The following is a 60,948-nucleotide window of genomic DNA, read 5'->3' on the forward strand; positions in this document are numbered from 1 at the left end:
AATCAAACTACCTGGTAGATATCAAAAGAAATCTTAATCCTGACTAAATTTCTAATCCTATCTAGCATTTGATGGCTCCATACTCACGTCATCTTGCTTAATTTATTAGCAACCATTCAACATTATTGCTCAAAAGAAGTTCAACCCAGCAAGGGATCCTTGTTCGGTTTCTTGGGATGTAGCTTGGAATGACCTTGTGACAATGGAATTGACTCATGGGAAAAAAGATCATGCAAGTGCTCCACCTTCGCGGCTTGTTGTGTATTTACAGAGTAGATCATTGGAGGCAAAGGATCAAGTTCGTGTTATAAAATGTAATCATGACACCAATCAGGCAATGGAGGTTTATACTTCAATTGAGCAAGCAAGGTCTACATATGGACCAAGTCAATTTCAGGTGCAGATTGTGTTTTGATTGAGTTTGTAGATAAATTTCCTTGATCATATTGTGGTCGTTCTCTTTGTTTCATCTTTAATTTTTCTCCCATCTTCCAGGCATTGCGTGAAAGGAAAGTGACAAAACCATATTCTCCAACTGCTGATATGGCCTCTGAAGTAATTTCAAAAGATGGAGTTTGTGTCTCCTCTCCCCAACAGTTGCCTGCATCAGTACCATTAACTTCTACATTTGGAGCTAGCGAACATTGAATGATAAAAAGAAAATAGTTAATGTGATTAGATGTTGCAAGTTGTTACTGGTCATCCATGCAATCTAGAAGACTGCTCAGTTATTACTTTTTTTGCAAGAAGTTGCATCACTATGAAGGTAATTTACATTTTAATCTTTTGTTTTCTAAAGCTGAAATCCACCCAATTCCCACACTACTCTCCTTGGGTATCAGCTAATTTGCTTTTTTTTTTGTATTTTTTTGGGGGTGGCCATGTTGCCAAATTGTCCTTGAAGGATGTTAAGAATCTTGCCTCAGTATCCAGACTTCTAAATTTGGAATCTTTTAAAATTCTTGGCATGAAGTTTAAAAACTTGGTTTTAGGTTTCCTTTTTTTTAGCATTGACATTAATAACCTGAACATCAAGCGACGATCCTGCTTGCTGGCATATGTGCGTGATACGGGTTGAATCTAATGTCTTCCTGGTAAAGTCTTTTAACGCTTCAAACATCAATTTGCCTTGGTTCTGTCCAAAGTATTTCAGTTTTATGTCACCAAAAATGGCCTAAAACAATGTCACTAGAGATGAAGCTCGGAAGCTTAAATTTGATAGTGCATCTTATATTACTGTAAATCTGGATCTCATCAAACGCATAAGTTCCAATCAACACGAGTTTAGGGTATGACACCATTGTTTTTGGGTTGCAGGTGCGTAAGTTCTGGCTTGAGGGCAGAAAAGGTCAAAGAGCCGTATTGTTGAAAGGACTCCCAATGATGGGCTTCCAGATTCTGGTATTTGTATGGTGCATTTTATGTGTTTTATGGGTATAAATATTGTACATAACATAGATGGCAATACATGAAGATAATTTAGGTTAGAAACTACGGGACATGTTCTACCTCCCATTATATATTCTGGGCATTGGATGGCTTTAGCCACCCATTTTGCATGCCATGTAATCTTAATGTCTATACTTAGGCTTTTAGGTCCATATAGCAAGGCTTCGCTCCTCAGCAGATATATTGTGTATGCCTCTTGTTTCATCGGACTCGTGTGGAAACTTTTCCCAGATAATCTGGAAGTCTTCTTTGTCCAGGGTCCTGTTCTTGTTTTCCGGCCAGTTATTGATGCTCTTTATTCTGTCATCTACTACAAGATGGAGCAGATTGTATTTGCAATTTGAACTATAATATGTAAGACTGGTAGTGTGACTGAGATGGCATATTGGCTGCTACGTTATGCAAAGCTGGAGTCCAATCATTATTGGATGTCTGCAAGGAAATCGTTCGTTTTCTTTCTGAGTAGTTATGATGTCAAAAGTGTGATAGCTGGGACATATCTGACAATGTCAGGCTGACATGTGTAGTACGGTTATTGTTATTGTTTGGGGGTTACTGGTAATCAACCGTCCCATTCGGGCCTGGCTATTTCTCGGGCAGAACAATTCATGTTGACTTTGATTTTTTTTATTTTTTTGGTGGTGGTGGGATGGATCAGATGGTTCATCGTTGGTAAACATCAACTTTATGAAGCTCAAAAATTACGGGTAAAATGAAAGTCAATTCAGGGTTGGCTACAGATGTACAGTGACGGTGAAGTAAGCGCCCCTCTCGGCTGAGGAGCAACTGCTGCATTCTTGGTTAATACGCTATTCTTGCAAGTTGCAATCAGTCACAAATAATTCCCACTACAACTTAATATCCAAATCATGTTGAGTGATTTATGCTGGACGGTTTCTAGCAAATTTAGTAATAAAATCTTCTTTGTTATAAAAAAAAAAAAAATCATGTTTTAATAATGAGTTCAAAAAAATTGAGTTGAGATAAAGGAATGGGAGCCAAATCGCGGCCCTGATAGGAGCCAGGAACTCTTTTCTACTCCAAATACACAACACAAGGGCGTGAAACATTCGGGTCAACCGCACAAGACCAACACTGCTCCATAATTAACGGCAGAAAACCATTGGGTGCACAATTACCAAATGAAAATAAAGATAAACTCTACATCATGAAAAAGTTGTGCTGTGGCAGTATAAATTGAGATGTGATGAGAATATACAAAGACCGCAGGCTTTTTTTCTTATGGGGGTTTCTGCAACAGTTTTTATGTATTACTAGTATTTGAGATGCCAATAATGATGCTTCTTGGGGAGACAAAAGAATTGCTGAGTTGCTGTAATGATTACGTAATGATTGTGTGTTTAATGATTACAACCCTTGTTGAGTTACTGTACCAAGCAGTCTCCTGTTTCATAACCTGTTATTTCCACACCATTTTTAAGTGAGAAATTATTGTGTGTATATTTCTCACGGCCTTACAGGGGAGAAAAGGGAGGAGCTGATTACGTTGATAATTGTGTGTTTTATTTCTTACTAGTTGTGTATTAGAACATGCTCAAAGGTAAGGGCATAAACAAGTCTAATGAAGTGAAATATGCTAGTGTTTAATCTTGTTTGATTATTTTAACAGGATTGAAATTTTGTTCAAATTTGATTTATTTTTTTATCAAACTGACTTTGAGCGAATTTTTTTAATAAATATTATCGAATATGATACGCTATTCAAAATATAGTTTGACTAGTTGGACGAATCAAATTCAAATGATTACTGAACCAAGCTCGATTCGACTTAGGTGCTGTTTGTTAAAAGGGAATCGGAATTAGGAATTGAAATAATTCCAATTCTTGTTGTTTGGATTACATGTATTGGATTCAAAATCTTAGAGTGAATCATTAAAATTTAAGAGTTCTCAATCCCCAACAAATTGGAGGGGTTTTGGTATATTCTCAAATTTGACTCAATTTGCCTTGAAGACTTCAAAAACAGAAAAGAAAACGTATCATCTTTATCCCAATCTCCATGATAGCACCTTATCATTAGATTTTCTCTTTCATCTTTTCTCTCTCATCTCATCTTTTACGGCAAGCTTTCATCATCATCCTTTTCTCTGTTTTTTCTCTATTCATTCACTCCTCCAATCTTTCATGGAAACAGCCCCATCTCATCTGGTTATCTCTCTTTTTTTTATTAATTTCTCTCATTTTCTCTTTTCTTCTCTCTTCACTCTCTTCCTCTCTCCTCTAATACTTTATGGTAGTTGCTTCTCTCCATTTGGTTCTCTCTCTTCTCTCTTTTTTTTGCTTTTTGTGCAAGCCTTTCTCTTTCCTCCAATCTTTCATAGCAGCAGCCCCACCTTATCTGATTGTCTTTCCCTTTTTATTAATCTCTCTCATTTTCTCTTTTCTTCTGTTTTCACTCTCTTCCTTTCTCCTCTAATACTCTATGGCAGTCGTTTCTCTTCATTTGGTTCTCTCTCTTCTCTCTTCTTTTTTTCCTTTTTATGCAAGTCTTTCTCTCATTTTTTGTCATTTGCTTTCTCATGCTTCACAGATTGCAAGGTTGATTGGTGATATGATTAAGGGTTCGTTTGGGAGTGGATGATTTGGATAGAAAATAAAGGGAAAGACGAGAAAGTTAACTTTTGCTTCATTTGTTAGTTTTTAATAGGAAAGAAAAGAAAGGAAATGGAAGGATGAATAGTTATCAAAATGCTTCCTCCCAAATCGGAAGGAAATGGGAAGAAAGCTTGGAGAAAGCTTGATAATTTTTTAAAAATGCCTATTTTATTCTTAAAAAGGTTTTGAACGAATATTTAATGACCTTTATATCCAAAATCATTCCACTAATTCTTAAAACTCCCAAACAATGTAACAATCTCTGTTCTTCTCTTCTCTTCTCTTCTCTTCTCTTCTCTCATAACTTAAGCTTTCCCTTCTTCTTTTTTTTCTATCCTAAACTCCCAAACTAAGCCTAAGTGCTAATTCAAGAAAAAATGAATGAAACACGAGTATTCAAAGTAAGGGTTGGGAAGAAGGAAGCGGGAAAAGAAAAAGAAAATAAAATAAAAATGATTTGATTTCAAAACCTTATAAATATATAACTTGATCAAAGTTCATACTAAATTTTTAAACATGATTCTAATTACAATTCCGATTTCTAGACTTGAACCAAGCGCGCCCTTAGTTTGTGTCCTTGCGACTACAAAATCGGAAGTTCCAACTCAGAAGAGGAGAAATTGGATCTTCCTAACCAAAAAGGCTTCCTAACCAAACCTGAAGGAGAAAAGTAGCAGTCATTCCTACCAACATAACAAGTCATTTGGAATGGGGAAGACTACTAACAGTTTGTTCAGGCCCAGCAGGCGGCGCGATCAGAATTTGGGTTTTGGTACTCGGAAGAGCCTGTCCTTCCTTCGGGAGACCCAAGAGTTCGTTCTTCAACATGCTCACTTGAGTGGTGGACGACCGGGAGACCAAAAATATCCTACGCTCTCCAAGATGGCTGCTAATTGCTCCAAAATGTAAAACTTAATCATAGTAGTGTTGTTACATTCTTGGAAGGAAGAACATGTTTTACACTCTTTTTTTTTTTGAACTACTGTAAGGTAGTCATAGTATGGTAATAAAGAAAATGATCTGAGCAGCTGAGCCGAACCCAACCCATACCACCTGTTGAGTCTTATAATTGATTATATTTATTTATATATGTTGCCCAGTCCACGGCCGTATTTGCGTGTAATCAGCTCCTGTCCCTCCTCTACATGTAATGATGGTAGTATTTTGATAAATCATACCACAATTTGGTCATCTCTGCAGAGTTCAGAGAGGATCATGGCTAACGAGGGAAGTATAAAGTTCTGTTAAGAGTATCTTCTTATTGCAGGAATCTATTGAGAGGATAGGAATTACAAAAACCAGAGCATTATCCAACTGCCGACATCCAACACTAGAAATTAAATAGCGGTACACTAACTCACTCACCCCTTGTCAACTTGTTGTCTACTTCTCCCAGATTTTTTTTTTTTTTTTTTTGTTCGGAGCAATACTTCTCCCAGATACTGTAATTCTGTCACAATAAATCTAGAAAATTTCAATCTGACTGCAAAAAAAAGAACGACTGCTGAAACCAAAGCTCACAATTGTTGGTTGCATCTCTTTCGACGACAAAAAGTAGAACCAGAGGAGACCGAGGGTCCAAATCAAGCAACCCTCTCTGAATTCTTGCTGCTGATACTGTTTCTACTAATAAATCTACTTCATTTACAAATGGAGCTTCCACTTGAGCTCTTTCATCTCATCAAGAAGCGCTCAAAAAGGTAGGAGTACTGTACCATTATTGTTTGATTCTTTACATTTTCAAGCACACACTTTTTTGGCTTCTTCGCATATCTGAACTCTTTCAGAACCCCTGACCCAAGAAAAGTGGCTTTCAAGAACTCTGATTCACGCTCACTACTTTAAATTTTTAGCTCTCTCCCTCTATCCATCAAAAGCATTTTCAGCCACCTTTTTGCAGATTCATTTCCTTTGCTTCTTTTCTCTCCTTTTTCCAATTTTTTTGTTTCCTTTTCTGGATTGGCGGGTTTTAGAATTTAGTATGTCCTGCTTACAAGTTGGGGGAGATGATTGCGCAAAGTCCTTAGATTCTAGATCTAAGGTCATGTCCGTAATCCAAGAATATTGCTTTAAAAATGAAAAAGTGGACTGATGGTGGTTTGAACTTACTTATCTAATTGATTGCACCATTGATTTGCTTTCCTTCTCTCTTTGGTTGGTTAGTTTCAGTACATTATCCTTGAACTTGAAGATGGTAACTGGCCAAATCTAAAGATTGAAGAATAAGGTCTTGTTCGCATTTGGAATTCTAACTACAAACTGCCTCGGACCTGCAACTGTTGCGTACTCCAATAAATATTGGTCCAAGAATCTATCTCTATAGTTGTGCGTGCTAAGTTTGGAAATGAAAAAGTGGACTGGAGGTGTTTTAATCGTAGGGCTTGCATTGATTTTAGTTATTAGTTACAGTTTCGTTGGGAAGTCCGCCCAACAAAAGCAATCAGCATATGATTTTTTCAATAATCATCCTGCTGACAATGCCAACCCGGAAGGCAGGAAGGGCCATGATAATGTGAAATCAGCTGAGACTGACGTCATAAAGGCACTTAATTTTAAAGGAAAGCCTCGATTTGTCCATGTTGAAGGGCTCAGCTCCTTGTATGGTAGCTTGGGGAACTTTTCCAAAGAGGAGTCAAAAGCGTTGCAGGTATGGAGCCGAATGCGCTTTTTATTATCCAGGTCAGATGCATTGCCTGAAACACTGCAGGGCATCAAAGAGGCCGCTGCAGTTTGGAAAGAGTTGTTGTCAACCGTTCAGGAAGATAAGGCCTCCAACGTAAACAAAGTTGGAGAGGATGTAGATTGTCCGTACTATGTCAGTGCGTTTAATGGCACAAAATCAAGGAGTCAGAATGCAACTCTTGAAATCCCTTGTGGTCTTGTTGAAGATTCATCTGTTACTGTGATTGGAATGCCTGATGCATTACAAGACGGTTTTCAAATTGAGCTTATTGGCTCAAAACTGTCAGATGAGCCCAGGCCTCCTTTGGTGTTGCAGTACAAGGTGTTTTTACCTGGAAAGAACCTGACAAAGGAGCCCTTTGTCATCCAAAATGCATGGGCTAATGAATCTGGGTGGGGGAAGGAGGAAAGGTGTCCTGATCATGGCTCGACTGACTTTCTAAAAGGTAAATCCTTGCAAAGTTTTAATCAGATAGATTTCATTTGACTCACTGTCCAAGTCTTTTGCGTGTATGCTTAAACCCTACCCCCTGGCTTAGTTTTATTGGCCATCGTAATTCAATCTTGCGCATGTAATCTATAGCCTCAGAGATTTTCAATGTGGAATGCATGATTAGCTAGTATGATTCTTGTTTCCTTGGTCACTCAACTGACTTATGCATTAGTATGTATGAAGCAATTTAGATGGATGAGTTGAGACAATAATATAACTGCCCTATTTCATGTTTCAGTTGATGGGCTAGTAATGTGCAATGCGCAGAGTGTCAGGACGGCTACGCCAGAGAATTCAAATGGGAGTAATCGTAGCAGTGACAAGTTAACCAATTTTTCTGATGGGGGTACCCATGGAAGTGCCACTTTTCCTTTCCCTTATTTTGAAGGCATTCCATTTACTGCCTCATTGTGGGTTGGGTTGGAGGGATTCCACATGACAGTCAATGGAAGGCACGAGACATCTTTCGCATATAGAGAGGTATAGTAATATCAACGTGGAGCTCAAAATGCGTATAATAGGAGAGGATGCTTATTGATCTTTCAGGAATGATAGCAATATCTGTTGTATGATATTGATGCAGAAACTTGAACCATGGTTGGTCGGTGGAGTTGAGGTGAAAGGTGGCTTGGACACCATAGCTATCTTAGCAAAAGGATTGCCTGTTTCAAATGACCTGAATTTAGACGTTGATCTCGAGCTTCTCAAAGCTCCCTCAGTTTCCAAGAAAGAGCTTGTATTGATGATTGGTGTTTTCTCAACTGCAAATAACTTCGAGAGGCGTATGGCACTGAGAAGATCTTGGATGCAATACGATGCTGTACGCACCGCCGAGGTGGCTGTCCGCTTCTTCATCGGTCTTGTAAGTGAGGCATCACACACACACTGGGCGGAGCTTGTTTTAGCACTTGCAGCTATTCTTCGAAATTACCCATTGGAAGGTTCACCACAAACTTAAGCCCTACTTGAGGCTCTAACCTGATTGCTACCAACAATCCTTTTGATGTTTGAAATATTCGGGCTTTGCTTCTGTTTACAATGAATAATATATAGCTTAAGAAGACACATGCTGCTGAATTTCCACTCTCTATTTATTTACAGCACAAGAAACAAGCAGTGAACTATGAGCTGTGGAGAGAAGCTCAAGCATACGGAGACATCCAGTTGATGCCTTTTGTTGACTATTATAGCTTGCTCAGTTTGAAAACCATTGCAATTTGCATTCTGGGGGTATGCAAACAAAGCTCTCCTCCACTCCAGATAAAGAGGAATAATATATTCTCTCTGTGTATATGCATATTATATATGTCTTCTTCCATCTATCAACACATGATGGGCGGCACATTCTCATTGTGACACAGACTGAAATCCTGACTGCTAAATATATAATGAAGACGGACGATGATGCCTTTGTTAGAATTGATGAAGTTGTATCTAGCTTGAGCTTGAAGGGAAAGGCTTCTTCAGACGGCCTTCTGTATGGTCATATATCGTTCGAATCATCACCCCACAGGGACAAAGAGAATAAATGGTACATCAGTCCAGAGGTAGGTAGTAGGTACTACCACTCATTTTTGTCTTTTTAAATCAAAATCAAATGTGGAGGTGGTCTTGTCCCTCTGTATATAGGAATGGCCGTATGCATCATATCCGCCGTGGGCACACGGTCCGGGTTACGTAATTTCCAGAGACATAGCGAAGTTCATCGTTGGAGGCCATCGGGAAAGGGACATTATGGTGAGAATCATCATCATCATCATCAACTCGTCTTGTTAACTCCAAAAAAAAAAAAACCTCCTTTTTTTGGTGTGGTGGGAGAGTAAAAATTCCCTTATTTTTATTCATGACTAGAAGTTTTTGATGGGGTTGCAGCTGTTCAAGCTAGAAGACGTGGCTGTTGGGATATGGATAGAGCAATTCAAGAGCCTGGGACACAGCGTGAAGTACGTGGACGACGAGAGATTTTACATATCTGGGTGTGAACCAAACTACGTTCTGGCCCATTACCAGACCCCTCGGAAGCTTCTGTGTATGTGGGAGAAGCTCCAAAAACAAAAACACCGCCGCCACGACGACGACCCTCCTAACTCCTGCTGTGACTGACTGACTGATCATCATTGTCCTCCGACAAACAACTTACGGTGGTGTTTTTGTGCTGGGTGCAGCAGCGTCAAATTCAAATGTGTGCGATTGTTTTGTTCGAGGAATGACATATGATTATTAAATAAATGATATTGGGTGTCGTGTGTGTGCGCGTGACTAGACTTCCCGCTCCGGTCTCTAACATAATATTTTTTTTTTAAAAAAAAAAATAATAATAAAAAATTATGATCTAATAACCAAGTACTCCCTCCGTCCCGTTTTGTTAATCTTCGTTTTTTTTTCCACATAGATTAAGAAAGTGTAATTAATTTGGTTGGAAACATAAATTTAGATTAATAATTTCCTAAAATACCCTTATGCTAATCACGAAGAATGCCAATTAATATCAGTTACAGCTAATGGTGCCAATAAATATCAGTTACCGCCAATAATGCACCCTGATTGTTTCAATTACCGCCAATAGTGCCAATAAATATCAATTGTGAGAATATGGATGGTTTTTCAAATTTTCACTCATGATTTTGTAAATAATGATGGCATTATTTGTTTCCCTCCTGATATAAATAAATTTCAAAGAATAACAAAGATAGACTTTTCATTTATCTATGTATTGGAAAAGCTCAATGTATTCAATGTAGTGGGCTAGTATTTAATAACAATGTATTAATAACAAGATATTTAATAAGGGGTATTTTAGACAATTTGAAAGATTACTACATTCCTTAATGGGAAAGTGAACTACAATTTGGGACAGACGAAAAAGAAAAATAAGACTAACAAAACGGGACGGAGGGAGTATATATTTAGAAATATCCTTTTTTCTTTTGCATATCTACAATAAAACTCTTCGTTACTTACTGAATTTATAACCGCCATCTTTTTACTTTTTAACCTTATTTTGTATTTTATTATTGTTTTAAGCTTCATAAGTAGAATAACATAAGGATAATATTGAAATAAAAGTTTAACTTTCTTGTATTTCCTCCGAAATGGGCTAAAATATCACGAGAAATGCCAATCTAAGGGAGATTCTTGAGATTTTAAAAATCTATTGGATGCTAAGTGATATTATGCAAAACATTACGGGAGGTTTCAAAAATCATTACGGTCTCAAGGTTATCTGATCACTTGCCGTGCCGTGCTGGACATCATGATGGTCTACATACGCACAAAATAATGCTACAATTACGTTAGTGCTCTTGCCTTTTTACGTTTCTTGAGACTTGAAAAGTCTCTTTGTTTGCTCCAAAAAAAAAAGAAAGAGTCTCTTTATTTTGTTTGCCATTGAACGGTCGGCAAGTTGATGACGCTGTGAAATTGGAAGCAGGCTGTTCCCATTTTTGTCTCATCTTGTCGTGGCACCTCTAGGCTCTAAACTAGAGCCAACTGGAATTTGATTAGTACGTTCAAGATGCCCAAAAAGTAATTAGATACCACTAATACTACTGCTCGTAGTGTAATTTGGTAGATACCATCGCTAATCCTACTATAAAACAAACGAAACCCTATTATACTAAAGTCGTGCTTAATTTTAAATTGTACGTGTTGAGATGTTAGTTCCCCCCCTTTTTTTTTTTTCTGCTGAGTAGTTTGATTGTGAGAGATATAAAAGAGATGATGACGAAGATGATGACGTTAGAACGGGTAAACTGCATTAAAATTGCACCAGATGGACTCAAGAAGTGAAAGCTTCCAGAAGTTTCTTTCCTTTCGCCGCGGAAAATACTAGTTATTACTAGCATGAAGTATTAGTGGTGGGTGTCGTGTGGTTTCTGACTCAAAAAATTATGCGACTCGACACGTGTTGCAGTCATTATTATTGTAATTTCGAACCCAAAAAAAATAAAGTATGAAAGGTGGGTAGAAGTCATCGACACGGCATGAGTTTTCATATTTGAGTCTATCTAACGATGCACCTGTTAACCTGTATTTTTTAGAAAAACAATAATATTAATTGTGAATAATATATAAATGTATAGAATAATAGTAATTGTTAGTATGTATAAATAAATAATAAATTGAGTGATATTTCAGGTGTATCAATAAATGCTTATTTAGAGTACCGTTAAAAAAAAAATTCTTTATATTTATGGACACAAGCCATCATGATATTAACATCTGGATGATGGAAATATGCTGGAGATATTAATTAGTTACTACTATTTCGTAGTTTCCTTTTACCTTTACTTAATTTTGCTGTTTTATAATTGAAATGAGGGTTAAGTTTTTCTAAATTCAATATTCTTATTGAGAAAATCAACATAAATACATTCTTCTATCTTACCCATTGCTTTGCTCGTCTAAGCCTTTCCTTCGTGAATCCTGCACTAAATTCTACTCCGACCATGTGTCCTTGCTCATATTACAATTTACAAGCACACAATTTTCTCAATCTTTAGCCAGCATACATCAATTTGACAACAATAAAGTGTTGACCCTCAGTTTGTGTATAATTGCAAAGCACTTGAGCATTAAACTCCTACAATTAGTTAATGGAAATTGCTGCATATGGATTGGGATGACGAGTCTTTCTTCACCTTTTCGTTTTTTAGCAATTATTGGCCTTTCACCGCCACCATAAATGCATCCTTTTTTTTGGAGTAAATTTTATATACATTGACTGACAGTGTATACACTATCACCCCGTCTGATTCATGACATGCGTGTAAACAGTAAATTTTAAATTCAAATTTTGCATGGTTATCATTCATCCAACGCTGACAGTGTACATGCTGAGAAAAGATTAACTCTTTTATTTTTTTCACCACGAATGTGAAAAAATTTTAATAAAAAAAGGGAAAAAAATTAATCTCAATCGTACCGCTACCGCGTTTGCCAAATAATAATAATAATTAAAAAAGAAAAGGAAAAAATGCATCTCACGCAACCTTAATAAATTTTAATTACCCTTCTCCGAGTCGAGGAAGGACTTTGGAAAGCGCTTCCAAAATAGTATAAAAAAGACCCGCCCCGAGCCACGTTCCAATTTTCGTCCCTCGCTACTCAACAAATTCTCAGGTATACTATCTCTGCACAAGAAAGGAAAAAAAAAAAACCCCCTAATTTCTCTCTCCGTCAGATCGATTTATTTACTATCCTTCAATTCAGCAAATTAAAATCACCACACCAGCGATTCGTCTGCTCTTATTTTGAAGTAGTATTATTATTACACGCAGCAAGAAAGGAAAAATAATTACTAGTAGCAACAAAAATTCTGATCGAGTTTTGAAGAGTAAATCGAAGATGGTAGCGGAAGCAGCAGCAGCAGATATATTGTTTCATCAAAGCGTTTCGGTTCAATATCATCTTTGCGTTTCTTCCAAGAAGATGCCGCCGTCTCCCATCGAAATCGATGCCCTGCCTACTCCGCCGACGACTCCCACCACCGTCTTTCAAGCCGCTTCTGGCGTCCAAATCTCTCGCTCTGAATCCGTACGTCTCTCTGTCTACTACGATTTTACTTCTCTTTCTATTCATATGCACTTCCAGTTTTGTTTGTTAGTTTAGAATTGCTTGATTTTTTTTTTTTCGTTTGCTGTTCAAATTAGGGTTTCTGGTCCACCCCCACCCACCCCCCGGTTTATTGACCTGATTATTGGGTTTTTTTTTTGGGTTTGTTGGATTTAGTTACTATTCCTCCGCTAGATTTCTGTCAAAATTGTCTCTTGTCTGGAGTGGGTTTAGGTTTTTACCTTCTGATTGTCAAGTTGTGTTCTTTGCTTGCTTATCAGAAGTTTTTTTCCTTAAAAAAAAATGATTCTTGGACGCTGTTTTTTCCCTTTTTCTTCAATTATAAAAAGAGAGAGGAAAGTAAAAACTGTAAGGTTTCTGGAGTGGCCAGGGAATGAGGTTTATGATGCTCTACAATTACCATCAGGAATCAGAACTGTAACACCTCAGAAATTGTTACACAACTTAATGTTGATCGTGTATAGATATATTGGACTTCTCTTGGATAAGATGTAGTAAATAGCTGTATATGGTGAAGTATGCGGCTACGTCATACATTGTGATTCTTTCTAGCGAAGATCGCTCGCTCCTGCAAAACACCCAAGCACCGCATACCACAGACCACGTACCACGTTCGCTTTTGATACGCATTACACTTCAGTAGATTTTATTTGATGCTCTTGGGTGTTTAGCTAAAGATATACTTGCTGATTTTTGATGGTTCCCTCCTCCTGCTCCCCCCCCCCCCCCCCCCTGCGGGAAAAAAAATCCTTTTATATAGCAAATTTTTTCAAATAATATTTCGCTTGCATGATAAATACATTTTCTAATTCGCTTTTTTATCTCACATACATCATATTACAAAAAGTGCTACATTAATTATTCCAAATAATATTTCAAACAATACTCTATCTAAACAACAACTTATTTCTGCAATTGCATCGACATGTATATTGTGCATTATATCTGACTTTCTATTTTATTAGTATCAGGCCCTGGGTTGCTCAGCTAGTATCCAAACTACAACTTTTGTAGACTCTCCAAGGAACATCAAGTTTCTTCCGACTATCCGTTCAGGAAGCCATACGGATACTGGTCGCCGCAGATCCAATGAAGATGAACACATTTGCATAGACGATCTCTCTACCCGTTTGGGTACTCTCTACACATGGCTTCTGCCTAGTTCATTTTATGCTATTTTTGATGGTCATGGGGGTTCTGATGCCTCATCTTATGTTAAAAAGAATGCCATGAGATTCTTCTTTGAAGATGCTGGGCTGCCAAAAAATTCTGATATCAACAAATCATTTTTGGAGGAGTTGGAAAATTCTCATCGCAGAGCATTTTTGGTTGCTGATCAAGCCTTGGCTGATGAACGTAGTATTGATGCATCCTGCGGAACGACAGCAATTACTGCTCTTGTACTTGGAAGGCATCTTTTAATTGCAAATGCTGGCGACTCTCGTGCTGTTCTGAGTAGGAAAGGAGATGCTGTTCAGTTGTCTCAAGATCATAGACCCTCCTCTGTTGTTGAAAGGAAGAGGGTTGAGGATTTAGGTGGCGTAATAGAATATGGATATCTAAATGGTGAACTTGCTGTTACTCGGGCTCTTGGAGACTGGTGCATGAAACTTCCTTTTGGCTCTGCATCGCCTCTGACTGCTGAACCAGAGGTACAACACATTTTGCTATCCGAGGATGATGAATTCTTGATCATTGGGTGTGATGGGATATGGGATGTTATGTCAAACCAGGACGCTGTCAGCCTGGTTCGTCGCAAGCTTAGGCTGCACGGTGACCCACAGCAGTGTGCCAGAGAACTCGTGGATCAAGCTCTATGCAGGGCATCAAGTGACAACCTCACAGTAATTGTTGTCTGCTTTAGTCCTGTAGATGGTCAAGATCCGGTTGCCTCTCAAAGACCGAGGCTCAGGTGCTGCAGCTTGTCTGAGGAGGCTAGGAGGAAGCTGCGCAGTTTACTGGAAGGCAACTGAATGTATGCTTCATATTGTTTTGTGGAACGAGAAAAAAAAAAAAAAAAGAAGAAACAGTGTGTAAATAGACACAATTGTTCTGAAGAAATGATTTTTATCTGTTTTGTGGTTGCTTCAGATTTACCGAGAAAAAGCAGCCAGCAGTTTTGTGCGGGTAGGGATAGAAATGGTGGTGTTTGTAGCTGCATTTAAAATAAAAAAAAAAAAAAAAATTGTCTGTGTTTAGATGCAAGGAGTTCACTTGTACTAATGGTGAACTCAGTTTTGGAGCATCCTGTTTTAGGGGATGTCTTCCCTACACGTAAAAAATCAATTCTATTTATTCAAATTAGTTTCCAGTGTATCTTTGGTTTGGTGTGTGTGACTGTTTCCAGCTTTTCTCCGGGGAAGCATTTTACTTTCTTGTGGAATATGTGGCAAAAGAGATTTATTTTTATTTCTGAAAGACCCTGGACGGTATGGTGTGTATCTGGGCTGGGGTCTTAAGCAAGCTGGTTAGTGGTATAGGTTGGGACAAATTGCATTGGGGACGCTGCTGTACTGTACCGCGAATAATAAAATATCATCCATCCACAAGCAAATGATGGCTGATAATTTTTGTGAGGACCCAAATTCCTGGCCATGAGGACGGAGGATGTAGATGGATGGATGGTGCGTAATAGTAGCAAACAGCCACGAGCAGCCTATCAGAAAAGGAATGAGAGTACGCGTTGGGCGGCAGCCGAAGTAAACAAAAGAATAAAGAGGAGAAGAAAAGGAACATTTTTAAAAAAAAAAAAAAATTGTTTGTGTGCTTTTTTACCACCCGCACTTTAATTTGTTTGTCCTCACACTTTTTCAATTTAACTGACAAAAAATTGACACAGAGAGGTCCTCTTAGCTAGAAGCCGAAGAGGAAAAAAAGAAAAAGAAAATAGATTAAAGATCCTCTGTTAACTCAGTGCGCTTTTGTTCAACTAACTGCGCATTAGACATAATTATTAGACAAATTGGATACAAATACGAACCAACAAAAGTCAAAGAGGACGACGAATTGAATGGGCATATTAGTACTTTAAACTCGCACAGCTCACCTCATTGGGGAAAATGCACCAGTAATATGCTACCACTACTAGTCTTCTATTGAGGAGAGAGGGAAAAAAAAAAGAAAAAAAAATACAAAATGGTCAAAAAAGAGGGAGCAGGCAGCGCGCCCTACTCCAGTCCTACACCGATCCAGTGATCCGATCCGCCCTTCAATCCTCCTCTCCTCTCCTCGTCCTTGGCTGTTTGTTAGTTAATTGGTTAAAAGAGTATTTTTTTTTTTGCCTTTTCCTCCGGTCCAGATTGGATCCCGCCTATCCTCCTCCTCCTCTCCTCCTCCTCTCCGCCCTCAAATTATTCGCGGTTCAAGAAATGGCAATGGCCAGCAGCATCGCCAGACGAAAGGCCGCCTCGCCTTTTCTGTCCCCCAAAAATATCAAGTCCTGCTATTCTCTTTTTCTCACCACCAGAGGCTTCGCTTCCGCCTCTGATGACAACGACGTCGTCGTCATCGGTGGTGGACCCGGCGGATATGTCGCCGCCATCAAAGCTGCCCAGCTCGGTCTCAAAACCACCTGCATCGAGAAACGTGGCTCTCTCGGCGGCACCTGTCTCAACGTCGGCTGTATTCCTTCCAAGGTACCTCCTCCTCCTCCTCCTATGTTTTCCCCTTTTTTGGGTTTCTTCTCTCTCCCTCTTTCTTTACATCGCTTCTGCTTCTTCTTCTTTTTTCCATTTGTTTTTTTTTCTCTCAAAGACTTTTATAGGATTCCACCAAATCTATTTATTTTTGTTATTTATTTGTCTCTTCAACCGTTCAATTGTTTTTTCGTTTTTCCTTTTTTTGTGGGTGGGGGGGGGGGGGGGAATTTTGATTAGCTGAGCTTATGATAGATTGATGAGGCTGTGAATTCTGATTTATTTCTGTTGTTATAATATCTTTTCTTTTTCTAATTTAATGAATGCAATTTCGAATTGAGCTGCTCTTTCTTTCTCTTTTCTTTTCTTTTCTTTTAAGTTCTTCCTAAGTGAGGTTGAAGTTGGTGGTGAACTGCTGAAATTTTTATGGAGCTTTGAATTTGATTTCGATGAACCTGTGCATTTCAGAGAACAATTCACCTTGGGTGTACCTCAAGTATTACTATCTATGTCACTATGTGACTTGACTGCTGATTCTGATTTTTTTTCAAACTAAGCAATAACTGATATTAAATTGCTGAAATGTCCGAAAAGGGAAAAGGGAAAGGTCGAACTTATATTGCAGATACACTTGACGATTTATATCAGTAATAATTAGTGTGCAATTATAGAGTGTAAAGCGTTTCTTTTGTGCTTTCTCGGTGCCACTAGGGCGAAGTATGCTCTTCATATTCACAACTTCATTTGCAACGTACAAGTTACTGTATCTTAGAGGGGTGTTGTATGTTGTTGCGATGATTTTTTATTGTACGTGCTGTTAAACTAATTAGCTTGTGCAATGTGGTGGAAATTAGGCATTCTCCTATTAAGGCTCATCTATGAGAAACATGGCAATCTAGATGTTCTTGATTGGTTTGAGGTAGTTCTTCCTCCAGTAATAATCACCTTGTGATTCGGTAGGATATCTGAGCTGCATCTATATTCTTACTGATTTGGCTCTTTCTTAGCATTCCACTTAAAAAAAAAAAAAAACTCATCGTCTTAATATTCTTATAAGTCTCTGCCTGTGAAATACATGGGAAATTTCCAAAGGTTGTCGCTGAGTGTTTTAGGTTTTCACATTATCTCATTTGCTATTCATGTCTTTGAATTCAAATTTGTTTTTCTCGAAATGATTGCAGGGCCATCCTTTACAATAATTGAATAATCATCGAGCGGACTCACGCTCATGGCTATTTTTGACAGCATAAATGTTGCTTTACTTTCCGCCCTTGCCCATCTGGTTGATAATTTTGCTAAATTTTGAGATAGCTGACCAGTTTTGCAGTTTACCTGCCATAACTGGTACCTTATTCTGGATTTGCTGCTGAACTTTAGCAAATTTATCCTTGTTTTACAGGCACTTCTTCATTCGTCACACATGTTCCATGAAGCCAAGCATTCTTTTGCCAGTCATGGAGTGAAACTCTCTTCTGTTGAAGTTGATCTACCAGCTATGTTGGCCCAGAAAGATAAAGCTGTGTCGAACTTGACCCGAGGTATTGAAGGTCTGTTCAAGAAGAACAAAGTCAACTATGTTAAGGGTTATGGCAAATTTCTCTCCCCTTCGGAGGTTTCTGTTGACACCATTGAAGGTGGTAATACTGTTGTGAAAGGGAAGAATATAATAATCGCCACTGGTTCTGATGTCAAGGGTCTACCCGGTGTAGCCATTGATGAGAAGAGAATTGTGTCATCAACTGGTGCATTGTCCTTGTCAGAAGTCCCCAAGAAACTGGTTGTTATTGGAGCTGGGTATATTGGCCTTGAAATGGGCTCTGTTTGGGGGCGTCTTGGCTCTGAGGTAACTGTTGTTGAATTTGCACCTGATATTGTTCCAACCATGGACGGCGAAATCCGCAAACAATTCCAGCGTGCCCTTGAGAAGCAGAAGATGAAATTTATGCTCAAAACCAAGGTTGTATCAGTTGACACTGCTGGGGAGACAGTGAAGTTGACGCTCGAGTCAGCTGATGGTGGTAAACAGAGCACTCTTGAAGCTGATGTTGTCCTTGTATCCGCAGGAAGAATTCCGTTTACTGCTGGACTTGGATTGGACAAGATAGGTGTTGAAACTGACAAGGCTGGTCGGATCCTAGTCAACGAAAAATTTGCCACAAATATCCCTGGGGTATACGCTATTGGTGATGTTATTCCAGGACCAATGTTGGCGCACAAGGCAGAAGAGGATGGTGTTGCATGTGTGGAATTCATTGCAGGGAAGGAAGGTCACGTGGATTATGATATGGTTCCTGGAGTTGTTTATACACACCCTGAGGTGGCATCTGTTGGAAAAACTGAGGAGCAGGTGAAGGCCCTCGGGGTCCAATATTGTGTTGGAAAGTTCCCTTTCATGGCAAACAGCAGGGCCAAGGCAATTGATGATGCCGAGGGAATTGTCAAGATACTTGCAGAGAAGGAGACTGACAAGATATTGGGTGTCCATATAATGTCACCGAATGCTGGGGAGCTTATTCACGAGGCTGTGCTAGCTTTGCAGTATGGGGCAGCAAGTGAGGATATTGCTCGTACTTGCCATGCACATCCCACAATGAGTGAGGCTCTTAAAGAAGCTGCCATGGCAACATATGACAAGCCCATTCACATATAGATGCCTTATATCTTGTTATTATTGCTTTATTTTCCCTCTGAGAATTATGATGACTTGGAAAGGCTTTCTGATTCCTTCCTGTTACTTTAGTACATCACTTGATTGAAAAATATCTACTTTTCTTGTTGCTCTTCCCTCATCTGGGATCGAAGTACCGAGTGGGAATATTTCCTCTTCGCATGTTGATATGCAAAATAACCTAGAGGTGGACATGGATTTAAACATTTCTGAGTTACTCTGCACTAATTTCACGGCTACCTGGAGTAGATGTTTTGTTACTGTTCATTGTGTTATGTACAGAAGGTAGAAGCCTTTGCTTAATGTTGGTTGTGTCATATAAAGGAGGAACAATCTGCAGCGACATTTTGATAGTCTTAATTTGCAAGAGCCGCCAAGACTTGAGATTGAAACCTCCACCTTGTCACACACCTTAAGACATAATACAGCTGATGATGAGAGCCTTACAGGAATCTTTTGAATCTTGCTTATTGCACTCTACATATGTATACGCAAGGAAGGATTACATGGATCAAGGAGGGATCCGTAGCTTCTGTTCAAGCAGTTTATGTACAGCCGTGTGTATGACCCCTACTATTGCAGGAGGCGTGATTATGAAAACCTAGAGAGCAGAGCAGCAGCTGCCTTTGATGGTCCTATAACTTTGTGACGAGAATTTCAAGAATAATCAACTTAAGAGGACCACAACAACCTCTACATTATAGTCTGACGGTCCAAAATTTTTGTGATGTTATTTTGATGACTATATATTGTTTGATCAAAGGAGGTCAAGTGTGAGGACAAATGATTTCATGCTTTAATATTACCGTCATATCAGTCTCATTTTTAAAATCCAAATGTCCTTGTACCATTTGCCTTGTAATTTCAACTTATCTTTGCAGAAGTTGCACATAAATTGTTTTGCTTGCAGCTGTTCTCCTTGCATGCCCGACTCAAGTGCCCTTTCATGCAGTGGTTTGTCGTCGATCCCAAAATCTAGCAGCATTTTGCTTAAGCTTTTTAGGATCTGATCCGCGTAGTAGAGCAGACAAACTCACACAGCTGTACTTCATAACTGTGGATTCGGCATTATTAATTACCACAGAAACCAAATTGAAGATTGCTATCACTCATTTATCCAAGAGTTGAGGGCTCAATTTTTGGACTGCTTTGAATACTATTCTGATGCACTGGGTGCTCAAAGACAAGCCACGAGATTTTTTTGCATTCTGAGCAGTATCTTCCAGTTAGTATTTTTGATGGACAGCAGTCTCTGCGTATGCTGTTGACTGCAAGAAAACTTTCGAACTGCCATCAGATGTAAGAGCCCGCTTCGAATGAAAATTTCAGCTTGAAGAAATTCGGGAATATGGTTGGGATTACATTTTCCTTTATAGTGACGAACCAGAGCTACATTAATGTAACAGCACGAGTTGCTTCATCCTAAGATGAACGATATATTGTAGCAAGTTCTAGCATGCGATTACAATAGTGTCAGATAAGCTTATGTTACTGGTAGAGCAACAAAAAACAGTAGGCAGTATGCGTCCTCAGGATCCTACTCAATCTGCATACTCCTTTTATTGGCCACCACGAATATACAGAAACAGAATCAGTATCCACCGAAGGACCCAATCAAATATGGGGAATTCATACATCTCTTAGGATCCGAAAAACATGTGATTTTATTTAAAAACATATATTAGTTCGCAAGTCCAGCCAAAAGAAGTATAATTCAAATGTTTATCCTTTCTTTTTTTGGGTCAAGGAAACTGTATACCAAAGCAGAAACAGGTGCTTATCTTAAACAGTACCAAGAAAAGGTGAGCTGCTTGAGCATCATTCAACAGCAAGTAGCTTCTGATACAAGTGAATGCATAGTAAAGTTTGTAGGGTGTTGAATGAAGAAGATTTCTGCCCAAATATTTAAAGATGGACTACTGTAGGTTTGTAATCAATGACAAGGACTTTGTCTAGTTGAGGGAGCAACAGATTAGCATATTCAACATGAGCTGGATGACCAATATACTCAGCAATCCCTTCGGTACTCTCAAAGATGGACTCAAAGATGTGAGTAAAGCCTTGGTGCAAATTCTCAATGCTCACATCCTTACCCCTGCAACAAAGGGAGCCATAGCAAGATATCTTAGATTCTGTACAACTGTGCATGAGATGAAACTCACTCGTCATACCAAAATGACCCTTTTCTGACATTCAAATTGAAATATACTAAAATGGCAGCTACTCCTAGAAACAGAAATGGCATTAAGAACAAATGAAATTTTGATGTTGAGTTGTTCCCCTTCCCCCTCCCCCCCCCCCAACCCCCCACCACAAAAAATAAAAAAGAATAATGGCCAATAGCAGAAGCAGAAGCAATCCCCATAGCCAGAACCCTGAAGCTCAAAAATAAGTCAAGATCGTAACTTTAAGACAACAGATGTAACAACACAAGCTGGAAAGGGTCTAAATAAGCATTCCAAGATTCGAGCAAATTCACATAAACTTACGATCCACCACAAAACGAAGATTTGACTTTATATATACACATGTAACAAAACGCTATGATGATTGAAAGATGGAAAACTTGAAACAATCAGCAAGATTTGATTCTGGGGAAGAAAAACCGAGTGAAATCTGAAAACAAGAAAAGATTGAGGGCCTATGGATTAATTGGGAGAAAGTAGTCAGTCAGTACCATGAAAAAGACTTCATAGGTGGGATGAGATTGACGAGATTGGCGTAGCCCTTGATGAGTTGGTCAATCTCATCTTCTGAGAGCCCATCTTTGAACTTGGCTAGGAGTACGTGCCTCACTTCACCTTTGGCCTCCTCCATCTCCGCTGCTCAACTCTGTCTGCGTCTACAGCTGCTCTGTAATCGTTACTGCAAGGAAGGATGGAAGTCTTTTAATGAGCTGAACTTCTAAAACACTCCAGACTCCAGAGGTGGGCTTCGGGGGTTAGGTGGAAGCCCTTTCAAGTTTGGTGACCAACCAATATACGTATTCACGAGTGTGGGCTGCCTCAACTCCAACCAGCAGCTGGGGTTTGCTTTTCCGTAAAATCGTTCTAGAAAAACATCGTACTTATGGCAATTAACAAGAAAAACATCTGGGGCATACTCCATCCACTCTAAGTAAAGCAAAGTCGACTGTTTTGATTGAGCCATAAGTTGATATGCACACCTCCATTAATTAATATGTACTCAAGGGGTTGAAAATTGGAATGGGCGTTTATTTTTTTTTAGATTTTTTGCCTTTCTTTTTTGCCCTTTTGTTATAAAGCAGAAGACGATTTTGTTGAGAAAAAAGAAGAGGACATCGGCCTCTTGACTAGAGTAGAGTGATTAAAAACTACTCCTACATTAGTAGTACAGTAGCAGAAGTTCAGCTGGAATACCATACAAAGTAATACAGTACATCAGTTGAAATTATTTCAGATTCTCTCCCTAACTATTGGGCTATTACAGTACATATATTATATAGTCCACGTGCAATTGTACAATCATACCACGGGCAGACTAATTATTACAATCCAAGATTTATTTATTGTATATCTTCAGAGGATTACTCTTGCTACTTCTTGGTGGTAATCATCGCTAAGGCCACATTATTGGATGGATGGGAGTGGGACTAGATCAAATCTGGAAGGAAGACTTGTGCCCTAATAATAAATAAGTTGGTTTTAAGGCTGACAAAATTCATTAGGCAGCCGAGGGAGCAGTCGCATAGTGAACGAGGCCAGCAGCATCGGAAAGCGCTGCAACTGTTTTTTCTTTCTGATCATCATTTCCACCACCTTCCTTGTTAATCTTGGAGGGTGCATCAGCAATGTTGACGTAGTCCAGGGATTCATCTTCGTATATATCCCACCATTTCTCCACCAGCATCTTTATGTCTTCTCTCTGCATGTTTTCTTCTTTCCCTGTGTACCTCCAGGGCTTTGATCCCTGTGCGTACCCAAAATTCATCATTTCAATAATATTAACCCAGGCTAAGTATTGATACTACATCATTTCAAGTTTCTTTTTTACACACCTTTTCTCAAAACTGATCACTTTTTCATACCATGCAGTTCAGGTTAGCAAAACAGAAAGATAGTAGTAGTTTACTACTGGACTACTAGCAAATAGCAATCAAGTTGTAGTCTCCACTTACCGCAGCACAGTAGTGAACAACCTTGACGCTGTCAAGGTCAATGTTCTCGGGATGTCGCCACAGCATTGCCAAAACCAGGTTGTAGACCGGAGGAATCGGGCGATAAATGTCCCTGAAGAACATGTTCAGAAAGTCCTGCATGTGTACATGAAAATATGGATGGCATCAGCAAACCAACAATGAATCGATTTGCTTCTTTGTATAACGACTTGTGGTGTGGGACGCCAATTGCATTACTAGTTATAAGGCTATAGCTCATTTGGACATCATTCACTTTGAGAGCCAGCTAGCCTCTACATTCCATTATTCATTCATCTCATGTTGGACTGGTACTCGATCGCATCTATCTAGTTTGGTAATCTAAGCTAAATCTTGAGAATCAGTGCCCGCACAGTACTAGCACACATACCTGTTCTGCGAATGTAGTTGGAGAAGTGATCTTGACGGTTTCCAAAAGACGGTGATAAGTGGACAAATTTGGTTCATAAACGAACATGCCGGCATTGAAATACAAGGGTGGTGGTGCTCCCAACTCTTCTGGCCACTGCACCCTTTGTGGGGATTGTTGGCAATAACCGATCTGGTACTGAATTGTATTGCTCCAAGTTTTTTCGCAAAAGCAGTCCATAACAGCATAAAACTGCCCGTCCGGATACTCAAACAAGTGATCAATGTTGTCAAAAACTTGAATGTCCCCATCCAAGTATATCATCTTGCTATACTCTACAAACTGCAACATCGTTAATCATGAATTAGTGTGTAAGATTTACTTGCTTGCTCATTATAATTAGGACTACCAGCTATTTTTATTAGGCCGATTTTATTTAAAGACAGTACTTCAGCAGTTGTTGGCTAGAATCAGCATTGATCAAGTTAAAGTGCAGTGCTCTCGAAGCCTTGTGCATGGCAAGACTTGATAATCAATTAACGTGCACGACAATTGAAGGCTGAAACACACGAATTTTGGCCTAAGGAGACTCGTCCACCAGTGCCTATAAGATAGAAGTACTTCTGGAGTAGGACCTTTTCTTTTTTTTTTTTTCCCTTTTTGGAAAGAAGGTGGGGAAAATGAGCAAGGACAAAGGTAAAGTGAGAGAATTATCAAGCAGTGAGCGAAAATAAAACAACAATGAAGAAAGAGCTTAAATAGGAGCCTTTTCGACTCGTCAATTCATGGTTGGAACTGTAGGTAGCTGAATAAACCTAATTACGAAAAAAAGGGAACTAATTATACTACTAAAAATCTAATGAGATGTTGATTTACCAAACTAAGACTCTTTTGGTTTGACAATTTGGCTAGTCAAACGACAAAGGAAAACCATCGCCACCTCGAAAACAAAGGCAAGGCAACTACATCGATCCATTGTATGTACAAACACAGTAAACTTGGACCAGAATAGACAAGTAGTGTATGTCTTCCTGTACATTTGTTTATGTGGCAAGACTCAACAGTCGTTTCATAGATGCTGCTCAGAATCAGAATTGGATGATCAGAAATAACACTTCTTTGTGCCAATTAATTAAAAGGAGCAACAGAAATGCTAAAAACAGTGTACAAACAAGATCGAAGTACTACATGCAAGTGAGAAGAGATGCATGCTTCACAGAATTAATTGAAGAGCAGGCACTAACCTCCCAAATCCGAAGTTTCGAGTAGTTGATGACATAATATGCCATGGCAAATTGAGTTTGATTTTCAGGGGGATATACTGGCTCAATCTCCCGAACTACACAGCCTTGAGACTCTAGAATTTGGCGATGTTCCTCTGGGACATCAGGCAACGCAGCTACCACCAGAGGGTAAGCGGTGTTGCTCTTTCTTAAACCCTTGGCTAATCCCACAACTCCTTTCCAATAATCTCCACTTCCTGCCAAGAATGTCACAAACGCCCTCTTAGTTGGCTGCACTTCCTTTTCCATCAATACTGATGAAACCTTTTCAAAGTTCATTTCCATCGATCCCTGCAATAATATACAGCAAACTGGACTAAATTAAACGGCTAATGAGAAGGAGAAACAAATTTTATTTTCTCTGTTTTTTTTTTTAGAAAAGAAAATTGAGCTTTGTAGAAGGTAAAAGGAAAATTTTGGGAAATCGCAAAAGAAGAGAAGATGGATGGAATTAATTTGTTATGCACAGAAGTTGGTGGAGGGCTTCTGTATTTATAATGAAACATGCGTGCTCCGTGCGGGCAATATATTACAGGGATTGCATTTTCATGCAAAAAAGTAAAGAATCTGGGCACTGGGAACTGGAAGTATGATTGAAAAACCTTTTTCCGAAAAGATTTTGATCATGTTTAACACGTGTTCTACGGAAGGATGATGATTCCGTTGTTGTTGTCGGTTAATTCATCTCAGAGTGCTGTTACATTTGGATATGGACGAGGAAGGTAGCAATTACATAAACTATCATTTCCTATCTTTCTCTCCTCCTTTAGTTAACTAAACTAAATTAACTAAAGCTACCGAATAGAATACTGCTACTTGCCCTTTTTGGATTCCAGTTTTTGCTGATACGGGCTGTTCTTGGATTCCAGTTTTTGCATGATAAGCAAGCAAACTAAGTCATAACCCTTCATGTTTTATATCTCGTACGTGTACGCATCATATATTCCACCTAATCTAGTTCCTTCCAAACTGCTTAATCAATAGTTTGATTGGTGTCTGATTTCGTTGCTAGATTCTCACTTTTCTTTTGGAACGACATTACCTTTTCCAAACACATGGCATGGCATGGTTGTAGGAGAAATACCGGATTGATAGATTCTCAATCTACCTTTTTGTCAAGGCTTGGGATATTCTTCTTGCTTTTGCCTTTTGGATCCAAACCCTTTTTTGCTTTTTGGGGTTGTTGTAGTCAGTAGATTAATTAGGTGGAAGGCGTCCTCTAATTGCTGCACGTTACCAAACTTGTCACAGAGTGTATTATTGAATTTATATGTTACCATTGACACCACTCAATTTCTCATTGTTGCATGCATAACTTATAATCTATAGGGATATTTTCAGAAACTTCCCTCGAGGTTTCTGACAATTTCACCTAGTACCTTTAAGATTTTCAACACGCTCCTAATCTTGTGTATAGGAATACATCACACAATTAAACATTTAATGGAAACAAAAACAAGATTCACTCGTGAAATAACTAATTATGTCCTAAACACAAATTTAACATATTACAAATGAATTGTAACTTTGTTTCGAGGACCCAGAGATGAATAGAATAAGATGTAAGTTGAAGGCTTAAAAAAGGACGGGGCTTGGTGTTGGTACTTGATCAATATTTTGAGAGATAGGATGCTATATTAATGCAGTTAGTGAAATTTTTTGAGTTTAATAGTGCTGATTTTTTTTTCTTTTGTAACTTAGATTGAAGTTTTAGAATTTAGGAGGTGATGATGGTGGTGGTCATGGTGATATGTGGGAATATGAAAAGTTTAAAATAATAGAGATGAGGGTTGAGAGAGTGGGTTTGAGATTTTGTGTATTGTTCCATATTTCCTTTAAAGAATTTTATAAGAAGGTTTTTTATGAGGGTCCTTTTGGGTTATTCTTTCAAAATTTTGATCATTGATATTTTTGAAATATCAAGGGAATTAGATGAAGTTATATATTAAAAACCTCAAGGAGGTTTATGAAATTATCACTAATCTATACGACTGTATACATGCAGGCATGCCACCAAAGTTCTCCTACCCATGCAAATGAGTTTGGTCGTCCTAATCATAAAGGTTCTTCTTTTGTCAAATTTAGTGCAGCACTTTTTAAGTCTCCAGTGCTGCCGCATATGCATGTCTGGCTTTTTTTAAGTTCATGATCATTGCTTCACTCTTTACTTAGTCTGGATATTAAAAATGTGAATTCATAGCTCGCGGAATATCAAAAAGTAATTGGGAACGCAAAACTGATTAAAAAAAAAAAAAACCCAGTTTGTGAAATTCTGGAGCAAATTTGAGTTTGAAAATTTATTTGGAGATCAGAAAGAAAAGAAAAGACGCCCTTTAATCAGAGCAGAATATCATGTTCCACTTCCACACGGGTATGATCTGTCAAGAGAGGGTGAGGGTGGTGATGAATTTGGTTTGAGAATTGAGATGGATGGATGGATGGATGGATGGTTGGTTGTGGTGGTGTGCATGATGATGAACATGAAAAGGAGCGTGCCACGCCGACGCTGGGGAATCAAAATGCATTTCTTTTAATCATCAAAGAAAGTCAGTCGGATTCCACTTTCATTTTCTCCGGAATTAACAAACGTGTACAGGCCAGCTTGGTGACCAAAGGTAAAGCAAAGCATTCCAAATTTCCAGAATCTGCAGGCAAACGAAAACTTCACAATACAAAGATTGTGTGCTGTGCTGTGCTGTGCTGTGTAAAAAACAAAAAAATCACAAGAAAATTTATGATGATGATATACGGAAAGAAAGTTGAAAGCTAGTACCATCTCAGTGTATTAACCAACCCTCAGTATGCCCTCCTCATTCAAGATTTATGGGCGGCCCCTGATATGGAAGGAAGAAATCTCCATTTCGAGCTCGCTCAATTAACTCTTTCTCGTAAATTAGCTTTGGTCTGTTGTCTCAGCTCAGCTCAGTCAGCTTAAACACAAATTTGCCCCGACACCAACCCCTTTCTTCACAGAAACACACAGCGCCGAAAGTCACTGAACCTGAACGCCCCCAGGCCCCTGTTTCCTTCCTATCGAATAGTATTATTGATCTCCCTCAGTTTCTTTCTGCAAATTACTACATTAAAAAAGAATTTCTAAGCCCTCCATTGGAAAGTTTCAACATTTATCTTCGCTAAGAAGCCCACCAAAATTGATCACAGCATGTGTGGTGGCCATTTCTTTCTTCAATGGCCCAATACCATTTCAGAACTAGATGGGCCTAATGCTTCTATCTCTCGAGCCCACACTTCATACAAACAAACTAAAAAGATGAATGGTTGGAGTAAATAATTAATTATTATTTGACTTCCCCTATCCATATTTGACCTCCACCTCCACCTCCAATCAAACTCCCTATAGAAAAGCCAGTCTTGAACAACAAAAACATACTCACCACTCCGCTTGCGAGTGTGTGTATTTTGATTTTGTGCCTGTTAAACGCCCCCCAAAGAGAAAGAAAAAAAAAAAAGAGTAAGATGGCATCTTTGGCTCAACATTTTGGTGGGCTGAAACGCCCGCCGCTCTCCACGAGCCTCAACACTAATTCAAACAACCGCTGCTCTACCCATTGTCTCGTCTCACCCAAACAGAACCACCACCAGCAGCAGCCCAGAAGAGGACGAGTACTAGTTGTAGCAGCAGCTGCCGGACCAGTGGCTGTCTCCAACGCACAGACCAGAGAGCGGATGAAGCTCAAAGAAATTTTTGAAGACGCCTACGACAGGTGCCGCACTGCCCCTATGGAAGGTGTCGCCTTTACGCTCGAAAACTTCCACGCTGCCCTTGATAAGTTCGACTTCGATTCTGAAATTGGTAGCAGGGTAAAGCCTCTTATCCTCCTTTTTTTTTCCCCTTTCTATATTCTCCTTGTTGTATTTTCTGTATGTTTTAGTTGAATGGGGTTGAGCTTGTGTAATTCTGATTCTTGTGTGATTTGACTCGTTAAAGATTGGATACTTGTGTTGTTGTTAATTTGGGAATTTGCGGGGTCAGTTGCTCATCGACTCTGGGGAGAAGAGGTTTTTTTCCCTGCATTTTGGTTTTGTAAAGTTGGCGTACAAATGCATTTATATCGTAGCTCGGCATGCGTAGTAAGAGTCTTGTTTCCGGTTGTAGATGGAAAATGCTATGTTTGGTTTGGATTGATGAGGTCAGCTAGAGTAATCTTATTAGAAATAGCCTTGTTGGTTGTGTTTTCCTGTCGGTGAATGCAGAACGTGCGTTGATTTGTGGTATTAGAGACTGGATATCCATTGAACAATGGGAAGGAGGTAAACTTGGCCATGAGAAGTGGGGAAAAAATCATTATAAAATGGATATTGGTTGGTAACTGAGTCCAAAAGGGGTACTTATATTGTGGATCGATTTTTCAAAGTTGGAGATGTCTTTTTTTTTTTTTTTTAGCTCAGGGTCAGGCTATCAGATACACTAATACGGTTATTAGAGATATCTAGAGTTGCGATCAGATGCATTCCCTTTTAATTTGTAAAATTACGGTTCTTGGATGATGGATGGGAGAGAGATAAAACTGTGTTTTTTTCTCGGCTGATGCTTTAGTCGTTGCAGTTGCTAAACTTCAACCAAATGCTTCTTTCCAGGTCAAAGGAACAGTTTTTGCTGTAGATGCAAATGGAGCCCTTGTTGACATTACTGCAAAATCATCAGCCTACTTGCCTGTGAACCAGGCATCAATTTACAGGATAAAGAGTGTAGAAGAAGCTGGCATAGTGCCCGGTCTTTGTGAGGAATTTGAAGTCATTGGTGAGGTTGAAGCTGATGACAGTTTGATACTGAGCCTGCGTGCTATCCAGTACGAGCTAGCATGGGAAAGATGTAGACAGCTTCAAGCTGAAGATGTTGTTGTCAAGGGTAAGGTAGGTTTTCTGCACCAAAAGCTGCTATACTTAGGTTTATAACTTGTGTGTTATTTGTTGGGATTCCTCTATCCTTTGCCGTTTTTCTGTTTCGAAACTGCATTTAGTATTCCCTATCGTGATAGCTCGTAGTCGTCAATAAAATCAGCTAATAGAAGCATTTGCTTTTCTCAGTAGTAATACAACTTGTAACTTTCGTTCTGTCGTATACATTGGCAGGTAACTGGTGCGAATAAAGGTGGAGTAGTGGCATTGGTTGAAGGCCTTGTTGGGTTTGTTCCCTTCTCGCAAATATCAACGGTTAGTTTCTCGCTTAGGCATGCCTTATTTTACTAACTTCATTTTGAAATGAAAGAAAAAGATCTAGGAGAATGCTATACAGAATATTGTATATGCATCTATTGCGAGTCAGGTGGCTCCTGAAGATTAGAGAATGTCCGCTTCCTCTTAGATTTCCAACCTTGCCACTAAAGTTGTCTTGTAACTATAAATTACTGGAGATATAATGCATTAGATAATATAAAACAGTTTTTAAGATTTTCCTCATCTGCTCACCATGTTTCCTCAACTTGGCAGTATAAAAAGATAAGATGAGAAAGAAATAGAGGTAGGATGTATCTGCTGAAACAATTTAAGCAGATATTGACATAAGATTTACGTGATTAATCTATCAGAAATCAACTGCAGAGGAGCTTCTTGAGAAGGAGTTTCCACTTAAGTTTGTAGAGGTTGATGAAGAACAGTCGAGGCTCATCCTCAGCAATCGTAAGGCCATGGCTGACAGTCAAGCGCAGCTTGGAATTGGCTCTGTGGTTCTTGGAACTGTTCAGAGCTTGAAACCTTATGGTGCTTTTATTGACATAGGCGGGATCAATGGCCTTCTACATGTCAGTCAGATAAGTCACGATCGAGTCTCAGACATTGCAACAGTCCTTCAGCCTGGTGACACTCTAAAGGTACATATAGATATTTTTTTTATCTGTTTGTGGTTTCTTTTTGTAAGCAATTTGCAGTAAGGTGTTGTGTTCTAGGTGATGATACTAAGCCATGATCGCGAGAGAGGCAGAGTGAGCCTGTCTACAAAGAAGCTGGAGCCTACTCCTGGTGACATGATTCGTAATCCTAAGCTTGTCTTTGAGAAGGTAATGCGTTATTTGTTATAGCTAGATGTTCTGAAATTTGGCATCGTATACTTCTCAAAATAAAGAAAGTAACACAAAAATACTAAGATCGAGTAAATTTGTATTTCTTCTTCTTTTTTTTTTTTAAGTATATTCGTTCTGTAGATGAAAGGGTTATAAATTTATACTTCTCTAATGTGACTAAAGAGCTGGGTTGTACTGTACGTGTCATATATTAGCTAAAGTTAATGAAGCAATCATCACGGGGAGAGCTATGAAAAATAATAATAGGCATCAACAAAGAAAAAACTGATGGTGATTACGTTTTCACAGGCTGAGGAAATGGCTCAAACATTCAGGCAGAGAATTGCACAAGCAGAAGCAATGGCTCGTGCTGATATGCTCAGATTCCAACCAGAGGTAATTTGTTTGGTAGCCAAATCCCCTTCCCCTGGAATTCTTTTTCGTCCGTTGTCAAGTAATAACAAATGCACAAAGCAAGTAAATTGGTGCTGGCATAGAAAGTTTTACTAATGCACTCTGCATGTCTTTTTCTATGTTGCTGTTGTTCATCTGGCAGAGCGGACTGACTTTGAGCTCTGATGGGATCTTAGGACCGCTAACCTCCGACTTGCCTGCAGAGGGTCTGGATTTGAGTGATATCCCTCCCGCCGATGATTCATCATGATTTACACATCTCGTAGCTTTATTTATACAACATGCATACAAGTGTACCCACCCGCTCGACTTTGTATTACCTCCTCGCGCGTAATTATTCTTTTATTTGGTGGATATCATATGTCAAATGTTCATCACACAAGAAATAACAAAGAAGTAAATGAGGAACACTAAGTTTTCGAGTCCCGTCATGAAATGTCAATTATTTTTGCTTCCTCTTGCCGTTTCCACTTTAACAACATGCATGAAAGAGGGGTACGGCAAGCAAGGATTTTTTATGCGGAAACAAAATTTAAAGAAAAAAAAAAACGAAAGAAAATACAGATGTATAGGTTGATGGAAAATAAAATTCTCCATCAGTTCAAATCATTTGGCAAGCTTCAGTTCCGAAATAATAAAATGTAGCAAGAGCATATTGAAGAGTTCACGGAGACAAATAAACATTCGCCAAACGGATCTTTTGCGGATACTCATCAAGCTCAATTTATACCTCTTACATTGCCACGAGGAGCAGCCAAGGGTTGACAAAGCAAAGTGGTGTCCTACAATATTGACAGGAAGACTTGAGACTAATTTGGGCAAAATATCATACAAACCTAACTTTGTGCTTTGCTAGATTTCTTGCTTTTCTTTTGCTTCTGCTGCATTTGAGTTAGCCCTGCAGCTGTCACTTTTACGTTACCAATGATTGCAGCAACAAGCTCAGGTTCTGTGCATGCCTTCATCAATTCCTTCTCTCTGTTTATTGCCTCAGGCATGTGACTAAACAAATTCATGGCTGTTTTTGCAGCTGCAGAGAAACACAAGAAAATCAATTTTCCTCCAGAATATCTAACCCCATTAACTTTAAGCAACTACCAAGATCAGTGCCTACACAAAGTCAAAACTGATTCACTAGTGCTTGCTGCATATAAGAATGAAAATAGTTGATATACGAGAGAAAAGACTCGACAAAAAACGTGTTCAGCCTGGGCAGGAAATACTTAATTAGCAAGTGCTAAGGCCTGATTCAAGGACAACAACACTTTTTAGTTAAAAAAGCAGCACCTTTTCCTTTCTTTACTGGTCCAGGAACCAACTTCACACGATATTTGTACGACTGCAGAGCACTATATGGACCACAGACAGGAACAGCATACAACAGAACATCATTTGGCATTGGATTTCCAGTCAAGTAGTCCACATCAATTAGTTTCCCTTTCTCTTCTTCCCCTATTTCATGAATATCATCTTCCTCCATCGTTATCCTGTCCACAGTGTTAGCAGCATAGTTCAAATTCGCACGAGACTTTTCCTCCAAACCATCTGGAGTACTCTGTACACCATCAGGGTATTCACGACAGTCCCGGGATAAATGACCTGGCTTTTTACATTTAAAACACACCCTTGGAGCATTTTCAAAACCTGCAAACAAGCCAATACCGGAACCAAAGGATTAGTGACACAGCATTCTCCAAAACCAAAGGATTAGGAAATCAGCATATGCATATTGCACACAGGCTCACAGCACTTAATTAACACCCATCAAAATAATAGTCCCATCTATGCTTTACAAACTTGTCATGTTTCCTATCTTCCATACAAATGAAGGTAAGGATTAATTATTTGAAGGTCCATGTTGGGAAAAACCATACAACAAATAAAGACAATTGAGATAATTAATGTCTTTGGTCACCTCATCTTCGAATCACGTACCAGTAACAGGTATTTCTTCAGTACTCATTGTGGTCTCTTTATCATGTACAACTTCATTATTTTTGTGCACCTTCCCAGAAGCCTGAAATTTCAAGAGATGGTCATCATTTCTGTAACTGAAATTTTATCATGAAAGAGAAATATTACACCGTTTCTTTACGAGCTGTAATGAAAAGAAAAATATCATATCAGGATGCTGAGATCTCTACCCAGGAAGTTGCATCAGACGTCAACCAAGGATCATGATTTCATGGCTGTGATCAAGAATTTTCTATTTTGCCTCCTTTTTTTTTTTTTTCAAATCATGAGAGGCATACCAAAAAGTGAAGCAAGTGAAATGAATAATAGTGACCATAAAACAGCGAGCAAGTTGCAGAAGAAGGGGAATATCATCGGTTAAGATAGTGCTGTCAAATACTGAAGTAGCTTGAATAGCAGACCCATTAAAGACTAAAAAGAAAACCCAATTGACAAACAGCGTACTGCTGGCAGAGTGATAGCATCCATTATCAAATCTTTACCACATTAGGTCCAATAATTATTATCACTTCATGCTTACAGCAAAAGAAAAGATTCTTGGTATGATTTTATTGGTTTTCTCATATCAGAACACATCAGTGAAGTCTAAACAAGGAAGATTACAGTTTTCACAATAGTTTATCCTCTTCTCTGACACCTATTTTAGAAACTATGGCTGGTTTATTAAGCTATTCTATGAGCTTTTAAGAGCAAAGAGTTGTTGACATTGAAGTCCATTATTCTGCCCCTTGTCACGTAAATGCTTATTTACAAGTGTGCTCATGCCCATATCTGCATCTCTATTGGCAATCAAGAACCAAGTCACTATGCTTATCATCCTCATGTTTTTAACCTCTTAATTACTTGGCAAAAGTTCCCTGATACCAAGTAATTGATATTGCACAAAAATTTTGTAAGCAGAAAAACAATTCTGAGAAAGAAATGGTTTTGAAAGAAAACTAAGTATAACTATTATATTCTCACTACTTACGGCCAATAAAGCCATTCTGATGCTCCGCTCCTCCTCATCCTGGTCGGCATACTTTTCCTTCATCTTCTTAAGCTTACTCCTCTGCCCTCGGCTGATCTTTCCACCACTGATCTTTGAAGTTTCAACATTTTTCTCAAGTTGTCTTGCAGAATTATGATTTCCCTCAGCCTCTCCTTTTCCATTATTTATGGTTGTACCAATAGTATCTTTTTGTCCTTTCTTGAGTATCTTTCTTTGTGCTTTAGATATATATGGTTTGTCTCTCCCTGTTGCTTCTGTTGCTTTATGATCATGCTCATCCACTGATTCCACAGAAGTAGTTTGAGTACCACCATAAATTTTTGCAGATCCAAGCTCAAGAGCTCTATCAATAAGATCCTCCAGCTGCGGTGAGACAGAAGGAAAGGAATTCTCGGCAGATACAGATACAGCATCATTATTATTAAGAAAATTGTTATGCAAATTGCTATCAGCATGATCACCCAATACATTAATCCCATCACTAGAGTTAGCTGCAGAAGGTATGTCCACTAGCATTAATTTGTCTTCTGATGAAACCGGAATGCTCTGCAATTTGGAAGCAAGCTTTTCATCAGAGACTGCTTTCTCTGACTCGGATTCAGAGATTTCTCCAAAAGACTCGCTTTGTTCAACGTCATTTATCTCTTCTTCTTCACCTCTTACTCTCCTTTCATTTAAGTGAGCCCCCAAAGAACTTTCATCTAAGCGAAATAACACTCCAAAGCCCATAATGAGAGGGTGAGGAGGAAGAAAATTCTTCTTTCCACGGATCATGAAACTTCCAGCTGTCAGATATTCCCCAGTAGGAGCAGTTTTACTGACCTGGTGAGGATAGACCCACCAAGCACTTGTAACTATCTTTGAGTCCCATGCTTGGCTGTGGCAAACCTGCATCACTCATATGCTGCAAAGTTATCATCAAATCTATAGAGACAAATGAATATTCACAGAACAATCAGTAGATAGACAGATGAGAATAGACCACTCACGGTGAAACATCCTGCTTGGTTCAAAGTGAGCGGGGGTACAGGATATTCAGGCTTGTGGTTCTTGATCACAGTACTGGAAGCTCCGTGAAGATCCGCATGTACATACCTATCTCATTAATCATCCAAATCCAAGGAACTTGTATCAGAATGCAGAAAAGGAAATGGGAGTAACCTCAAAAGGTCTCAAGGTGGGAAAATCTCAAACATTAACCAACATGGAAAGGTGTAAAAACTTGTGCCCCTCCCCCCTCCTCCCAAAAAACCACAAAGAAAAAACACACAAAAAAAAACCTTTTAAACTAATAAAAGCAAATGCAAATTAAAAATAATTCTTGATAGTGTCAAAGTAAAATTTGCAAGAAAGAAAATCATCTGTATCACATGTATTATGTCTGTCCAATAAAGAAACCCATTGGGGACTGCACTTTACTAAGGAATAAGAAAAGCTTTGTTGGACCATAAAAACACATTAAACAGGCCAATGTTACCGGTAAAAGATGAAAAGTAACTCTACTGAATAGCAATCATGGCAATGATCTCAAATGGTTATTTATTTGGTATGACATGAGCAAACTAAAAGTTCAGTTAGCTAACTTAATGTAAGGTGAGATTTACTTACAGGTCTCCTTTAGACATGTAGCGCTTTACTATCAACTCATTTTGTTGGGCATCCCGCCCACTAATAATAAGATAATTTTCACTGCTAATGAACCAATTAAACTTCTCAAACCAGTGAACCTTGCGCATATGTGTAATTGCTGCAACAGTTTTTTCCTGCAAATAGAAGAAGGAAAGAATTAGACTCTTCTAAATAGGTACCACATAACCCAATATATTCATTCAGACAAAAGGCTTGATATGTTGTCAACAGGTATCAACATAATCTACATATATTCCCAATTTATCTCAAAAATCCACATGTTGTTCCAGATGCAATCAAAGTAGTCACAGCTTACCCAAACACAGAGAATAATAACTAAAATCAATGCTAGACGAGTGAGATACAATAAAGTAACAAGATATCAGCAGCTTTAATATAAATTATGCAACACAATGTGAATATTGATCATCAAAAGATGCATAACTTAGAACAACAAAGGACCAAGGCAAAGGGTAGAAACTTACTAGGAAGTTTTACAGCACAAATTTGCTATGAAAAAGTTAAATCATTTAGAGATTCCTCTACCTGAGAAAGCTGAAGGCGAGTCTTTCTCTCAGCAGCCTTAAAAGCTTTTTCATGAGCAGTTACAGTTTTTTCCTGTTTGCTCTCTTGCCTCTTCTTCATATCATACCACCTCCGAGCATTTGCATGGGCTGAGAGTGCCAGATCAACTTCTACCTAGATAGGGAGGTTGGGGGCATGCATTATTAGTTCCATTTGGGCAATAATTTCTACTTTTGATTTTCCTGTACTTTACCATTTTCCTTTAATTGTTCTATCGACTATCAAATCTGAAGACTATGGTACCCAAAAGAATGAGACTCAATCACTTGAGCAGTAACAGATTTTCATACAGCTGATAACTATTGATTTTCTTAAGTGATCATGATTCAATACTATTCTTTAAGGAAAAATGATCTTATGTCTCCCACATAACAAGTAAAAAAGAGTAACAGCTAAATATTAGAAGCTGAAGCCATACCTTGTCCACAGGTTGTGTCTTTTCATCATCATCCATTTCATCAAGATTGTTACTGAGCAGCAATGTCATGCAATTTCTTTCTAGATGGAGCTTATCAATGACGCTGGCTACAGGGTTTCCAGATTTTTTCTCCTCTTTCACCATGTGAGCCAGATCCTCCCAACTCATACCATTTGCAAGAGCAACACGGACAGCTAATATGGCTGCATCAACATCTTCCAAGTTATATTCTATAAGCTCTGCCATTTTAATGCAATGTTCAACTTCTTTCTTCAATGAAAGTACCCGATTTTCCTGCAGAATATTCATTTGAAAATTACAGGCAACAAGGTCAGATTCAACTCAAAAACTTTGAACAACTATTAGCACTATTGTGGATTCTCAATCCATATATAACTAAAGAAAGAAGTAACCGCAGAAAAAGTGTCCGGTCGTAGTAAGAACTTTTGCCTCTTGTCTAGATTTCTTATACTATCTTTGGTTATTCATTGTCCAAAATAAAGTTGTATTAACAGAGAACAGCCAATTACCAAACTGAAAAAACAATAAAATAAAATCTTAGACGAACCAATTACAAATTGCAACTGCCTAACCAACCCTACTACACATTTGCATCGAACCATGGTCACCAAAAAAGATCAGGTATGGTAATAAACAAGAAGATCAATACAACCAGCCACAACTAATCAAATAGTATCAACCAAGTCTAATCAGAAGAACATTTAGTCATTTCCCCTTCACAATAACAGATTACTTGGTGCACAAGAACTGCCAAAAAAGGAAGGAAACTACCAAATAAACTCTTTCACATCTAGGAAATTTTAAAATCCCCCAACCTTAAACGCAGGTATCAATGGGGAACTATCTCCAGCTTTAGATGAGGTGCATAGGATCAAACTTAACACATCCACAGATATTTTCCAAGTCACACACCAAACACAAAAACTCAATACCACAATGTTTTGAGGTGCACAGATGGTAATAAGTAACAAACCTAGAGTAGACACTTCCCAAAAATCACATATTACATAACAAACCTAGAGCAAGTATAGACACTTCCCAAAAATCACATAGTACAAGCCAAAATTCATTAAATACCACAACAATCTCAAATTCTGGTAACTTTCAGTTTTATCAGGTAAAGAGATTTTATTCATTGCTTATCTGCCCTTTCTTTCATTCACTTCATTCCGTTTTTAGCTGATATGCAAAAGTTGACAGTAATAAAAGAGTATACTACTTCACCTCTTATGTTTAAAAAACTCCACCTTATGGGCATTGTGAAATAAATTAGGGTGCCAGCACAACATAAAATGAATAAACTTTAATGAGAAACCCTCACTTTGGGATTCATATTGACATGTTTCCCATGACATGAAAAAACACTTTGTAGTGGATTAAAGAAAGCTTATGCTCCAAAATGCAGTAAAAATTTAAAAAAAAAAAAAAAAAAAAACCTGATCATTACGGATCTTGGTCAGCTTCTGCATTGCAGAGCTCTCTTTAGCTTTTTGCTGTTGTTCAACACGCTGACTTTCTATTTTACTGTAGAATTCATCTAATGCAGCATCAAAGGTCTCAAAACTTTTGCAATCCCTCAACTTGAATTGGTTCAGCAACAAAGGGCAGAATTCATCGTAGATCTGTAATAAAGTAAATTATACCATCGGGATTTCCATACAAGAACATATATTTCATAATGGGAAAGGGAAAAAACCTGTCCAGAACTTCCAGTAGTTGAAAAGGTGACGTCCCTCTTCCCCGTATTCTTTTGCTGCATCAATATGAAACCTTCAGGGATTTTATCACCTGATATAATGTCCTCTAGCCAATCTTCAAACTTGGAAACAGCACCCACCACCAGCTGTAGAGTATCATCTTCTAATTTGAAATTCTTAGCAACTTTTGTATTCGGTATAAGACCAGCGTCTAGAATAATATGTTCCAACAATGCTGGTCCATAGCCCAAAGCCTCGCCAAGAACAACCTTTAAGGTAGGATGCTTGGAACGAGCTCCATCATTAACCTTTTTGTTAGACTCCCTACAATTTGCCATTTTGCGGTCACTCTCTATCCCTTGGCATACATCAGAAGCATTGTTTACCTGTTCACTCCCATCCACAGATTCAGTTCCAGCAGGTTCCATTGAACGTGTTAGGGCTGCCTGCAGCTTTTCAGTGCTAGTCCGTTCAAAAATTCGACATACTTCAACCGGATAGCGATGGCGCGACATGATTGCTAAACCTTTATCATCATCTCTGTAATAGCCTAAGTTGTTATTACTTAATTGTCCTAAAATAAAGACAAGAAAACTACAATAGAACTGAATTTGACATAAATGTTTTGTGAGAAAAGACAGCTTAAAAAGCACTGCCTCCAATCGAAAGCTAGTCATTAGATTAATAACTCTAGATGTTCAAAAGCACATCAAAAAGCCAGAATTAATTCTTAGTTAGAAAATTATTGTTTGCAAGAAAGATCCTTACTGTTTGACTTGATTGAAACTCAAATATATTTTTCATAATCACGAACAAGGAGAGGAATGCACAAACGAATTGATCAAATAAAAAGGCAGGTACTTGTAGGCATACAAAATTAAATATAAAAGGTCAACAACATGTACAAAGATTCAACATCAGGAGAAAAGAAGTGCAGCAGGGAAAGAAAACAAGGGCAGAAGATAGAACTGGGTACCTGTGTGATCGCAGAAGTGTCATGACCATGAACTGAGAATCTGTAAGGAGAATATTTCCTTGGGCATAGAGTTCCAATATTACATAGTGCGCATTGGCACCAAGTCCAAATTGGAATAGAACAATCTAAGCACGGAGCAAAAGCTCATGATCAATAACAAAAGCCAAACAAAATCCAAAAAGACCCCAAAAGAGAATTTTTACAAATTTAAATCCATACCCTATCATAACCAAGTTGCCGTACATCCTCAAGCCTCCTGGTCCTTATATGCTTCCTCAATTTTAGCGTAAATCCTGATGGCGTATTGCTTTTGTCCCTAGAAAATCATTACCAGCAACAAATAACTAAAGTTGGGAACGAACACTGCACAACGTTTGCTAATCAAGCTTTGATCTTTGGCCTCGTGTTTATTTTAGTTCCTTTATATCATATTATGCAAAATATCGAGCAGCGGTGAAGCAACTCAGCCAGACTCAAAGCACAGACGAACGAAATACTTAGAACTTAGTTTAACTGAACCCAACCTGCACCATTTGAATATAATCTTCAACCTTCACTATGCATTTTTATTCCTATCACAGCAACAGCAAAAGAAACAAATGAAACATTAAGAGATAGGAAGGAATTGGTTTGTTACCTAAGATAAGCAGTGGTATGCAATCTGACTCCGCTTTCCATCAACAACAACACCTTCTCACTCTCCCCTGATTCTGTTACTCCACTGCTATTCATCAGCTTAAACACATACGTCTGCCACACACAACATTCGTTATAATAAATAAATAAATAAAACTGCAGATACGCACACTCAAATCTTCAGCAAAATCATCAAAATAATTTTTTGAAAAACACAATCACTCACTCAATTATATTAGAAATAATCAGCTCCTAAAGCAATGAACACTCCAATTAAGGTGCAAAATTTGGAGAGAAAAGAAGAAGAAGAAGAAGAAGCAGGTACCTTGGGGGAGAGGTCATAGACATTGGAACACCGCATGCCGATTAGTCGGCGCATGCACTTGACCTCGGCGGCCACATCGGCCGTGTTCATTCGTACCTTCACCATTTCTTTTGGAGCTTCAAAGCTAAAGATGGATTACTTACGACAAATTTAATCGGTTAGTGGCGGAGGACTCTTAGGTTCGAGAGAAAAATATGAGCTCTGAATTTGGGGGGAGGAGTGATTTTGTTTATTTTTTATACTCTTTAATTAATTTAATGACACTCGACTCGACTCGAGATACATCAGAGAAGACGAAGACGGAGTTGAAGCCTGAAGGCGCTGTTTCCTTTTTCCCACGGACAAACCATCCAAATTCCAAACCCGACTTTTTCTTTTTCTTTTTCTTTTTTTCGGACTCTCTTTTTTTCTCCATAAATAAAAAAGTTGTGATGTCACATTCGAACATTGGCCTACTCTACTCTTGTTTGTTTGCCGTAATTTCACTCCGTTATTATAATTTAAGGAATTATTATAGGAGGCCAGCGAGCGCCTCGAAGTCGATTATTGCAGATCCTCTTATTTGCATACCAATTACAAACTCGTGATTGATTTTGAGGACGTCTTCATTTTCCTTAGCTGCTCTTTGATGTCCTTCTCCAGCTTTATGCATCGAGTCCCAGCAGCTGGTAAAAACATGGGAGTTTAGGCTCCTCGTCCACCACTCTCACTTGATTCATGCTCATGCATGCACGTTCAATAAAACAAAAAATTTGGAGACCGTTTTGCAACAACTTGGACAAGTAAATTAATAGACTTTTAATTTGGGATTTGCACGAACCGGTAATGATTCTAGCGTACATTATTATATTTTTGCTTCAAAGTGTCGTAGTTAAGCTTTTAAGCAAATATGGTGTTTACGAAACTCCATTACAAATACTAGAAATGTAGGATCAAAGGCTAAGCATAAGCAGATAGTACTGCGGACCAAAATGGTCCATTTTGTTGTGTTTGTAAGGGATATACTTGCATCATTTTGAAAGTAAGGGACCCAAAAAAAATACAAATGCAACATATAAAGGACTGGTTGTGCAATTTTACTTTAAAGTTTATACATACATACTCTTAGTACATACTTCCTTCTGCACAGCTTTTAATCCATTATGCTATAATGCACGCTATCATTCAAGAAGAGTCTGGCAACCTTTTTTCGTTCTCCCCCCCCTGCCACCATTAATTGACGAGAATTTTATGTGAGATATAAGATTCTAAAAAATTTACAACCCCAAACCGACTTTCCCAGCCAGACCTACTCGCAGGAGGCCATTGACATGTAAACTTGCCTGTCTCCTCAAAGATGATTTACATTGCTACCCCAACATATGTACATCTAAAGACCAAGCAGCCCAGCAAATTTTGTATCCACACAGAATCCAGTTGCACATTGGAGAAGTTGAACGTTGCCTCCCCTTGCTGCTGTTCGGGCTTTCACTTGGTCAACCCGTTGACAATCACCAGCGTATACTTTACCCACAAAAGGCCCTAATGCTACTCAAATCGAACCAAGCACATGCTCTCCTCAAACCAATTATTTCCTTTGATCCAATACACTTGAGAATTCCGCCTGCTTCAATTGGAACTCTCTACCGTGATAACCCTACGATTCAACTCTCTATTAGCTCAGATCAAAACCAGCTGCTGCACTAATGGCATATAGCAACTTCTGTTCCATCTGCTCCTTGCTGTATCAAGCCAAATGAAACATAAACAACATAAGCAACTAACAAAATTTACACCTGCAATGCCTAATTTTGAAACTACTAAAAGTATGCCCTTTGGACAACTTTTTCAGAGCTACAATATAAGTTCTCCAGGCATATGGGCTTGATACGCTCGTAATACAGAGGACACATACGCCCTTACAAACAAGAAAAATAGAAGAGAGAATATCATCTACAGACAGCTCAAAGTAAAGAAAACCTTCTATATGGAGGAAGCTTTAGAAGATTCATGCAAGTAGCTGCTGTTGGTAATCGGTCAAGAGCTTCTTCAGAAGCACTGCCAGCAGCCCTGATTGAGTAGGAAGGAAATGTCATTAAGGATTGACATGTAAATAGCAGAGCATCTAGCATGTATAACATTTCACATCATAATCGGAAACCAACCATACCTCTGTATGCAGAATAACGGCTCCAAGTGCTTAAACCCAAGCAAGGGCCCTCGAGAACACCCAGTAACAAACCTTGAGTAAAAAAGCACAAGCAATGTTCATTCAGCTGTGCTAACTAAAAGTAGTTCATATCTTGAAGAAGTGACAATAGTAAAATAGACCACATGGGCATACTGCAACATGTTTTGAGTTAGTTCGACATATAAATGTACTTTTCCATGATCTTGAGGTACAGGACACAAATCACAGTAAAATGCAATACCTTAACATCAAGAAGCCCAAAAAAAAAAATATATTGAAGGGCACTCTGGTTGTAATTCTTGAACCTATAAAGGTCAACTATTCAGACCCAAAAAATGTTGCAGGTAGATGTGTACACACTTACATATAGTCAAATACAAGCTAGAGGGCAAACAAGAATGAGGAATAAAGTTAGGAAGAAAGAATCTAGAAAAGTATCTGATATTACTTCTGTATAAAAACTCTTCAATAGCAAAGCAAAACAAAAAGTGGGAAAATTGCCAATCACCAAAATAAATGATGCTCGGGGAGGTAACTATTGGAGTTCCCGCCCAAACTAGTTAAGACACAACTTACAAGTTGTCAAGCTATGAAGGCAAACTCTCTCCTGCTATCATCCTTTGGGAAAAGGATATTGGGAACTAACTTCATTGTAAATCAAGTAGAAAACTAAATATTGCATTGCAAGTTGACAAGTTATGAAGACAAAATTTATCCAGGCATCACCCTTCCGGCCAAAGGGAATTGGTAATTAAATTCATCATAGTTTGAGAAGAAAACTCAATATTGTATTGACTTCCTAAACTGGGTCAAGCCTTAGACATGACCAAGGCGAAGGTGACGTGACACTCAGTTTCGGAAGAAGATACAACTAAAGGATAATTCTCTTTAGACAGCCCTCCCCAAGTGAGCTACTTTTGCTTGGATATCATTCCTTCAGTCTTCATTTAGGAGAGTTAAAGGCTAATGTGTTTACATGGAAAGGGTGGTATAATATTAATAGAGCATGTCATTAACTTTTCTGCCACACATGATGGTACACACACCCGCGTGCTCCTAAATGTTCTTCCTGAAGTACTAAATCAATATACCAAGTTGGAAAGTGCATTCAATTTGGAAGGAAGAACTAAAAAAAATCCATTAGTTCATTGACACAACTTACTTCAAAAATTTCCTCTGATTTTCCAAAGAGAAGCATTTGATAACTTCCCAGAACATCTCGATGACATAGTGCTCCTGCAGATCAGAACTATAGTCAGGATCAATGTTTATCAACAGCGAAAAGCAACCAATAAAAGAGCATGCTTGATAATTATAAAAATCATTAGTCTCTGAAAATAAGCAATCAATGACCGGTCATCCAGAGACACAGCAATCGCCTCAACTGATCATGGATAGAGGACTCTCAGGTGCCATTCATTAACATTCATATCCCAAGTTTGGAACTTTCCTAACAATGGATGAGTAAATATCATTGTATTTTATGAAATTGCTGTCCACAGTCCAGCTTACAAGTCCACAAGTTCAATAATGAGCACAGTATGCAAACTTTGTGTTCATCCTTATACCAATAAGTATTTTCTGCTTCACTAATAGAAATTGTCAGATGCAATAGTTATCTAACATCCAAAAGACAAGAAACCAACTAAGGAGTTGATATTAAAACCAGACTGAACTAGTAAATCTTAAGTAGCATAGAAATTTTAAAGAAAATGTTTCACATTAACCATGTAACACCAGAATGTTTCAATTCAACGCAGAAGACCTAGTAACTTCAGAACTGGAGAGAGAGAGAGAGAGAGATTTACTTGATGATAGCCCCCTGCATAGTTGGTATGAGCTCGAAGATCATCAAGATCAAAGCCATCAACTGATCCAGATATTAAAAGCTAGAAGAAGAGGAGGAAAATTTTGTTAGTTCAATAGAACACCAATGGCATCTCTTTATAACGTTCGGACTTAAAAAAAATAATAACAACAATAAATTTATGCAACAGGATACCATGCTCACAGATATTCTAATTTTCAATCTTATTGTTCACGATCAAATCAAGCATATGCATGAGTTGTGAATACTACAATTTTCCAGCCATCTCTCTCTCTCACACACACACACTCTCTCTCTATTCCCACTTCCTTTACCTGGGTTTTGACACCCAAATGACTCATACATAAAGATAACCTCAGTTGTGAACGAGAAGGGAGAGTACGGAAAATCATTGCAGTAATGTAAATAGAAGAGAAATTGAATGAGATTATGTTGCACAAAATGAATAAGTATAAATCTACTTGCATGTACGAGGAGATAAATACTTGCTCACTACTTCCTATTAGAATTTGCTTTTTGGTATTCCTTTAACAGAAAGCTGATTGGTCCTTGAAGAGAAAAGCAAAAGCCTTTCACATCACTGTTACCGCTGATTCCTATCAACAGCAATCAAGCTAATTTGAACATAACAGTTTTGCCAATTTCGAGGTACAAGATGACACCACCACACAGTTATCTTTCATTCCATTTCAGGTGACAAGACTTGTGCAATTTGGGACAAGCTCATAAAGGATGAACAACAAAATGATTTAGTCCTTTATACGTAGGGATTTTTTTTTTAGCTATGAACCACAACTCCAGGTATATCAAGAATAATACATGAAAATTCTCAATTTATCATACACTGAATGTGTATGTATTTATTCCAAATATTCACAAGTTCACAATATTTTCACCATACCCTCATAAAAATACCTTTACTTTCACCATGAACTAGAGCAAATAAAATGAATGTTGTTAATATCCTGTGCATATCATGTTTTCTGATTCATATTACGTTTCTAAGGGCGGCAGAGTGCCTTCCCGCCTACTGCATATAACTTCTTCTCCTTACTATGACCGCAAAGACATAAGCTGTCACTGACAGGTCAGCAAGTGTTTTAACACCCAATATTGCTGATTGTACCATAATTTGGGCCATGATTCTAGACAAGTTTGCTTTCAAAAACAACTGGGGAATATAAAAACTTATGATACAACACCTTATTGCTGACCTTGGATTTATATAGTTTTGATAGTTGAAAGTAGAATCATATAACAAGACAAAATTGAACACGACAGAAATTTAAGATTTTCAAGGCTTGAAATACCTGAAGTTCATGCTCATTAAACATGTCAATCCATTCTTTCTGTATAAGCTGCTGAAACCCCCTCAAGAAATAAGAACTTTGTTGGCGTATCTGAAAATCACAGTGATAATTTTAAACATGAACCTTGGAGAAAAAATTAACAATTAGAGGGAGGCCTTCATGGATCAAAGTGGAGGGCCATCTAACAGCCCACAAATGCAAACACAGAGATAAACACGCAGACGCAAAAACCTAAATATGATAAGATGGATATTCACCTGAAAATTCAAACGATGGTTGGCTACAAGATGAATAAATGTGATGACATTTTCATTTGTCACCCGTAAATTCTTTCCCCCAGGAAGCAGCTCTTCTTCTGCTTGCTCCCCGTATTCATTATTGACAATAACAAAGTACAACTCTAACCCTGAGATATCACCTTCATAATGCTGCAATTGCAAACGCCAAAAAGACAGTATAAAAAGAATTGCCAAATAAGAGGCACATATGAACTTTATAGGCAATAATATCTTTTCTATTCTTTATCTTCATACCCTTTAGGGATGTATTTCTTTATCTCCAAATATTTCATGGAGTAAGAGAGGAAGGCATTCTTTGCTCGATAGTTTTTTTTTTAAGGCAAAAAAAATAACTTGGAGTAAAAGCCTTAAACAACGAAGGAAAAGTTTGCACCAAAGCAGCTTCTATACTAACACAAAAGATGGAGCATCTTCAGATAACACTCCTCTAATCACTAAGAGAGAGATTCGAGGACAAACTCTACTTTAGGTAGAAATGATATTATTAAAAGTTATCATCATCTCTGATGCTATCATACACTCCATTGCCCAATTTTTTGAAATTAACTCTAAAATATGGTTGCTACTGCCATGTACAAAATGAGAGAGAATACAGAAAATCTCATGAAAGGTTTGGGAAGAGAAACTAACAATTTTCTACAAATTTATGAACCTTCAACTTCCATTGAGCATAAATGATCCTTGTGAATAATCACAATAAAGCAGACACAGGAGAGGGAAGCATCACCTTCAGAAATATCAGATGCCGATATAATTCTGGATCCAAGGAAGGCAAATCATTCAAGTAATTGTACCTGAGTAGCAACATCATCAAGAAGCCCCATTTTAGAGAAGTACCAAAAGCAAAGTAGCATGCCATTAACTAGATAGCCATCTTTTTGGCTCCCCATTCTCCATTCTACCCCAAATCAGCCCAATCATTATGCAACTCTTTCCCATCGAAGAAGTAACATCACATCAAATACTGCTGCAATTCTATGTGCCTAGATTTACTAAATCAGCTCTATATCACTAAACATCCTCTGATATGCATCAGAAATTCCTATTTTCATCTGACACTGGTCAAACTCATACCATTCTTGGTGAAAGTTAATGGTGGATAAAATAGGATAACAATTAAAATTCAATTTACCAACCAGGTGAGGTCAATTGATCTCACTAGCAAGCATGTCACTCAGCCCTCGGGTCCAAGGTGTTTTCACAAACACCAGAGACTAGTATATGCCGCAATTTTTGGGTATCAAGATATAAACTTGACTGATAAAAGTTATTACTTTGTTCTTAAGCTTTCAAGTTGGATACACCTCCACAAGTATCCTTTTTTTTTACCATTTTTTTAAGTGTAAGTGGGAGGTCTCAAACTCAGGACCTCTCACTCACACACCGTTCCCCCGAACCACCCAACCCTACACAAGCTTATCATGAAAAGGGAATGTTAGAACATGTTAGAAGCAAGACTGAGTGCCTTACTTTTGCTTCAATTTGCTCAGAAAGAAGGTTGCAAATGGTATATCAACAAGAATTCCCTCGAACATTGCCTACGACAAAAAACCCATATCATACTTAAGCAATAAAGACCACATAAAACAATCATTCTGACCTAGGAATTACTCGAGCAGATGCAATCACTGGAAATTACAGAAACAATTGATCATAACAAAAAATTAGACAATTGAAAAAGATCCATAAATTAGTGAGAGTGCAATCAGAATATAGTGTTAAATGTGCAGTGATATTCAATATTTGCATGGACCCTGACAATCCATGTTTCTGTGCCTGGTATAGGAGAAGAATTTAATCCATCACACAGAGAATAAAGCAAATCTTTATTGTTGTTTACCTATCATAAAAGATTACACCAGCTAAGTCTACCAAGTAACTCAGTGACCAATTAAGTACAATGAATATGGTCTAAAAAATGCTCAATGGTGAATCTTGGTTGATAAATTGCCATCCTGTAACCTGAAGCTCAACTCTACGAACCCAGAGACCATCCCATTAGAAGAGTGTCAACAAGTACTAAGCATTAAAACTCAGCCTCCCCAGGCCAACACACATACAGGCTGGTTCAACATATTGACCTTTATTGCAAGTCAATGAAAAGAAAACAGAACTTATTATAATGTGTAAAAAATACTGCATACAGAGGATGGTGAGATAAGCTAGACTAGAAGTGTAAATCATAAAATCCATTTTTTGCAACTAGAATGAGTTGCAGAATGGAAATGATATCTTTGTAGGTACAGGCAAAATATTTGAATTCTTTGTCTGGTGAACTAATTCCAATCAAACGTGGAACCAAATTGGGCTCAGTAATGGCTAAATGACCTGTTTGGCCTCGGTCCTTGAATTGAGTCTTAGTACAAGCAGCAGGCAGAGCTAAACTTTCCAAAATTTATATCATATTAACAAGCTTGCATTAGGATGATGTAGCATCCAAATTTTGAATCACCGGCAATGGTTCCACTAAGGAACATCTCACAAAAGGGTGATTTTGGGAGCTTGCAAAAGCTGCTCAGCATGGCGCTCCACGTCATATCACCAAGTACACAACCAGTCAATTGGCAGGTTGATCTGGGTATGAAACCATATAAAAGTTACTTTAAGATTGGACTTCAGGCCTATTCAATGATTCAATTTTCTATACTACTCAATGCACCCAGATTCTGTGTCACCATGGGCAGGTGGTTTCAATATTTTAAAGCCACCAGCGATACAAGAGCCACATGCCCTCTAAGGCTCCATTTCCAATTGTCTGTCATGTCAAGCACCTGTTTATGTTCCTAAGACGTGACAAAAAATGAAAAGAAAGGTTCAACACTAAGACGGCATAATCTTTCCAATACAGATTCCCTCAACAAAGAGCAAACAACCTTCTGAAACCTCCTAAAATCTGTCCTACTCCTCAACTACCGCCCCCCCCCCCTCCAGTCAACACAATCGTGTGATTCACTTGGTTCATCCTGGAAAAATTATCATCTCAAAATCACTAACAGATACCCAGATTAGCTTTTATAATTCACACCCTTTTTTTTAACAAGACATAAATGTTAGCTATGAGCTACAGAATATGGTCAAGGAAAATTTTCCACCACATTTTGGATCCATTCCCTAAATGTAGTGTACTCAAATCAATTCTATAATTCACGTATATGATGAGCTGGAAAGCCAGATGCCGCGACATGAAAGACAAGCATTTATCTTTTAAATGTACAGATGTATCATTACCTTAGCAAGAACAGTTCCAAGAAAGTGAAACAACTGGAGATGCTGTTCGTGTACTAGTCCTGATCCAGGATTGGGATACAGTAGGTGATCCGCCGTTTCCTTCAAAAAGACCAAAAACATGATTATGTAGTGAATTAATTAGGCAAATATTCATACATGCATAAATTGTACATGGGCATTTTCATTTTCATAAGAGACAGAGAGACAGAGAGTTTGCTGCATGAATGGACCACTGTGGACTACAAAAAAAAACAGGTTCCTTCATGATGTGCTCATGCCATCGACTTCAGATGTGTGGTACGTCCACACATATGACGACACATGCATAAATCGGCATAAAGATGAAGAGCATATTTGTAGCTTAAAGTCACTGCATAGACACAACCTTAAATAATCCGTACTGTACATCAAAGGCTGCTCTAGTAACATTTTCCATAAAATCCTTGAAAATACCACCACCATCGATTCCAGCCTCCTCCGCTCCAAATTCATTGATAAAAGTAACACGAATCTGGACAAAAACAATGATGATGATCATATCAGGTATGAAGGCAAAGCGGCTAATCTTTTATAAGGGACTCAACATAGTAATTTATATAGTTCAGAACTGCTAAATACAAAAACAAAAATATCACCAGTCCTCGAAGATCCTCTTCAGTCAAGGCATTCAACTGATCAAAAGCATCTTCCAAGATATGATCTCTTCTTACTCTGAACCTGTTCCTAACATAGGGGACATGAGGTATATTCCTTTCCCTTGCCGCAACAAGCTGTGACTGGTAGATGGATCCAACAATGACTCTCATCAGCAGTCAGTAAAATCATAATCAGAGGAAAACAGAATTCCTTATACAACATTTTGTGAGAGAAAGGGGAGAAAACTAGGAATTAATAAATCCACATTTAATCATTTTCTTTGAAGATAGCAAGCACACAGAAAAACTGACAGAATGAAAAAATCAATGGATAAGCAACTCACCGCAAATATTTTAGCTCTGCTCGTAAATGGAACCAAGAAGGGAGCTAGTTTTAGTATATCATTTGCTTTAGTATTTTCCATGGTCGCCTGGAGAAAATAAATAGCATAATTAACAACTAGAGGTCTTTTCATGGGTTTTCTTTTTGTCGGGGGGGGAGGGCAATTCTATCAACTTATTGAAAGTGAAGTTAGAAAGCATATACCTGAGAGATAAAGTAATCATTGACACCGTCAGCATGAAAATCACTTGGGGGTGTAAATTGCCTTCTGTTATTCCAATCTTGCAACTAAAAAGTTGAATCATATCAGGAGGAGGCAAAATGGAAGATGCAATGATAAAGGCATATGCATGAGAAATATTTAGAATTGGAAAAACAAACAGAACCATAACCAAGATCATCCAAAACTTTTGTAAAATATACCTGCGACAAGAGCTCAGAAGCTGTAACACAAACTCTATGCTGAAGAAATTCCAATGGGTGCTTCTTCATGGCAAAGGTGTCAACAGGGGACTTGGAAAAATTAGGTGGTGCCACAGGATTCAGCCACAGGAGTTGCCACAAGGCCTACAAAAAGAAAGTGCAAATGCACCAGGATATCACCACAGTGTCAGGAATTTTATTCTATTGAGAATTTGAGCATAGCAAAGAGCTTAGTGATCCAGGAAGCAACATCAGACTTTCAAATCTAAGAGAACTGGTTCAATGAGATTGTGCTTTGACATTGACATGCAAACAAGTGGGCAGCTATTAAAAAATTGTTAGTCAGTTTAATATAGTTCTGATTCTGTTATACAAGATAGCTTAAAACACGTCTTTCTTGGTCATTTAAAGTAAAATGCTAAGAGTTAAGAAAGCAAAAGGTCCTGAATGAACTTGAAGAGATCACATTCAATAGAGTAAATGCAAAAGCTAAGCCCATGTCAAGTTGATCCCTTGGCAAACACAGGCAAGAGTAACAGAGAGGTGGATTGCCTATTAAGTAAATGGACTTGAATATTTGTTGAACTACTATGTTTGCAAACATATGGAGATAAAACAACATCTACATAATTCATAGAAGAAGCTATCTATGAGCTGATTAAATCCCGAATGCCCGGCTGCCTGTTTGGCAGGGACTAGGGGTTTGAAGTGTGCTCAGCTAGCAAAGTCCAAAAAATGAATTCAGATTTAAAAAAAAAAAAAAAAAAAAGTGAGGCTTCTTTTCAACAACTAAAACATCCCCAAATAAAACCCTTCAAAACACCAAGTGGTAAACAACAGAATGCTACTAGCCAACCTCTACAAGAATACCTGTCTTATAATAACAATCAAGCATCGGATATCATCCAGTGGCAGTGGCTTCTCTTGCTCATAAAACTCTTCATTATCAACAATCATAAGCATGTGCCTGGTCAAGCATTTATACAAACATGAGATGTCAATTAACTCACAATACAATGTCATGTAATGCAAGAATAGATGATGCCAAACCACAGATTTCTTACTTGTAAACAGGGCAGAAAACAGCCAAAGGTAGTAACCAACCAGGTGCATCTTCAGGCAAATATGCAGACAGCTTGGACAAGGATGACCATTTACAGTTGTCATGGCAGCATTTCATGAAGTTCCAAAGCACAAGAACCAACTCTGTTCTATAAGCTAGCACAGTCATGATGCGCTCTAGAGGCAGGATGTTGAACATAACATGAAGGAAAGCACAAGCAGCACCAACAGCTGCAGCCTCTTTATCATTGGGCCCACCTATATATGAATTATTGGCAAGCGAAACCCCACCCAACAAAACATTTGTCTGCTCAGCAATGACAAAAAGTTTCAATTAATATTTCTGAAACAGAATCTCACAACTCAGTTTAACATGCACATTAAACATTGTTGGACTGTTTAAGTTTCATACCAATTGCAAAAGAAAGCGTGGATCTATTGCATTATAAATCTGGAGCTCCAAATCACCATTTAGAACTTTTTCTGCTCGTTCATCATCAACAAGCATTTCGTCATCATAAGTATTGGAATCTGAAACAAACATATGAAATAGAATCAAAATTTAAAAGAGGCAATTCTGTTAAAACACTGTGGATAATCAAGTCCAGGATTTTAGTATCACAATGCACTCAAATAAAAAAATCAAGCCTACGGTAAGTTAAAGTGTACTATGAAGACTTACTTTGTTTACCTCCTTCATTCAATGTTTTGATGGGTGGAATTGCTTCCAACAAAAATGTTGCAAGAGTCACAAAATCTACAGCCTGATGCAGAAGAAGAAAAAGGAAGGAACTTCAAACCAATTACAAATAGGTTCAAAGTCCACCTAAATAACATACTGATGTAGAGATGGAGCAAGACAAAACTATTATCATTCTATGGAAAAAAACTGACAGCCCTTCACTAATAAATGATAGTCAACGCAGACAGGAGGGGATGAATCAGCTGAACCTGCCTCAATTCTCATCAACGATTTGAGGATAAAGAAGCGGTAGCTCAAGAAATACTAGAAAGTACTGTTTGGACAGAAGGTACCGGGTCAACAGAAGGAAAAAGAGGTGGCAAGGTACTTGAATCAAAGACATGTCTCCAAAAAAAGAGGCATTACAAGCAAGAAAATAATTGATTTGGCTCTTACTCTCCTTTGATTGGGAAATTAACTTCTCCTCAATGATATTATATAAAGCAAATCTATAAGGAAGGTAAAATATCAAGAGATAAGTAGAACTTTTCAAGTAAAATTATTTCAAAGAAGATTAAAAAATATATTTTCGTGGGAAGCAAATGATAATGCAGACCATCAATGGAGCCAAGCCACAACATATTGGGGAGTTTATATCCACAAATAGCCCAGGAATCTACTAAAAAATGGTAAAAATATATTGAGTTGTACCATATCAAATGACTCAGGGTGAGCGAAAGCAACTCCAGCAGCTTCTAATATATTTCCAAGAAGGCAGGCGAAACTAGGAAAATCACTTGATATATCTTCAGGTAGAACATTCTTATGATTTTTCACACAGAGGGCCATCTGATGGAAATACTGCTGACTCAACCTAGGAGCTCCAAAAGTCTAGATAAACAATAAAAGCAGCTGTTAACTACTATGCAAGCAGATAATCACAGCATAACATACTCCAAACAATTGAAGAACAGCACAGACCTGTGTAGCAGTACAAGTACAAAGAGAGAGTGGATACATGAATCAGGCTACAACAGCATAAAGCTTTTGTAGCAAAATAAAAGCAATACAGAGCAGATAAGGGCTACGTATATTTGTGTACTGCATGCAAAACTGAGAAGTCACTCCACTGCAATGAAGCCCACTTTCCCAACATCTAATCATACCCAAATTCTTGACAAGAAACAGAATATAATGACACCGATTGTTAATGAATTATCATTAATTAGTCTACCTCTTTTAGATGCGGAAAAAGACGCCACAAGAAAGGAATTGTAAGAAGCTGGGATGAGAAACTCCAACTTGGGTCAACATTCGGACAAACACAAGGTGTTTGCCCCACATGAGATATAATGAGGGCCAGAACACGTTCCAAAGAAGATACATCACCAACAAGGCCCTGGATAGTTACTTCCTGCATGTAATCCACAGCAATGCAACTATTAATGATACATCTCATAAGAAGGAACTTCAAGGATATCCAAGAGAAGACAAGACTCAGTCACATACAATAAAAAACCAGAATAAGGAAAAATCCAAACACCAAGAACACTTGAAATCTAGGAGCCACATACGTTAAATACAAAATACAACTTCAAGCTTGAATTCCTGTATGGGTAGTTGGGTAAACCAAATAAAGCTCATTACAACTCTAAGCCATTGAAAACAAAAGGCAATCCATTCTGAATATCAGGTTGATCTTACCTTCAGCGTCAGAATGACATTTCTAAACATGGAAAATACATTTCTTTGTAAAAGATAGCTGACTGTGTTACAAGCCCAGGGAAGTCTGTCATCAATCAATAGATGTAATGCATCTAACAAGAGAATTGCTGGAGCACCAGAATGTTTAGATGCCATTAGTTGGTCTCTCAACTGGATCCTGCAAAAGTCACAACATGTTTATATGCCATTAGTTGGTCTCTTAACTGGATCGTGCAAAAGTCACAACTGATATAAGCAATTTACCGTTTCAAGAACTAACTTCTGAAGAAAAGTCCGTCGAAAGGTTTCAAAAATAACTTGGTCTGAATTTCGAGGCCATGTGACATCTTCAGGGTGGCACTTATATTTACAAATGCTAATTACACACTAACAGACATTTGTGGAAGATAGTCAACAAAGTCATAGTTTGATACAGATTTTGGAGACATCATATAATAATTAAAAACAAATCCCTTTCCTAGTAGCACTCAGGCAGGAGCATTGTATGCCGTATATTCCATTTTCATTAGCTAACTAATATGATTTTTGTAAGGTCACTAGCTCGTGCAAAGCTCCTACACTTATTCCAGCACTGCATTTCACTAGTAAAGATGGAAGAATGTGTTTAGCTGTTACCAGAAAACAAACAATTATATATGATTAAAGAAATAAATCAGCTTTATGATGGCCAGTGCATGACATTAAGCAGCTCAGCAAGACATCAAGGAATGTCCATGCACAAACAATACTATAACATAGCCTTTGCACAGCAAACCAACAATACTTGAAGCATTTAAAGAGAACTAACAATTTTTAAGAGAGAGAAACTACTGACATGAGGGTTTCTTTACAAACCTATTCTCATAAATTGCCTGAATACATGCCAAAGCAAATTTCTTAACCCTGTACTCCACCAGGGCTTTATTGGATGGATAGTCAGCACCAGCAAAGAGGCTTATAATATCTAGCACTGCAGATAAACATTGCTAGCATTAGCATGAAAATGAAGCACACGTAGATAAATAGATAGACAGATAAATAAAAGATAGATAGGGAGAGACAGAAATTAAGATAATTTGCAAATAAATCCAAAAGAATATGCTAACAAGCCACCCGTCAAAATGAATCTGCTTATTAAAAAGATGCTTGCAGTGTTGAAGGCATCACAGAAAGAGTAAGTTTTCCAGTAACTTCTTTTAAATTTATATCAAGTTGATGACAGGTTTTGCAAATTCTAATATGAAGTTACACTATATTAGCATTTTATTCATCAGATATGAGATAATCGCTCCTAAAAGGATGGAGTGAAAAGTTGAGTATTGAGCGAAAAGGACATACCACTCCATTTCTACAGCTATATATGAAGTATGGCAGAAAACTATTCCGATAGCATGCTACCAATTAAAGCATGCTTACAAGTTAATCAAAATTATATTTAATGATAATTCGTATGATTCAACAGACTTGAAGACATAACATGATAAGCCGTTAGTTGATTGGTCGAAAAATCTTGTCAGAAGTTACTTATTGACTTACCATTATCTTGATCCAACTTCTGAAGCAACTGACAAACTTCCACAAGGGCAGAACAATCAGCAGCATTTTTGGGGTTAAAAAAGAAAAGTAGCCAGCGGAGAAAATCAGAATCTGGACCAAAGCATTGCCTGGACAATGAAACTAAGAAGAATCAAACTATGTTGAAAAAGGTTATATAAATAATTTGAGCCCCACAAAGGGAACAGGAACTATATGAAAGAACAGTTGAAGAAAGGGGGGAACAATAAGGCCTTACTTATTAAACTACAAAAACAGAGACCTCAATAAGACATTCTAGCAACTAACAAAATCAAAATGAGGAACCAACAGCATACCTGTCCACATTCTGGAAGTGCTTGCCAAATCTGGTAAAAAACCTCTCTCGGACTTCTGAACGTTCAGCCTCCACAAGCTTTCTCCCTCTAAAGCATTTCTGTAACAAGAAATTAGTCAAAGCTGGGCAACAAACCAATGGAGTTTCAGTCATTGAGTTTCCAAGCTCCCTACAGGCCTAGTTTTGCAGAGATTAAAAAAATCAATTTATCCCAATTGAGATGCTAGAGATAATCCAATCAAAGCTTTATTATCTTTATTAATACAATGTATACTTCTGTTAATACATTAAACAAAAAATAGGTGGCTCTAGAGATAATCCAATCAAAGCTTCATTATCTTTATTATCCCAATTGAGATGCTAGGGATAATCCAATCAAAGCTTTATTATCTTTATTAATACAATGTATACTTCTGTTAATACATTCAACAAAAAATAGGTGGCTCTAGTTCCAAGGGTCCTTAAAAGCAATTTTACTGTATAACACGTTCATGTCACAAGCTGGGGTGAACTTACATCAATATTCTCTAATGAAATAGGCAATGATTCTACATATAACACGTTCATGTCACAAGCTGAGGTGAACTTACTTCAATATTCTCTAATGAAATAGGCAATGATTCTACAGAGAACTTAAGGTAAATCTTCTGATTATTAGAGAACTAAACAAGGAACCACACATAACTTTCAACATTAAATTGATGCTGGTAACAATACGAATTCCAAATGATAACATATTTAAAAGAGGGAGTAATAGGTCAATTAGGAAGTTTTAAGGCAATTCCACAATTATAACACAAAAATATTTCAAAGCTATCTTTCTGCTAACTTCAAAAACCTATCTGTCACCAAAAGAAAAGTTCCAAGGCCAGCACAACACATGCAGCATAACAATATCAACAGCAGCTAAGCTTAACCATCGTCTGAAAGGAGGGGGGAAAAAGCATAAGTGACATAATAAATATCATGACTAGTTATAAATTTAGGAGGCCAGATAGTAAATATCATAATAAATATCGTGACTAACCACAAACATGTGATGAGTGTTAAACCAGTTTTCGCATATTTCCTTAAGTTAATCAATTCTACTCAACTGACCACTTATGACTCTTAATGATAGCCTTTGACCTAAAGCATGAAAAGCAGATAAAATAGGATTTTCTCAGTTGTCAATTTTAGGTGCAGAGAAATAAAGCATGAAAAGCAGATAAAATAGGATTTTCTCAGTTGTCAATTTTAGGTGCAGAGACTATCCGAGTCAACTTATCACTTCAGATCGTTTGGAATCAAATGTTGACATGGGACTAAGTATCATCATCCCATCCAAGACTAATTCTTCCTGTCATACACTTGGATCCTTCATTCATAGCCTCAAATTAAAGGCCTTTTAATTTTTCCCAGCAAACAAACATGCTCACCAATTCTAGCACATGATTGGCCAACAATTATGTGATGGATGAAAGATTACAGGGACAATGCACTATTTAAATCGTACAAAATTCAAGTCCTGTAGACAAAATGATGTGATGATCGTCAATCAAAATTCCAGATAACAATTGGGTAAAACGCACAAAAATGTAAATCAACTGGTTGCAAGAAAATCTTCTCTTTAGAGTGCATATATTATTCATTTCTATATGCCACAGGAACATGGGCATGCCATCCAGCCTTGGTGGAATGAGGAACAAGATCAACCTTGAGAGAACTAAGGATGAAAAAGGATTTTATAACCGAAGAGACAACTTTCTTCATTCCTACATGATACCTGATAAAGAACGTGTATAAACAGATGCCAACAGGCGCATCACCTACATGTATCGTCCTTTTCAAATGGAGTAATTATCATAACCCCCTTGTGTTTATTATTTTAAATGCTCAATGCACTTGCCACAAGTACGAAGTAGAACATACATCATAATCCACAGTACCAAAATTTATTCATCAAAAATGATTAGAACACGAAAGTCGATCCTGTAAATGCCCAGGTACCTGCTTGGGTACCACTGTTACGTTTTTGTCTTTGTTTTCTGATTCTACTCAATCCTGCTACCTGATAATAATAGACCCGATCATGCTTAAATTAAATAGCAGCCTATACAGAAATGTCATTCCTTTTTTGCTATTTCATTGATGAGTGGCCTTTTTGCAGCGATTAACAGCTTCCCAACCTATATAGAAATATCATTCCTTTTTTGCTATTTCGTTTATGAGTGGCCTTTTTGCGTCGATTCACAGCCTCCCGTAAATATGCACGCTGTTTTCATTAACCTAAGACACACTAGTGCAACCAACCATATGTTTCTGACCCCACCCCTCCACATTTTTCCACTCATTAACAGAATCCAACCTAATAACCCGCTAAAAACATGATCTTTAAGCTTAGTTAAGATAAATAAATAAATAACCTAAAAATCCCCAGTTTAACCGCAATCTTATACTTGAATCCAGCATGTATTCCGTATATTCTCCTAAACCCAACATAAATACCATCCAATAGCCAAATGTCCAGTGTCAATAACGATAAGAAGCTAAATGAAACATAAATATCCTCCACGGGCTAGTCTAGCTCTCTATCTAAGGCCTCGTACTACATAATTAAAAAACTAAAGAGATTTTTTTTTAAAAAAAAAAAAAACCAAGAGATAAAATGTACTCCGTAAACAAGCTAAAACCTAGTTCGTAATTGACCTAAAGCATGTCAAAATTTCACAAATTCATAGCTTTCACAATGATATGAACCAGCTAAGTTAACGAAAGAAATGAAAACCAAAGACATTGGTACTGCACATCAAACCGTATATATATTGTAACACAACGTTAAGCCTGAATATGAAGGCTTTTTGAGACCTGAATTTTGAGAGCAGCAGAGTTGTTCTGACGCAACTGGAGGCGGCGATTCCTCTCGAACCTAGTTTGCTCCACAAGCTTCTTCCGGTCTCTTTCTTTGGAACTCCGTCCGCCTAAATCCACTCGCTTCCTCGTCGATGAATCGCCGGAGAAAAACATCTTCCCCTTTTTTATTCCCCACCGCAAAAATGATCAATTCAACCCAAAAGAAATTATAAAAAATAAAAATCGAGACGAAGAAAAAGCTCCAATCTAACTAGCCTATTAAATAGGAGTGTCAATTTTGAATGTAATGAAATTGCAAAAGAGTAAAGAGAAAAGGCAAAGAGGAAGAAAAACTATGAGCTGAGTGACTTGACAGAAAGAGGAAAAAATGCCTGCTCAAAATCAAATACGTTTTCCTTTTCTTTTTTTTTTTTTTAATAAAAACTTTTGCGGGAGTTAGCAATGAGTAGCAAGCAGTACAAATAAAATAGCACCGAGGATGGAAAGGAGGAGAAGACTTTTCTTGAGTCCTCTTGTTGTTTAAGCCTTCAGGAGTTTCTACCGTAACTTCTTGCTTCGTTTTACTATACTGGTTTTTTTTCCTGTAACGAAACACGTGTGCAAGGACGTATGCTTAATTTAGAGGTACTATCGAGTCGAGCACCATACTCGAACTCAAGAACTCGATCATAATTAGTGCTATTCGAGTTCGAACGAGTAAAAAAAATTTAGACTCAAACTCAACTCGATAAAATAAAATTAAACTCGAACTCGACTCGTTTAAGCTCGATTAAACTCGAGTAAATATCAAGTCCGATCTACTCGAGCTCTAGCTCGAGTTTTGAAATAAACCTATAATTTTTTTCTCAAAATATATAATATAAATATAATATGAAAACTCGATTAAGCTCATCGAGCATTTGAGTATTTATTTTTGGAGTTCGAACTCGACTCGTTGAGTATAACGAGTAGGTCGAGCTCGATTTGACAGAGCTCACGCCAAGCTTTTTACCAAGCCACAAGTGGCTTGACTTGATTGCACTCCTATGCTCGATAGTAGGATTGGCATCCGTTTGGCTTGATCATTTTCATACATAATGTTGTGTAATATACAAATAAATATAATCTTAAAATTTTCAAAAATACAAAAAATAACTTAAAAAAAAACCTCATATACGGTAAAAGTTTTTCACCTACATTACTATTGTAAAATATTTCAAAAACACCCCCAAAAACAATTAATTCAAACGTATCTTTAAGAAAATAAAAATTAGAAGATTTTGTGATCTAGAATGCATAATTTGTTTCAAGAAAAAAAAAATATAGGAGGTAGTCATTTATGTTATTATTGTGATAAAAAAAAGTGCATATTTTGTTTCATGGAAAAAGAAATATAGGAGGTAATCATTTTATGTTGTTAGTATCAAAGATAATTTAGGTTAAAGAATTCCATTTTGCTTTTGTCCTTTTCGTATGAGAGATGCAGCATTGTTCAGCAATATATATATATATATAGAGAGAGAGAGAGAGAGAGATATCATATTTTTTAAGATTAAGATTAAGATTAATATAGTAGTATAGTAGTAGTACTTTGAGTTAAAAATGGGAGAAAGGTTCAAAGTATTTGATTGACCCTCCCATCCTCTTCACGGTGCAAGATGGCTTCTTGGTAAAAGCTTCATTGGATTGCAATCTTAAAAATGATTATACACTTTTTAGTGTAGTCGGAGTAACGTATAAGTGCGATGATTTATTGGAAAGAATATTTATATAGGTGACACAAAATGGGAAACGAAAAAAATGTAAAAAGGAATTTGGCAAAAATAATAACCAAATAAAGCATCACATCTATAATATTAATTTATATCTCATTTAAAGGAAGGATAAAAACCTTGGATTCATATATGTACATGAGAGTTGAAAAAGGGAAAAAAAAAATGTAACAATCGA

At 37.8% G+C, this 60,948-nt stretch overlaps 9 protein-coding genes across 11 annotated transcripts in view; 5 read left to right on the top strand and 4 right to left on the bottom strand.

The window, feature by feature from the left end:
• Positions 1 to 1,755, top strand: part of LOC113764445 — a 45,429-nt gene extending 43,674 nt beyond the window's left edge. The window contains exons 62-64 of the mRNA XM_027308352.1: positions 110 to 397; positions 496 to 766; positions 1,318 to 1,755. Coding sequence (XP_027164153.1) covers positions 110 to 397; positions 496 to 648 — 441 coding nt within the window. The 3' untranslated portion in view covers positions 649 to 766; positions 1,318 to 1,755. The remainder of the gene's footprint in view (positions 1 to 109; positions 398 to 495; positions 767 to 1,317) is intronic.
• Positions 1,756 to 5,291: 3,536 nt separating this feature from the next.
• Positions 5,292 to 9,499, top strand: LOC113764505 (hydroxyproline O-galactosyltransferase GALT3). 2 transcript variants are annotated; one of them, XM_027308422.1, is made up of 8 exons: positions 5,292 to 5,765; positions 6,229 to 7,193; positions 7,479 to 7,720; positions 7,824 to 8,102; positions 8,342 to 8,470; positions 8,602 to 8,787; positions 8,870 to 8,977; positions 9,095 to 9,499. In XM_027308422.1, exons 2-8 carry the CDS (start codon positions 6,410 to 6,412, stop codon positions 9,341 to 9,343), a joined length of 1,977 nt encoding a protein of 658 aa, XP_027164223.1. In that variant the 5' UTR covers positions 5,292 to 5,765; positions 6,229 to 6,409; the 3' UTR covers positions 9,344 to 9,499. The 2 variants fall into 2 exon arrangements, with proteins under 2 accessions (XP_027164223.1, XP_027164224.1); XM_027308423.1 differs by having other exon boundaries at positions 9,113 to 9,499.
• A 2,846-nt stretch (positions 9,500 to 12,345) lies between these two features.
• LOC113765783 (probable protein phosphatase 2C 49) lies at positions 12,346 to 15,121 on the top strand. 2 transcript variants are annotated; one of them, XM_027310035.1, is made up of 2 exons: positions 12,346 to 12,775; positions 13,780 to 15,121. In XM_027310035.1, exons 1-2 carry the CDS (start codon positions 12,587 to 12,589, stop codon positions 14,785 to 14,787), a joined length of 1,197 nt encoding a protein of 398 aa, XP_027165836.1. In that variant the 5' UTR covers positions 12,346 to 12,586; the 3' UTR covers positions 14,788 to 15,121. The 2 variants fall into 2 exon arrangements, with proteins under 2 accessions (XP_027165836.1, XP_027165837.1); XM_027310036.1 differs by having other exon boundaries at positions 13,786 to 15,121.
• An 825-nt stretch (positions 15,122 to 15,946) lies between these two features.
• On the top strand, positions 15,947 to 19,356 carry LOC113764709 (dihydrolipoyl dehydrogenase 1, mitochondrial-like). The gene is made up of 2 exons (XM_027308677.1): positions 15,947 to 16,449; positions 17,849 to 19,356. Exons 1-2 carry the CDS (start codon positions 16,183 to 16,185, stop codon positions 19,097 to 19,099), a joined length of 1,518 nt encoding a protein of 505 aa, XP_027164478.1. The 5' UTR covers positions 15,947 to 16,182; the 3' UTR covers positions 19,100 to 19,356.
• Positions 19,357 to 20,761: 1,405 nt separating this feature from the next.
• On the bottom strand, positions 20,762 to 22,143 carry LOC113764711 (stress-response A/B barrel domain-containing protein HS1). The gene is made up of 2 exons (XM_027308679.1): positions 21,795 to 22,143; positions 20,762 to 21,212 (listed from the first exon to the last, which is right to left on the bottom strand). The coding sequence occupies exons 1-2, from the start codon at positions 21,932 to 21,934 to the stop codon at positions 21,023 to 21,025; spliced, it is 330 nt and encodes a 109-aa protein (XP_027164480.1). The 5' UTR covers positions 21,935 to 22,143; the 3' UTR covers positions 20,762 to 21,022.
• Positions 22,144 to 22,474: 331 nt separating this feature from the next.
• On the bottom strand, positions 22,475 to 25,370 carry LOC113764710 (galactinol synthase 2-like). Its single transcript, XM_027308678.1, has 4 exons — positions 24,888 to 25,370; positions 23,665 to 23,985; positions 23,256 to 23,390; positions 22,475 to 23,047 (listed from the first exon to the last, which is right to left on the bottom strand). The coding sequence occupies exons 1-4, from the start codon at positions 25,209 to 25,211 to the stop codon at positions 22,802 to 22,804; spliced, it is 1,026 nt and encodes a 341-aa protein (XP_027164479.1). The 5' UTR covers positions 25,212 to 25,370; the 3' UTR covers positions 22,475 to 22,801.
• Positions 25,371 to 28,283: 2,913 nt separating this feature from the next.
• On the top strand, positions 28,284 to 31,786 carry LOC113765710 (30S ribosomal protein S1, chloroplastic). The gene is made up of 7 exons (XM_027309954.1): positions 28,284 to 28,748; positions 29,526 to 29,801; positions 30,021 to 30,101; positions 30,476 to 30,757; positions 30,833 to 30,943; positions 31,256 to 31,342; positions 31,503 to 31,786. The coding sequence occupies exons 1-7, from the start codon at positions 28,404 to 28,406 to the stop codon at positions 31,608 to 31,610; spliced, it is 1,290 nt and encodes a 429-aa protein (XP_027165755.1). The 5' UTR covers positions 28,284 to 28,403; the 3' UTR covers positions 31,611 to 31,786.
• A 124-nt stretch (positions 31,787 to 31,910) lies between these two features.
• On the bottom strand, positions 31,911 to 40,884 carry LOC113765709 (nuclear export mediator factor Nemf). The gene is made up of 14 exons (XM_027309953.1): positions 40,613 to 40,884; positions 40,289 to 40,401; positions 39,871 to 39,967; positions 39,652 to 39,776; positions 38,675 to 39,215; positions 38,415 to 38,600; positions 36,958 to 37,251; positions 36,501 to 36,653; positions 35,934 to 36,088; positions 35,315 to 35,420; positions 34,305 to 35,213; positions 33,296 to 33,377; positions 32,648 to 33,004; positions 31,911 to 32,390 (listed from the first exon to the last, which is right to left on the bottom strand). Exons 1-14 carry the CDS (start codon positions 40,715 to 40,717, stop codon positions 32,197 to 32,199), a joined length of 3,417 nt encoding a protein of 1,138 aa, XP_027165754.1. The 5' UTR covers positions 40,718 to 40,884; the 3' UTR covers positions 31,911 to 32,196.
• A 676-nt stretch (positions 40,885 to 41,560) lies between these two features.
• On the bottom strand, positions 41,561 to 59,477 carry LOC113765221 (E3 ubiquitin-protein ligase UPL6). Its single transcript, XM_027309317.1, has 26 exons — positions 59,014 to 59,477; positions 56,168 to 56,265; positions 55,833 to 55,960; positions 55,152 to 55,266; positions 54,297 to 54,474; positions 53,827 to 54,006; positions 53,304 to 53,483; positions 52,593 to 52,674; positions 52,323 to 52,441; positions 51,913 to 52,217; positions 51,719 to 51,815; positions 50,849 to 50,992; positions 50,630 to 50,713; positions 50,427 to 50,513; positions 50,083 to 50,223; positions 49,833 to 49,958; positions 49,448 to 49,546; positions 47,690 to 47,757; positions 46,947 to 47,013; positions 46,178 to 46,348; positions 45,921 to 46,010; positions 44,591 to 44,671; positions 43,945 to 44,018; positions 42,762 to 42,833; positions 42,572 to 42,661; positions 41,561 to 42,333 (listed from the first exon to the last, which is right to left on the bottom strand). The coding sequence occupies exons 1-26, from the start codon at positions 59,170 to 59,172 to the stop codon at positions 42,267 to 42,269; spliced, it is 3,102 nt and encodes a 1,033-aa protein (XP_027165118.1). The 5' UTR covers positions 59,173 to 59,477; the 3' UTR covers positions 41,561 to 42,266.
• Positions 59,478 to 60,948: the final 1,471 nt, after the last annotated feature.

The sequence above is a fragment of the Coffea eugenioides genome, chromosome 3, assembly GCF_003713205.1.
Source record: "Coffea eugenioides isolate CCC68of chromosome 3, Ceug_1.0, whole genome shotgun sequence".
In the NCBI taxonomy this organism is placed as follows: Eukaryota; Viridiplantae; Streptophyta; class Magnoliopsida; order Gentianales; family Rubiaceae; genus Coffea; species Coffea eugenioides.

Coding starts and splice junctions, on each gene's coding strand:
- LOC113764710 (XM_027308678.1), bottom strand. CDS start 25,211: ATGGAAATGAACTTTGAAAAGGTTTCATCAGTATTGATGGAAAAGGAA. Junction 23,391..23,664: donor CAACTACATTCGCAGAACAG/GTATGTGTGCTA, acceptor GTACACATGCAG/GACTTTCTGAACATGTTCTT. Junction 23,048..23,255: donor TTGTTCACTACTGTGCTGCG/GTAAGTGGAGAC, acceptor GGGTACGCACAG/GGATCAAAGCCCTGGAGGTA.
- LOC113764505 (XM_027308422.1), top strand. CDS start 6,410: ATGAAAAAGTGGACTGGAGGTGTTTTAATCGTAGGGCTTGCATTGATT. Junction 8,471..8,601: donor TTGCAATTTGCATTCTGGGG/GTATGCAAACAA, acceptor ATTGTGACACAG/ACTGAAATCCTGACTGCTAA. Junction 8,788..8,869: donor AATGGTACATCAGTCCAGAG/GTAGGTAGTAGG, acceptor CTCTGTATATAG/GAATGGCCGTATGCATCATA.
- LOC113765783 (XM_027310035.1), top strand. CDS start 12,587: ATGGTAGCGGAAGCAGCAGCAGCAGATATATTGTTTCATCAAAGCGTT. Junction 12,776..13,779: donor AAATCTCTCGCTCTGAATCC/GTACGTCTCTCT, acceptor CTATTTTATTAG/TATCAGGCCCTGGGTTGCTC.
- LOC113765709 (XM_027309953.1), bottom strand. CDS start 40,717: ATGGTGAAGGTACGAATGAACACGGCCGATGTGGCCGCCGAGGTCAAG. Junction 36,089..36,500: donor CTCGCCTTCAGCTTTCTCAG/GTAGAGGAATCT, acceptor TTCTATTTGCAG/GAAAAAACTGTTGCAGCAAT. Junction 35,214..35,314: donor ACCAAGCAGGATGTTTCACC/GTGAGTGGTCTA, acceptor TGAGTGATGCAG/GTTTGCCACAGCCAAGCATG.
- LOC113764709 (XM_027308677.1), top strand. CDS start 16,183: ATGGCAATGGCCAGCAGCATCGCCAGACGAAAGGCCGCCTCGCCTTTT. Junction 16,450..17,848: donor TCGGCTGTATTCCTTCCAAG/GTACCTCCTCCT, acceptor CTTGTTTTACAG/GCACTTCTTCATTCGTCACA.
- LOC113765221 (XM_027309317.1), bottom strand. CDS start 59,172: ATGTTTTTCTCCGGCGATTCATCGACGAGGAAGCGAGTGGATTTAGGC. Junction 44,672..45,920: donor TTAATGAGCATGAACTTCAG/GTATTTCAAGCC, acceptor CTCTTCTTCTAG/CTTTTAATATCTGGATCAGT. Junction 42,662..42,761: donor CCGTTATTCTGCATACAGAG/GTATGGTTGGTT, acceptor CTACTCAATCAG/GGCTGCTGGCAGTGCTTCTG.
- LOC113764711 (XM_027308679.1), bottom strand. CDS start 21,934: ATGGAGGAGGCCAAAGGTGAAGTGAGGCACGTACTCCTAGCCAAGTTC. Junction 21,213..21,794: donor CCTATGAAGTCTTTTTCATG/GTACTGACTGAC, acceptor CCTTTGTTGCAG/GGGTAAGGATGTGAGCATTG.
- LOC113765710 (XM_027309954.1), top strand. CDS start 28,404: ATGGCATCTTTGGCTCAACATTTTGGTGGGCTGAAACGCCCGCCGCTC. Junction 28,749..29,525: donor ATTCTGAAATTGGTAGCAGG/GTAAAGCCTCTT, acceptor GCTTCTTTCCAG/GTCAAAGGAACAGTTTTTGC. Junction 31,343..31,502: donor TGCTCAGATTCCAACCAGAG/GTAATTTGTTTG, acceptor TTCATCTGGCAG/AGCGGACTGACTTTGAGCTC.